Raw genomic sequence first — 72,089 nt, forward strand, 5'->3', positions numbered from 1 at the left:
ATTTTGGTTTAAAATTAATGTGGATTTTAGTGCAATGGGTGTGGATACATTGGTTCGCACTACATAAATAAAAAAACTGCCATAGACGATACCTAACGTTGTCTTTGATTTAGATGAAGGCAAACTGTATTTACAGCTCTTTAAATTGTTATCTTGGCCTGTTTTCATTGCCCCAGAATTTTTATTTTAACAAACAACGACATTATTGTTCTTGTAGAATTGCCTCCATCTACCACAGCATCCACTACGTCATCATCGACAGTAAGTTCGACCACAATGGAAGTCTTAAGTAAGACATTTCATAAATAATAAATTACAAATACGTAATAATACTCTTGAATGCTCCAGTCAGTAGGCTAAGCGATTAAGCATTAGTCTGTTATTTTTTTGTTTTTTTACTTTCTTATAGAGAATGTCCATTTTGTTGCAACATTACTTACAACATACTTCAGTGTCAGTTTTCCTCTTTCTAAACCCTGACTTAACTTACGTCATGGCAAGTATTATTTTTGCTTTAAACTCAAAAATGAAACTGGAACTGAACATGATTGAAATGCGTTGCATCTGCATCTAAACAAAATAGTTTTTTTTAAATGCATCATGTTTTTCTTTTCATGTCAAAATATCTGGCAGCTACTAATATGTCTTTTGTATAACAAAGTAATTACTCTTTTTCTCAGATGTTGTGCTGAATAACAACTTTATTGCTTTATTCTTAAGCCAGTTAGAACGTTAACTTTTTCTTCTACCTTTTTGTGACACTTGCTTTGTAGCGTTTGTGTATATTTTGGAAAATACAGAATGAAACTTTTCATCAAGTTTTTTTTATTATAAATTAATTTTTTGCGTTCTTTCGGTGACTGCAGTTTAGACTATTACAAGATGTTCAAATAATAACTAGCTTTTATTTCCGACTTTTGGTCAGTCAGCACGACTGACTTTACCAAGCCTGAAACAGCAGGTAAAACTACCTGTTTAACAGTAAAAAAAATAATTCATATATTATGGAAGTCAGAAATTGAATCAAGCGAAGTGAAATTCCATCGTTTATAAAGTGAGTTTCACTGTAGAAGTGAAGCCATGTTATAAACGAAAGTACAATCTTTGCAGCGTCTTGTCCAAATGGCTGGACAGAATGGATCAACAATGACCGTGACGTAGATGATGGTGATGACGAAACAATTCAATCAATCCAAGCGAATAACCCGGGACTACTTTGTGATCAACCAACAGACTTCCAAGCGAGGGATTCCAGGACTCTGGAATCTTACGATCCAAATCTCTTCAATGTATTTACCGGTGTGGATCTAGGACTGGAATGTTTAAGCTTCTCTACTCTCCAGTGCAAAGACTACGAAATTCGTTTCTGCTGCCCCCCAGGTAATTTACAATGTGAGCAGGGCCGGATTTAGCTGATGGGGGACCCGGGGCACTTTTAGATCGGGGGGACTGTGCAAAAAACTTTTTCTTGCCGACGGCGCGAAAAACCACCTCTACGTCTACAGTAGCATTAATATAGTACTGCACAGCATTTTGCAGAAACTTGAAAAGCTGAAAGAAAAAAAAAGAATAACACAAAATCACATTTTTTCCACGTCGGGGGGCCTTCAAAAGGGGGCCCCGGGGCACCTGCTCCCTCTGCCCTCCTAAATCCTGTCTGAATGTGAGCACCGTTTATTTTTCTATATTAACTTAGTTCAATAAAAATGAAATACTTATTGCTGAACGTTTTCGGTATTCAAGAAGCGTATGAAGAACGTGTTCAATACAACTACTGTTATATTGAATGCAACTATTGCAGTTTACTGTCATATTTACGCCATTTCTATGGTTAACTGCGGCTATTAGATATGTAGTACTTGCTTTGACGCAGGGTTTTGATTTTAATAAAAAAATTCTGACTAAGGGTGAAATCATTGAGGGAGAAAGAGGGAGTCACTTTTGCTAACTGTTAAAAACTAGGAAAACCAAAATAAACAAGTCGCAAATTACAAGTATGAAGTACTGGAGTGAAAACAAGTCAGTGGATTTCCGTAATAATTCAAGAGACAAAGAATCGTTCCGAATGTTCTTCGTGTTAGCTTCGCCTTAGAAAAAAAGAAGTTTGGTAAAATTCTGGATATTATTTGTAGCTTAACTCACCAAAAAATATTTTTGTTTTTCCAAGTGGTTTCTAGCACGACCTCAGCGGCCACAACGACCACGCACCAAACCTTCGCTTCAATTCTAGAAACAACAGGTGGGCTGCTAAATGCAATCAATTTAGGAATATTTAGAAACAATTTTTGCAATTAAAATTATTTTATCGCTATTATTGTATGGCGTTTATTGAATAATTGCTGATATTTAAATTTTGTAGACTAAAATTGCCTAATTTTCATGTAAAGTTAAATACTCATACTTGTGCTTCTGGTGTCGTCGGCTCCAGCTCGTGTCCGAGCATTGGTTTTGTCTTCAAATTGAATTTGAAACGTAGATGATTCTGGTGTGCCCCTCAATCAAATGAGTCAGGCTACGTCATTGGTTTGCACTGACGATGTGGCGCTATGCACATGCTATTACTATTATTATTAAAATATAACAGCATCATCTTTTGCTGCTGGAAATATCGGATTTAACTTTCGCCTAAACTTACCAAACACTTTTCATTACTGATATCATAACTTAAAAAAAAAATGAGCAAGGGTTAAGGTTATCTTATGGATGAATGAGCCAATGGGACTAGTCGGGTCAATATATGGCTTGACCTCAAAAAAATTCCTACAAAAGGTTTTCCAACGGTTTTTTGTAGTATTTATCATCAAGAATAATATATTAAAAATCTAGGAGAATCAGAGCACCCGAAAGTTGTCATTTTCAAGATGGCCGCCGAAATATATAATGACAATAATTCACTTAATATTAGGATTATTAGCAGTGGGCTATAAATGGGCAATTTTTTGTTTTGCTTTAGGAACAGCTTTTTGTATTCCATTTAGCCTATCTCAACATAAAATGACAAAATTTTTGGTCTGAGTTCCAAGAAAAAAGTGTGCAGGGCAAAAATTTAAAATGGCCGCCATTTCCCCCGAAAAATCACGTTTTTAGCCATAACTTGGTTATTTTGGGGGATTTTTGCCTGGTTGTGGTGTCTTACCCTATGTTTGTGGGATCAGGCAATCTGTTTAAGCAATAATAAGTAGGCTTTAGCTTTTACATGTATAGTTATAATATAGTTTGACAAAATTACCACTTTTTTAAACTTATTTCGTGGTTTTTATTTCGATAAAAACCACGAAATAAGTAATTAACTCTCTAATTCTGGCGTCTATCTTTAGGTTTTAGGTGGTAAGAAATTCATTAAAACAATTCACAATGAAATTTACTCATTAGTTTAATGGAAAGACTTATATGAAACAAAACCAATAGTGAAAGACTGACAGTATAAGAGTCACACACCACATATTAAGTTATTTACATTCAGTTGCTTAATAAGTGCTGATGATCATCTTCATCCAATAATGACTGATTGTAGGTATTGTCACAGGCATCAAGTTGGCACTGTCCACATGCTGAGGTAGGCTACAGGGTAGATTATTCCGCCTACAGCTACACCTGGCAGTGCTACAGGCAGTTGTGCAGTTGCAGTGGATAATCTTAAAGAGGGCATCTGGGGCCGTATTCATGTCCGACTCTGTTGATACAAACTGACTGCCTTCCAGTTTCCAACCCCACCTGCAAGTTTCCATATCACTCTCCTGTCCTGGCCACACCATTATTTGGTAGTAAACCCTTAGACAGTGAAATTTTGTTGATGACTCAGTAGGTGGTAGGCGTTCTGGTGTCACAAATGATTGGGAAGAGACTACTTTTTTTCTTAGTACTCTGTTGCGCAATGACGAGAAGGAATCCTATGACGTAGTGTTGAGTTTTTGGTGGAGTGTCTCCTATGGATTCACGAATTTCCCGAACTGCCTTGGTTGCATAGTCTGTGATAGCATTCGCAAGTTGAGGCTTATCAGGCTTCCGAAGCACTTTCCTTGTTTCAAACAGTGCTGGAGGGAACGGGCTCAGTTCATACTTCAAGATATCTTCGAGAGATAAGACCCCTAGTTGTGAAACAACTAGGAAACGTTAAAAAGCAAACCTTGGTCAATCGTTCTTTCAGGTGTCACCTTCACTAATGAGATGTTTCCAAATGTCTTGGCTTTATCCTTCCGCTTAAAAGATATTGAGAAAACAAACTGTCCAATCATTTTGTCCATAATGTTCCTTCCGACTGATTCGAATTCATGTACATTAACGTCATCCTCGGCCACAACACCATTCACAATATTCCTTAGGGTTTGATCCTGAGAAAAAGGTACATAACCATCCAGTGATGTCTTCAGCTTTTCAAGATCAGAACTGTCTCTCTGAACCCTAGCCTGTGTTGCTTCCTTGTGTTGTTCGCTTGTTGTGTAGAAGAGTTTATTGAATTCCTGCATGGCATAGTTGTACTCAGACGTGATTGGAGTCGACATTGTCCACAAGGATCGTTGTTTTTCTGCCATGCCGGTTCCACGCGTTAAACCTCCCGACGTCTTCAGTGACCTCATCAGGCTCCGTTCAATAACTAGGTCTGATCTGAGACCAGCCCAAAACTGATTCGAGCGACAGATAACATGGTACCCTTGTTGAAACCTTTGAGATAACTCTGGGTGTCGGTTCGGGAGTTGGTCCATTTCTTGGATGTAATAGAGAGCAGATTTCAGGTAATTGAAGTGCCCTGCAGCCGCGAATATTGGTAGACAGTCAGAAACTGCACGAAGGTGCATCTGCCAATTGCCTGTCCGCTTCGATTAGTGCTCGCGCTACCCCAACCATACACTGATAGCACAACCACAGTTGACTGCTCTTAGATCTTCCACGCAACTTAGTTTTCTCTTTTGTGACTCTTCATCATCCTCCTGCCTTGTTTTTAGGTAATGAAATCGGATGATTTCGGATGTTTTCTCTCTCATGGTGACAATGCCAAGAAGACCCTGACCTTCAGCTATTTGAATAGATTCACCGTATTGTTTCTGCAATTGGGTTTTCAGATATTGTGATCCATAAGAAAGGCAATCATCATTTGCTAAAACTCCTTTATTTTAGATTTAAGGTCTCATATCGTTAACTGTTCTTCATCATTCTGTTCAAGATGGGAACACATCTTTATAAATGCCTGGTCCTGTTCCTCGTCCTTCGGTCTCCCAGATTTTCGACGTTTTGCCTCAGGTACTCTGCCGTATTGCAAGGGTACGTTAAATCCATATATAAAATTAACATTACAAGAATGATGGCATCAACAGTCTGCAGCATGCTAATCGCCGCCGTAATATTCAACACGACCTTTTACGGCGAATGACCAATCGTCGGAACGTCTCTCACAACACTCTAATGTAATTTGTGCCAACAGAGTCGGACATGAATCGGCCCCAAATGCCCTCTTGAATATTATCCACTGCAACTGCACAACTGCCTGTAGCACTGCCAGGTGTAGCTGTAGGCGGAATAATCTACCCTGTACCTCAACATGTGGTTAGTGCCAACTTGATGCCTGTAACAATACCTACAATCAGTCATTACTGGATGAAGATGATGACCAGCACTTATTAAGCAACTGAATGTAAATAACTTAATATGTGGTGTGTGACTCTTATACTGTCAGTCTTTCACTATTGGTTTTGTTTCATACAAGTCTTTCCATTAAACTAATGAGTTAATTTCATTTTGAATTGTTTTAATGAATTCCTTACCACCTAAAACCTAAAGATAGACGCCAGAATTAGAGAATTAATTACTTATTTCGTGGTTTTTATCGAAATAAAAACCACGAAATAAGTTTAAAAAAGTGGTAATTTTGTCAAACTATATTATAAATCTACACGTGAAAGCTAAAGCCTACTTATTATTGCTTAACCAGATTGCCTGATCCCACAAACATAGTGTAAGACACCACAACCAGGCAAAAATCCCCCAAAATGACCAAGTTATGGCTAAAAACGTGATTTTTCGGGAAAAATGGCGGCCATTTTGAATTTTTGCCCTGCACACTTTTTTCTTGGAACTCAGACCAAAAATTTTGTCATTTTATGTTGAGATAGGCTAAATGGAATACAAAAAGCTGTTCCTAAAGCAAGACAAAAAATTGCCCAAGTCCACTGCTAATAATCCTAATATTATGTGAATTTTTTTGATTATACTGTTTTGGCGGCCATCTTGAAAATGACAACTTTCCGGTGCTCTGATTCTCCTAGATTTTTAATATATTATTCTTGATGATAAATACTACAAAAAACTGTTGAAAAACCTTTTGTAGGAATTTTTTTGAAGTTTAAACCATATATTTCATATATTGACCCGACTAGACAGCAAATCGTAATTTTACACAAGAAAATTTTTTAAAATAAAAAATGTTTGGTTTCTAAAGTTATACATTTTTTGTATGATATGTAAAGATTTTCAAAAATTAATAAATACTTTGGTAAGAAAATATCGTTTTTGGTTTTTCTTTTGGCCAGGATGCAATTTATCTTTACCCGGTAAGCCTGAGATTAACTGTGTTGTGTAACTATCTCCATGCGGACCACTGCAGCCTCAGGGCTAAAGAAGAGCCAGGTTTTAAAGTCCTGACCTGCTTTTGACTCTAACAATATTTACTACAAAACACAACAACAGTTGGGAGAAAAGTAGACGCTACAACACGCGAAGATCATTGACACGATCAGGAAATCTATTGAAAATCAAAATCACTTTTCCTCCACAAATACGAATAATTTCAACATTTGATCGATTCATTGATTTTATTGTTTACAGTAGCAGTTCTGTGCGGCCGTTTCATATGTTTAGTTTATAACTTTTAAGATTAATTCACAGTTTTATTGCTCACAGCCAGTGATGCACGCAGAGAGTGCACGCAGAGAGGGCATTGGTCTTTGCCTGCCGTTTTAAAAAAAGGTTTCAGTAATTTAACGAAGTAGAGTATACGGCATTTAATATGTTTTGAAAAGCATTGTCAAAGCAAATAAAAATATTGTTAAAACCAAGCAAATACTAAATCCCCATATCAATGCCCCCGTGCGTACATCACTGCCTACAACAGCCTATAAAGCTGCTTTATTAAGAGTGTTGATGGTTAGTGCGCGGAACACAAGCTAACTACATTACGATTATCACAAGCTAAGAACATTGAAAAGACTATAAAAATGATCGTAAATCAGGGATCTCTGAAGTATTATCAGGTCCCTGAAGGTATTCTGAGGTCCCTGCCGTAAATAAATACAGCAATGTTCTTGCTTGTGGAGCAATTCTAATAACACAATAGTAATAATAATGCTTATATTTATGCAACGCTGTATCCATCACGTGTATGCGTTGCTTTTAGCGCTTTACAAAGCAGACAGTGTCAGTGCAGCTTATTACAACATAATGAATGGGTTTATTACAACATAATATATTCCTCAGCGGCGGTGGACATTGATTCTTTTCCAACTCCAGCAGCAACCACAGCATCTTCCTCTGAACAACAGCAATCCACTACACCCTCAGGTGCTTACAATAGGCAGGTCGCTTGCAGGTTATTCAGAAACAAGATGATTCCGTTGTTTGTTTGTCGTATCCAGGCTTACACCCGGTGATTGAAGATTTAGAGTGGACGAGAAGGCAAGGAAGCCAATCTTCGTTGCCACCTTCAGGCATGCCTTTAAGTGTCTTACCAAAGACACAGCCACATGCTCTTGAGCGGTGTCAAAGCGGTGCCCTTTCGAACGTCGTTCCAGGGCTCTCACCACTCGGCTATGCAGCCGGCAAAGGTTCCGTTGTCGCCTGACTATGAAGAACGAAATCGTGTAAACAAGCAGCGCTGGTTCGACTCTCGGAGTGTGTCCTTGAGCAATACAATCAAGGACAGCTTTCCATTGAATGCCACACATTGGATGAAATAATTCCCCGGCAACAACACTTCAACAACAAACAAAAACATCACTCTGTCAAACACGGTGACAGAATCTGCGTCAGTGGTTCAAATCCTCTATTTGCATCTATGTGAAACTACAAGAGTCGCGCTTGCAAATAAACTCCGAAAATAAACATTTTTACAATCAACTGATGACAAAATCTTCCTGTTTTAAGTTGTAGGCTTGAATTTAGTAAATTAAATTTATGTTTACAACCGGCACTTAAGCTTAATATCTCGACCAAAAATAAACATCAGATAGGCAACACTTCGTAGTTTTCCCAGGAAAGACCATTGAGAGGTGACATAGGGTGTTTGCCTGGTGATGTCTATTTCTATTTTTGCATCATTAAAGTACCGGTAGCACCCACTGCTAAAGCGAGTATGCCTGAAATTAATCGTTGAATAGAAAGTTTTAGTCAGCAAATTAAACTTTACTTGATTTTTTGTTTCAGTTTTTAAGAAAGAAAAACAAACTTTTATTTCTTGCAATAATTCCTTTTAGCAAACTTCTGCCCCCCGAACAGCTGGACGCCATGGTATAATAATGACGTCAACATGGAAGATGGCGACGACGAAACACTGCAATCGCTGCAGGCTCGATATCCTGAGCTTATCTGCGACAATCCGACAACATTCGAAGCCAGAAGCGTCAGAACGCGAAGGCCTTTTGACGAAAGCGCGTTTAACGTCTTTGCAGGGGTAGACGTAGGTCTCGAGTGCTTGGCCTTCCCCTCCCTCCCATGTGAAGACCACGAGATCAGGTTTTGTTGCCCACGAGGTAAGATTGGAAAACAATAAAAAAATAATTGTGATTAAACTGACCATAAGAATCCCTAGAGCAGTGTTTCCCTAACTGTGGTTACACGAAAGTCTTCCAGGTGGTACTCGAGCTACTCGCTAAAGTTGACAAGAGTTAAGATCAAACAATAAATTTTACTAAAACTTTCAGATTACACAACATGCATTGTTGTGTCACATTTACTTTGTTTCGGTCGAGAGGAGGTTTAAACAATTATGATGTAACCGAGGCTCCCGGGTTTGATGACTATTACAATACCCTATTACGTTCTGATCTTGGTATTGGATCAAAATATGATGAGTTGTCGATCAGTTCTGATGAGTTGTCGATCAGTTCTGATGAGTTGTTGATCAGTTCTGATGAGTTGTCGATCAGTTCTGATGAGTTGTCGATCAGTTCTGATGAGTTGTCAATTAGTTCTGAATCAAGTAAACAATCTAAACTTTTAAAAATGATACAAACGTATAAATAATAACAAATATTTATTTATTTCATCAGTGCTTCCAAGTTCTACAACAATGTCACCATCAACAAGGATGCTGATTGGTGAAAATACCACAGGTTTGAAAACAAGTGATAATTTTTTTTTTCTTGTGATAAAAAATATGTTTGGAACAAGTTCAACTAACTCTATGGTAGAGCTTCATTAGAGAGTTTGTATTGTACCAAGGCATGCGACACCGAGTAACGTGATCAAATTTAAAATATTTACGATTATTTTAAATTTATAGGAAACTTAAACTACATTCAAACAAACTTCACACTGAACGTTTTCTTGAAAAAACTCGGAAACTCGACTAGAGCTGGGAATACCTGTATTTGAATTCTATACATAAACGTGCAGTTAAAATCACATTTTTTCATGTGCAACGTGTAAAAACAATGTTTCTATTAAGCAATTTGAGATCAGGCCCAGGGACAGGTCTGAGTATCAAACCAAAGACCTTGAACCCTTGAAAGCCCTGCACATAAAACGCAATAATCCCCTTTGAACGGACAATTGTATGCTTGTGGCTCGTCTTTCTTGCTCTGTGTATTTTACATAGTCGTACGGGTCAGGGGGCAAGTGGCAGCCACCCCTGTTGTCAAAAAACGCAGCATATTCGGGCAAAATGTACAAATATGAGAAAACTATGTTACATAAAAAGCATTCAACTGCCTCCTTGACCCGTTTATGAAACTGTCCAAATCAATATGTTAATTTGGGAAGGGAAATTACCTGAATCTGATTAATCCATCTACGAAACTGTTAAAGTTATTAATTTAAACACCAACAAAATTTAAAATTACTTGAATCTGATTAATCTTCCTATGAAACCGTCCAACACAGTATATTTAAGTTTTTGGCAGCCGATTGTAGCATCGAATAGACAGCGATAGACACGTGTTTCGCCCATGAGGCTGGGCTCATCAGTATCGCACCGTATTCTTGCCTGTATCACAAGTGGCAAGAATACGGTGCGATACTGATGAGCCCAGGCTCATGGGCGAAACACGTGTCTATCGCTGTCTATTCGATGCTACAATCGGCTGCCAAAAACTTAAACGTTTATTGGAGGTCTCAATGGCTAGCGTGGAAGCTACACCGTTCTGGTTAGCGAAGCGTTACTGCTGCTCGCTGTGCTAGTGAGTAATCAGCCTTGTGCTGATAGCCGGGAAGAACACCTTTCTTCACACAGTATATTTATTTAGGTACTGATTTTTTCAAGCTCATAATTGTACGGATAACTATTTAGATTTGTATATTGGGCAATTTCAGTAAAATTACGCAGATTTGGGAAAATTTTTGATCTGCCCCCACAAAATTTTTTAGTCTCGTACATGGTGTTTTAAAATTAGGTTTTCGCACCCTGTCTATCTGTATACAGTTCATACCACATCATGTAATTTGTTCAACGTCTTTTATTTTTTGGATTCTCGTGTACATTGTTAAGTGTTGAGCTAACCAGAAACATCGTGCAGTTTTTATCTTTTCCTGTTGATTAATTTAATATTTAAATATTGTATTTTGTTTAGTTGTAGATAAAATTATTGCATTTTATTCCTGAAGAGGGCGTCATGTGATGTCAAAAACGTTCGAAATTTGTTTGAATGTAGTTTTTGTTTTCTGTAAATGTTAAAATAAACGTAGATGTGTTAAAACTAAGTAAGTTGCTCGGTTTCGTAAACCCATAGTCAACTCTTTGATATTTGAAAGTTTTTGTTGCAATCCTATCGGAGTCCAGCAAAACATTTACATAATTTAAAACTATTATTGAAAGCTTATAGCACGGCCTACTAAAACACGGCCAAATATGTTGCTATTTGAGGAAATTTCTAAGAGTCTGAATTGTTACAATTATAGCTATGACAAACCTGTCATCTTCCCATTTCCAGAAGTAAGTGAAATAAGCAATATTTGTACCTAGACATATGTTTGGCTTGTTTAACCGGAGATTAGGTATGTATGTTAAGCACAACTTATGCAATAACAATGTAAAATATGTAAGATTTTCTAACTGCAACCTGGAGGTAGTATCGTTTGGTATGTCGCTTTTGGTGAAATTGCATGTTCCATTTAAAATATCAAGGATTTTTTGTGAATTCTATGTTGTAAGAGGTTCATTTGATGCGCTAATTTAAATTTTAGTTCGTTTTGTTTTCCACCAAGTTTAATTTTGCAAGTAAAATGTGGCTATTGGCAAAAAATCCTCCCATACAAAAAACCTAACGACTGTATGATGAGACTACCTCCAGGATGTAGTTGGAAATTCTTACATATTTTACATTATTATTGCATAAATTGTGCTTAACATACATATCTAATCTCTGGAAAAACAAGCCAAAAATATGTCTAGATGCAAATATTGCTCATTTTACTTAGGCCTACTTTTGGAAATGGAAAGATGATAGGTTTGATTGTAGGTTTGATAGCTATGATTGTAACAATTCAGACTCTTAGAAACTTCCTCAAATAGCAACATATTTGGCCGTGTTCTAGTAGGCCGTGCTTATAGTTTACTAAGCATGGTAGCCTACTAGTTTGATAAACAAGTTCTCGCCTATGCCATGACCATTTCTCGAAACCACTTGATGCAAGTTTCGTGTATTTTATTTTCAGTTGCATTTACTACAACATCGTCTGTGACTATGACGACACAAACGGAAGACCAAACAAGCCCAGAAGTAACAAGTATGAACTATTTACAGCATGTATAAATATTTGGGTGAAACCGCACGTTTATTTAACACAGGGATTCATAGAATACTATGAATACTATGAATCCCTGATTTAACATATGCTTTCTAGTAGTTGCAGGTACAAAAAAGTAGTTTTTTTGTTATTTATGTTATTCTTATGGCATTATTAGAGGTTATCTCCTTGCAGAAATAATAAGTTAAGACGCATAAATTTTTGAAGAAAACTGCTATTCAAATTTATTGTCACACCGACTACGAGTTCAGTGAGAAGTTTGCAGCTGGTTTCTTTTCCCGACGACTTTTTCCAAATTTATTTTAATGGAAGTGCTCGCAATTCGAAGTCCATTTTCCAGGTGTTCACCTGTCAGAACCGATCGATAGGGAGATTTCATAACCCAAATTTTAGAAAAAAATTGTTCGTACAAATACGTTGAGCCAAAAAGAGCTATTTTTGAAGTCATAAATTTTTTCAAATGTGGAAAGTCATCTTGGTTGAGATGTTTTCGGAAAAATCAAAAAATTCACGACTTCTTTCCGCAGTTCGTAAAATCGTTGCAACATGCAGCCCTTGCTTAACCAACGCACCTCGGAAAAATGAAGATCTTCATGTGTCGTGTTGAGATCATCCAGAAACTTTTGAAACTGACGATGGTTGAGCTCTCGTGCTCGAATGAAATTACTGCCTTAATAACCGCGGGCTCAAGACGTGTTTGAACTTCAAGGATTTTGCTCAAAGGTTTTGCTGGTGAATGATACAATGAAAATTTGCTATGTCATCATCGATTTTTCTCTCCCTCAGGGCAGACTTTAAGATCCTTATGATTATGAATCCAATGCCAGTTCCGGACATGGATCGAGCACTATCAGTTGCGATTCCGCATAAGCTGGACAAGTCCTGTTCGAACTTGTCAAAAGCATCAATTACTTCAGTAAAAATGTCAGCACCAGTTGTCGTGCCCTTCATTGACTGTAGAGACAGAAGCTCTTCCGTTTCGTTCAAACCTTTATCCACTCCTTTTACAAATATGGCCAACTGTGTCCTTCTGGTCCGTACTTTCATCGATCGCAAAACTCGATCCATGAAACAAAGTTCTTCACCTTATCCCTGAGAGTGTCACTAATATCACAAGCAAGATCATCGATAGTCTACTGCTCGCTACCGTCCACCGTGACAGACTTATTTTCTCGAACTCACTCTTCATTTTAGGGCACATTTCTTCTGCGACATAGATAAGACGCTGCTTCACAAAATTACCGTCAGAATACGGTTTCATAGTTCAGCTATTCTCTATGCAATTCTGTGCCTCTGATCTACTGACTTTCTAAATAAGTAGCCTAAATACAATCGGATGAGCGGTGGCCGGTGGGAGATTTCTAAAATGGTTAACAGAAGGTGAGAAATGCACAATAATTCACTCTGTAATGAATTGTTCGCACGTACCACACTAAACTAAATTATAAACACGTTTCGCGGGCCGCACACGCCACACAATTCAAAATTGGCACATCTTCGCGGGCCGCACAATTTTTTTTCGCGGGCAGCACGTTGCACACCCCTGATTTACAGTATCACTCAATTTTATGTTTGAATCGACAATAAAATCGTGTTTGTTTGTTTATTTTGGACAAGTATTGTGAGCTGGAGCAATCAGAGCATCGACAACACAAAACAAAAGCGCACCGCTACAATTCCAATATATCACGTGATCAAGCTATTGGTGGACCTAGAGGGCAATTGGTCACGTGATGCGATATATGAGAATTAAAGCAATTGTAATTTGTAGTTAATGGGTTAGTGCCACACAAGTTTGTTGTTTTCTAGATCGACTAATGTACCGAGTCAATTGCTTAACTTAAGCCATCATTTCCATGCAAAGTTACAAATCATAGGTAGCCTATTATCGTAGGTTATACAAGTTTGCCTTGACCAGCCTGTCAGGGAATGTTCTCAGCTAACTCAGCCATGCAGTCCGTCGCTACCATTTTATAGATGTCTAATAGTTTATTAGTAATATACAGTATTTGTACCATATCAACTTTCAGTGTGTATAACCACACAATTTGAACCGGGCTGTGGAGTCAAAGTCGTGGAGTAGGAGGGATTTTTGTGTCCGGAGTCGGGGTCGTTAACAGAAAGATCGACTCCGGCTTGATACAAAACTATAAACAATAAAGTTTTTATTTGCAATCTTTTTTCAAAGTATTGTTTCTTGTTCTCTGCATTGTGCTTTAATTTTTTTTCCCGGGAATAGAAGTGTTTGTTCTTGTCAGTTTTTGTAAAAACTGCCGTTTAAATTTCAATCACGATTCAAGAGAAATTAAATTTTAAAAAATTGAAAAAGGACAAAAATAAAAAAAATCTGGCAACACTGAAGTCAGAGTTGGCCAGTTATGAGCCGAGGAGTTGTATATTTTTCGGCGGACTCCACACAGACCTAACGTTAACGCTATCGCTTGTATTCAAGCCATGTGAATGATTGTGCTCAAATTAAAATTCACAAATTTAAGTTTTCTACATTTGTTTTAAACTCGTCCGAATCCACCATCACATCATTCATAACTACATAAAGTCGTAGCAGAAATAACAACATTTAAAAAAATCAAGAGCGATAGGTTTTCATGTAATCATTGTGTCCAACAGCTTCAGCAGAAGCTTCAACGTTAAGATCAACTGCTACGCCAACTGTTACGCCAACTGCTACGTCAACCGTTACGTCAACTGCTACGTCAACTGCTACGTCTCCTGCAACTGAACCACCAACAAGTGCGCAGACAACAAGTAGGCCAACCTTAAAACAAGTGTGGTCATAATTCAATATTTTCATTAAATTTTTCAAAAATTTTACATTGAAGTCAATGGAAAAGTTAAGGCTGGTCAACACAAAGCCCAAAAAGCGATAATTAAAGTTGACTTTGTTCTAGAAGCCACAACACTAGCAACATCTGCCAAGACTACAACATCTCCAACCGAAGCAACAACCGTAACCACTGGTGAGTTGATGCCATGACAAACTAAAAATACGGCCTTGTTTGTTTACATTTTGCAAACTACAGTAGAATTCGCTTATAGTTACTTTGGCTATAGTGACACTTCGCCTATAGTGACACCCGTTGCAAAGTCCCGTTTGCATACACAACAGTTGAGTAGAATTCGTCTACAGTGACACTTCGGTTATGGTGACACTTTTTCCGCGGTCCCTTCAGGTGTCACTATAGGCAAATTCTACTGTATTTATAACAGTCCGACTAAAATTTTTTGAAATATTGCATCTTATCTGCCTGGTGATGTTCAATGTCACTTGGGAACCGGTAATAAGAACAAAATTAATTTTTTATAAAATGTTATCTAAAACTGCTGGTGATAGTCTGCAAATACAAAGTGTTTTGGTGCAGTGTCTGCCATGCATACTTCTGTGCATAGTGTGCAAGCATAACCCACATACTATTAATAAATTCCAGAAATTTCAACAACTACAGCAACTTCCACTGTCACTCAGCCAGTTACAACCTCAACTGCAGGTACAGCAACAATTCATTCACATGAGACTGCACCATAGGCTACAATAGATAACTTAATCTGAGCTGGCCGATATGTTCAAAGAACACAATATTAACCTAAAAATTGATTCTGATTGCCGCATGATAACTTCTTTATGGAGAACTAAAACTAACCAATAAGAACACTTGCCCACAAAACAAAATAGGCAGCAAAACTTCCAAATAACAAATTGAGTCACTCAATCTTACATCTCATTTTTATCATGTTTTCATGTTTTGTCATAGTTTATCTGGCCCATTGGTTTGCATGTTTAATTGACTGATGGTTTGTAGAGACCAAGGTTTTTTTAATATCATTATTAAGCTAACAACTACTAACAATTCTACTTGAATTTTTTCGCAGGGCTTCCCTTCTTCTTTTACGAAGATTTAAACTTTTTGCCGTCATGCACGGTTTCACATGCAATTACGTCAATTTTCAGATGTGAGGAAATCTTTACGACTCCCACTGTCTACAACGGACCTCTAACATGCAGGTGAAGAAGTTTACTGGTACACAAAGCCCACAGTGTTTATTTTCACTTTCAAGAGTTTAAACTTGTTTAAATTTCAATCTTTTGAATAGTTTAATCTCCATCAGAAGCCAAATTCACTTTTGTATTTATTTTGTACTGAAAACCAAAGTAGCCTATGAGGTAAATTTTCGCTTTTAAAGTAAAATATTTGCTTTGACAAGACTTAGGCATTTCTCCAGGCTTCCGAATGTGTTCATAAAAACACGTGCAAGAAAGTTGTAAGCCGGCGCCTTCAGTGAAATGCAATTTTTAAATAGCAACATACTTGGCTAATGTGTCTTTCTTAAGTCTCTAAGGTTATTCTCTTTATATTGAAATATCGTTAGTAAAACTATTTTAATTAGCCTTTAAAATTTCTTTCGAAAAATTGTCCATCACCGTTTTGGAAATAAATAACAAACGTTAAAATAAAATCGTTTTATGCAAAGGAGCAATATTGAAAAGGTTATAGGATGTATAAGAAGCCAAGTAGACCAGTGTCTAAGTGGGGGAGGCCGAAATATTTTGGACACATTTGGATTTTCGTTATTCAACTCAAAGGTAAGTTGCACCAATGTATAAAGGTCCACCATGATTTTAAAAATGAAAGAACTTCAAGATCAGCGGCGCTGGTTCGATTCTCGGGGTGTGCGCTTGAGTAACGCATTTCAGGACAGCTCTCCATATAGCGGCACGTAGTGGATGGAATAGTTTACAGACAACAACAATCGGAATCTTCATTCTGTTAAACTCAGTGACCGAACCTGTGTCGGTGGTTCAAGGGATCTACTGTAAAATTCTGCAGAATTACCAGGATTGAGCTCTGAAAGAAGGTTTCTCAGTCCGAAGATAAAAATTCAGAAAATCAAAAATGAAGACTTCTTCATAAAGGAATTTTTTTTATCAGATTTTAATCTGCTTCATTGCATGTGCTTGACATATCGTTAGTAATTTTGGTATTAGCCTTAGTCATCTTCGTTTTTTAACTTACCCATTTTTTATACGACTCTGTCCAAAATGTTGCCGACGTTTTTGTGTAGCCTATAAAGATCTTAGGCTAATTTAGCAGGTCAAAATAGAAAAGGTCACGGTTTGGATTTGTTGGCAATTTCCCTCAGGTTGTTATTATTTTTAGGCCACCATCGCGTTGTTTCATGTAACAGTGGAAGGTTCGGCGTGAGATGCTTTGTTTTTGCATGATAGACATAAGTACTCAAATACTATTTTGTAGAAACTAGATATTTGGTGGCAGCCTTTTGTTAATAAAAATAATTTTGTTAATAATACTGTAACAATAATGTTTTTATATAGCGTTGTAGCCTATCCATGGTAAAATGCGTTGCTTCTCAGCGTTTTACAAAGCAGTCAGTGTAAATGCAGCCGTATGGAGGCGCAACTGAGTACATTAGTACTTGTCTTGCAGTAGCTTACTTGTTCATGGTGCTTGATGTTTTTACAGCAAATCTTAGCTCTCTTGGATAATCTGACTGCTCGTACTGATGACATCCATGAGACGAATATTCAGACGTTTTGTTACCACGCCGCTTTGAACTTTCCTTTTCCTCATCGTGTTGAAGCTCGCTTGGACGGGTGTGAAAATAATGCATTGGACTTGCTACTAAGCAAAACCATGGAAGTTTACAGCAAATACACTTGGGCCAGGAATAGAAACGACATCTGCAGGTGACAAAATTACAACTTTTGGTTCAATTGAAGATATTGTTATCAAGTGGCCTATCATTGCATGTGTCGCTCAAGTTGTGATAATCAAAACTGTGCATGTCGACACGATATAAGTGATTTTGAAAGGAACACTTTTCCACCTAAAGGATGTTTGCTACACAGACCTAAGTGAAAGCTATAAGTAAATTACCGTAGGCTACCTGCTTTTTCTCGTTTTTGAATGCAATTAGCTAAATTTGTGTGAAGGTTAAATAGGCCAAACAGTCAACAGGAAAATATAAGGCTTTTCAAAACGGCAGCTCACTCCACCTTGATCTGCAAATCGATCAGAGGTGTACAAGAACCGGATCTTAACTTACTGTTTTTCACCGGATCAGGATCTTGATTTTTCAAAAGAAACAGGATCCGGATCCTAAATTTTCATGACCTTTTTTAATTTTGTGCACAAAGATACGACGTGGTATCCTAAAGATGTAGTTGTATCCATCTTGAACTCTGAGCGTTGCAAGATAGAAAAAAAAATTAGAGTTGATTGGTGGCAAAGACTGTGAAACTGACATGAAGGCGATTCATAGCTCAAAGTGGTTCGGTTTGTTTTTATTTCTGACAATCGAGAAGTTAGCCTATAACGTGCATGCCGAAACAGGAGAGTCTGTTTAAAATGTGGCATGGTTGCAACATCTTATAGTAGGCTAAGTTTAAAATTTGGCAAAACTAAGAGAAACAAAAGAGCAAGTAGGCTACAATATTCAAAATTTATATAAAAAAACAGACAAAATTGAAAAGTAGACAAAAACTAGCCTACTTTTTATCTGACTGGGTTTACATTGACAAGTCACTGTCATATTTTCGTTTAGCCTACTTACACTTGTCTTTTTTATTTTAGAGCTTTCCAAAAATTTAAACAATGGTTTGTGGAAACAGCATCAGAAAAGTGTGACTTTTCTGGTTTGACGTCATATGGGTACGATGCCAACGCGGCGAGGTATCTCTCTGCTCTCACACGTGTAGTTATGAACACACTTGATAATCTGGATTTGTCAGCGTGTTGAAAACGAAGAAAGACTCAGACGAACACTTCAAGTTCAAATGACGAAGACATGGCTTATGTCTGCAGCTGAATCTTTCTAAAGCTTAAACTAATTGTTGGAACATGAAGAGACTGCACGGCTATCTATAATAAGGCTTGGCCTATGTCAGATCTTATTCTATGGCATTTGCACCAAATCACCACGAATAGGAATATTAGCATTATGCATGGTGCGAAATTTTGTAAGTAGGCCTAGGCTAGTCTACACTCTACAGGAGTAAAGTTGTTGCATTTTTTTATCCCACTCTCTGAGTCATTGTTGGAGATCTGTCATGTGTTTGACGTCGCTTGTTCGGCTTCGTTTCCCAAAAGTTCTGTGCGTCCAGTTAAAGAACGCGCGCAAGTTCAAAAACTTTTTTGTGCACCTTTCAAAAATTGTAACATGCAAAAGAACAAGAATTTATATGACTGAAAACTTAGTCGTTTTATCATCGTTTTCAATGTCCCTCTAAAATATGCCGAACTTTCTTTTGGCAATTAGAATAATATGGACCTGCATTTGTTAATCTTTGTATCATTGATCTTCTGTGGTATTTTCTTTTGTGAACCAGCACAAGTTTTGCATTTATTTATAACTTACGTAAATACAAGCAAACGTGAATTTTGACACGCGTTTAAATCAAAAGCATTGATTCTCAAATCATGGCCTGATAGATTCAATTTCGGCAGAGGAACCTTTGATTGTAACTTTAAGGGAACAGTGAACAAAGTTAGATTACTTATTGGCCACGAGAAACATTTTAGAAAATTAAGAAAGTTTTGGTCCACGGCAAAAAAGCGCTGTAGAAACAGTGATTAAAATATAGCCTACGTGACTAAAGTAGAATAGAGAGCCCTATATTGCTTCAACTAATGTAAAAAAAGGACTGGGTTAACGTTTAAGAATGTAATTTTTTTAAAGCTTTTAAAAATCATTGTGTGAAAGGCCAAACTTACAAAACGGCTGCAAAATTGTGCTTGCAAAAGTAATGCCGCATCGGGCGTCTCAAACAATAGGCCTTTTGTGTTCGATCTAATTTTGAGATTTTCAGTATCAATTCTTCTTTTGTTAGTTATTATGGCCTTTAATTCTCACGATATTTTAGTAAGTAATTTCAAACTTGTAACTGTGTTTCTTTTGTTAAAAGTTTTGACCAAAAGTGGCACAAACAGTAAATCTATTTTTAAAATCGGTAAACAGGGAAAATTCACTTGATATATTACGTAAGGGACCTTTCAAATATTACGTAACGCTATCGAGGGGGAGGGGGGTTTATGAAAAGCGTTATGTTAGCGTCACATCGGGGGGAGGGGGTTCAAGCAAAACGTTACGTAACGCTTACGAGTACGGTAGTTTATTTGTGCTGGCTGGTATCGTCGTTTGGATACTAAATTAAGCTGAAATCATATCCAACAAAATCTCTATCAAGTATCAACTACGAATACGATACTGTAATTCCCATAATTCCATATTTAATAGGTTCTAAGTCAGGGACGGGCAACATACGGCCCGCGACGGGATTTTGAGCAGCCCGCAGACAGTCTTTACATAAATGTGGCCCGCGGCCACACTCTGCCGCAATCCACCACTACTTGCTTACTACGTCAAATAATAGTGACTGTTGGTTATTTTTTAGTTTTTTGATTAATTGTTTTCGGTTTTTAGTCAAGTGACAAACAATGTTATGTTCTGTCATAAACCGGCCTTCCATTCTTTTTCTTTGTCTCTTGTAAGAATCTCCTTCAGACTCAAGCCGGAAAAATAGATCAAAGTGAAATTTGACTGATTAGTGTAATAATTAAACCGGCAACGTATACAAATAATAGTGATTGTTGGTTAAACTTTAGTTCTTCGTATTTTTAGTTTCTTTGTTTTCAGTTAGAATTAGATTTAGAATTTACACAAATATTTTCCTATGGATTTTGCCAAGAAACGTAAAGTTGAAAAGGAGTGTCGCAAATTTAACAAATATGCTCAAGCGCTTTTTCACACAAGTCGGCAAGAAAGCAGTAGGCTACCGTATGTTTGCTTTGCAATGAAAGTGACAACTTTGATCGACCACAGATGTCTCATTGACTTCAGCAGCTATTGAAGTACATTATGTTAATTGTTAATAAAAAGACTGTTTTTGGTCTTTATGCTTTAAACTTAAAGGTGCACTGCATCGAAAATACATGGCTTTTGTATTTGTAGATCTTTCTGAAATAAAACGTTTTTCAACAATTTTTTTATTTTTTGTGTTACCATTAATTAAAAAACCTTTTTTGATTTGAATGATTCTGATTAGTCAAAATTTTTGATGACGTGATTGGCTGGCAACGCCGCATCCAAGGTCTATTGTTTTGCGTGCTAAGGAACAAATAGCGTAGGCTACAGAAACAGCGAACAATTTTGTGCTAAGGGAGTTTTTAACTTTTTACGCCCTTAAAATGGTGGCTTCTTGTATGGCTCCCGGTTGTACTAACCGGGGAATCGTCAAAGGGGTATCCTTTCATCGTTTAACGACAAGCTGAAGAAATGAATCTCGGCTATGAAACTCAAAAACCCACCTGTAAACAAGCACTGCCGTGCAGTGTTGCCAGAATTTTTTTTAAAAAAGAGCCCAAAAATGCGCCAAAGCAATCTAAAAGTAGCCCAATTTGACGTCGCGACGTCGACAGCCGAAGGCGTGAGTTTTCTAGGGGCGTCTGCGGGCATGCCCCCCAAGGGGCATGGCAAAAGGAACATCTTTGTTCACTGTAGCGGACGTCGAATCATCTGAACTTCTTCTGAAGTATCTAGCTGTAACTGTTAAAGCAACATGCCGAGTACAAGCATAGTAGGCTAGTGGGGATGATCTGAATATGATAGGGGAAGGTCTTGACCTACGAGCCACTTTTTAGATTTTTTGCGTTAACTTTTTTTTTGCTGAAGGTAAAACGCTCAAATTTTTAAAGCATTTAGCATAACTATTGGGGCAGATCATGGGCAAGTTTCAGATCAATATCTTTAATAGCGTAACTGTTATAAACATTTTCCTGAAAGTTTTCAAAGTGGCTCAAGGGTGCTGCTGGTAATGACCCATGAACCACCGAAATTAACCCATAAGCCACTGCAATTAAACCAACCAATTTTGTTTGATTTCTGTTATAAAATGTACTTTAAACGCAAAAAAACACAAGCATACAAAAAGTAGGCTACAAAGGTACTATTAATGGACCAACTAAACAATCCCCCCAGTGAAATCCGTAGTTTTTTTCGCCCCTCCTAGCATTACTCAAAATAAGGGTGGGGGAGGGAAATAGTTCGGCTGGGCACAAGTGGGGGGAAAATTTCAGCAGACCATTTTCCCTCTCCCACCCCATTTGAGACTTTGCTAGGAAGGAAGGAAAATCTACAAATTTTGATGGGAGGGAGAGCGTTTTCAGTTGATCCTGATTAATAAAATACATTAGATGCTGCTAAAGAAATTGTCCTCAGTTTATGCATTTAACACAAAACCTATTCAATGTTGTAGCAGGTTCAAACTACAGAGAAATGTTTGATCCCTTGTGTCCGTTTAGTGGAGCCACAAGGATTTGGTGGAGGAAGCAACAATACGACATCACATATTTGCACAGTGTAAATGTCTTCAACAACAGGTTCAACAAAATCATTTCCCTTCGAATTCCTTCTCAAAAATGACACCTTTACATAAACCTCATCATTTTTTTCTTTTGTGATCTTTCCAATATAATGCACGTCTCGCTTCTCACAAAACTTAAAAACCACAAAGTCCCCAATGCTAACCGTAGTTTCATCTTTCGAATCATTGATCGTGTCGTCCCCCTCACTTTCATCCGAAGTGTTGTCATTAAGATGCAGAACAGTTGCATTTTCAGCTTCACTTTCCACATCTTCTGACAGCACTTTAAAAAAATGTTCTCTTTTTTTCTTTGTCCCAACTGAGCAGATTTTCTTGCAGCAACCTGGAGGCTTACATCTTCAGCAGCATTGGGTGTGGTAGCATTTTATGCTGCTTTAGCCGGTGAGTCAGTGATGACTGCTGATTTTACTCGCTTAGACTTACGGTTTGTCACTTTTTTCTCAGTTGAGCATGTGGAAATGGCCTCACCTGTCCTGGTGTTAGGCCTACCTTGTTTGTGCTTCTTTCAAATACCTTGATACCTTCGGTCAACTTTGTTATCTCTTGCTGCTGCACGTATTGCTTTCTTATTCTGGAGAATATCTTGGCTGTGCCATTGACATTTCAAGGCCAGTGAAGTCTCCCCATTTTTTGCTTAACTTTGGTCTAGAACTAGGTGACATGTTTTGATTTTTATACTAATAACATATAAGTAAGCTATAAATATAAATTAAAAAGTGATTAAAAAATTGTTAGTCATTGTGCAACATTTTGAAAATAGGCCTACAGCTTTGGTCTGTTGGCTTAACTACAGGAACAGACTAGTACTATTGTAGTAGTAGGTGAGTAGGCTAGCCTACCAAGCTAAATTACACTTAAGACTTACAACATATTACACCTATACAGTCTTACATACTATAAAATAAATGGCATCACCCATGAACCATGGCTCAAGAGTCATGCACCTAGGTGGCTCATGGGTCAAGACCAGCCTGATTGGCATGCTTTACATCAGAACTAAAAAATTAAAGCAAGTTATTAGCCACAATCTGATTAAGATTCAGCACTAATGCCTACCATTGCATATCCGAAATACAGCTTCCTGCACTGAGCTAAACCTTAAGTACACCAGAACTAAAAATCAATGGCACCAAAAATTTACTCTCGAAGGCTCAAAACAGAACTTTCTTTACAACTGGAAAACGCCTTTCAGCTCTAACCCAGAATTTTCCATGGAACCTTCTGAGACATTAACACGTTCAGAAATAGTACACGTTGGCGCTAGAGTGCAACAGATTTTTTTTGAAGGGGGTGGCTCATGGGTAAACCCGGTTCATAGGTCAAGACCTTCCCCTACCTTAGTTTTCTGCTAGTATGAGTTTATTGCAAAGTAAAAACAAACTTCCTGATCAAAAACTTTGCAGCCAAATAATGCTTTGATAACAAACAGAATACAATGAACTGAATCGAAATCACTAAACTACAACCATAACTGAACTGACACTGTGACTTTCAAGAAAAGACTGAAATTAAGACACCACCCTATGACTGAGCAAAACCCAGACTGATTTTAGTTTAATGCTGTCACCAAACTTTTTCCTCTGAGGGCCGGATTGCTGCGAGATTAAGAGCTGCGGGCCGGATGTAATGTGCGAAAAGATATACGACTATTTAAAATCTCCATTGACTTGAATTGAGCACAATAAATAACAAAGTCAGCGGTGGAATAGCAAAGTTGTGATGAAAATTGAAAGGTTGCTGGAAAAGTTATCCCCTGCTGTGATACACTAGAGAGCATCGTTCTCTTGAAAAAACATTACATTTTTCCAAATTTGGCCTAGGCTGTTCCCATTTGTGGTGGCCTAACGATAAAAACAGAACACGTCACTCTTTTACAAAAAGATTGGTAACTTTTTTCCTTAACATTTGTAGTGCAGCTGTAATTTCCGCAGCATGTGGGGGGCCAGATGAAATGGGTTCGCGGACGGTTCTGGCCCGCGGGCCATAGCTTGGTGACCCCTGTGCTAGACGGTTGATTTAAACAAAGGAAACTCAGTGTGATTAGAATGCTTCAAACAATGCAGCATGCGGCAGATGTAGGCTACAGCGCTGAAAAAATGTAAAACTACGTAGATGTGGATCAAACTACCGATTGCAAGAGAACGCACAATTACTGTTATAGTGTTTCAAATTACTAACAAACGCAGATTTCACAACGGCAATATGACGCAAGGACACTCAAGAAAAGCAGCAGGCGTTAGGTTACTTTTGGTCAGCACGTTACAGCAATGATAGCGTAACAATGCATCAATTGTTACGATTTGATATAATTTATCGTTCCACATTTCACACCGATACCGACGAATAAATGCAAATAGAAAGCCAAAAAGCGCGGTCTCGCGCCAAATTAAAGTTTGAAAGTAGCCCAAAAAAGCGCAAGTCGCAAACCAACATTTTTTAGCGCCAAGCCCAACTAAAAGTAGCCCAATTGCAGATAAATCGCCCAATCTGACAACACTGCTGCCGTGTGCGCAGCAATCATTTTCTGGCCAACGATTACCAACGTGATCTACAGGCAGAGCTACAAGGCACCAAGTCCAGACACCTGCTCATCCCTGAAGCTGTTCCTTCTGTCTTTGATTTTTCAAGATATGTGAAAGCCACTGTCAATGCAGTAGCCTACCCACAAAACTCGATCGACCTAGGTACAGGTCTGTGAGTACGATCGGGCGTTTGGATCGAATAGCAAAGCGAGAAAACAACAAGACTTTGAAACAGTTTTGGTTTTGGCTAACACAGAGTCATTCTCCTGGCAACATTCGCTTTCGATTATTGTCGGCATGATGGCACAATTACCACACATAGGCCTACACCAATGCAAATTTTCCATCCGCTTGCTGTAGGCTACTAAACGTTTTCAGTAGGTACATAAAACGTTTTAATTCCAAAAAAAGAATATAGCTAAAATTTCATGTCTCAAACGTAAGCTTCAGGTGCATACAAACCAGATATTTTATCAGCACGTGTTTCTACGTCATAATTTTGATATAAACTGGCAAAACGGGCTTTCTAATGGAAAAGCGTCACGTGGGGGAGGGGGTTGACAAAAACGTTACGTTGGCGTCACATGGGGGAGGGGGGGGGTCAAAAATTCGGAAAAACAGCGTTACGTAATATTTGAACGCTCCCTAACCCACAAACCGCGATAGCAACGACACGCAAACAGCATCAGAACTCTCACTCTCTCATGCTGGGTTCAAGAACAACAAACAAAAAGAAAGAAATTCGTGAGTGTTTAATTTGAAATTTCTTACCAAACCCACAAAAAAAAACTCTTAAGTGCAACTTTCTAGGTGGGATCGTTTGTTTGCCACGTGACGTCATTCATAACAAGCAGGCCTTTCAATTTTATCGATTCATTTTACACAAAAAGAAAAGAAATTTTGCAAGTTTTGAAAAGATAGCCCACGCCAAAACAAAATCGTAAACCAGGTTTTATTGCAATTCAAACATAATTTCAAAGCAAGTAAAATAGTTATTAAACAATTATCGAGTATGATGAAAGACGTCGGAACAATCCCCATCTCGCGTCAATTGTGATGAATAGTGAGCACGTGGGTTGAGACGAAGTTGTTGACATAAGAAACGACGCTAGTGAACTTGAAAACCTTTCAGCAAATCCATCAAACGGAAGCGGTTTAAAAGTTTCATTGGCCCTGCTACATCGCGCTGGCAGAAAGTAACTGGATGGCAAACTTGAACTGTTTTACATTGATTAAACGCCTGCAGACGTATTGGTGGGCCCAAGGGCCCATATTGGTGAATTCAAGATTCTCAAACAAATTAAATTTGTCGGTAAGGCTATCGGTCGAACGCTACGAAGTTCGGTAGTTCTTCTTCCGCAATTGTGATATAATAATGATTTATTGAGGACGGCAACTTGGAGAACAAAATATTAGTTAAAAGGTTGGAAAGAATCGGAGCTGCGGAGCCTGAACCAAGCATTTTGGAGCTGAAGCTTTTTCTGCTTGCTTCGAAATCGGAACTGGACTCACAAAAATGTGACAGCTTCGGCTGAGAAACTCATGAAACATGGTTGTGTCAAAAATATTCAATCTATTCCATTAACTGTTTATGGGTTCAAGAAATCTGCTGAATCCGGTTCTGTTTTACAGAATTATTATTTTTACAAACCAACAAGATAAAACTTGTTGCAATAATTTTCAGAGCAACATAATCATTTTATCAGATGCAACCAGTCGTGTTGTCAGGGGGTGGTACTGTTGGACCAGGGATGATTTTAGAGGCCTGTAACTTTTCTAAAAGGTCCGGGAACGGTTTCTTACTAAAGAAAGAAACTAATCGACATTATTTAGATATTGTGCGTTTTTCTTAAAAATATCTTGATGTGGGGCCCGAGAACTTCATTGGTACCGGGCCCAAATTATTCTCTCAACGGCCCTAGAGTCTAGACACAGATCTCTTTTATGGCGGCTCGCAGCCATGGGAGGAATCCGTTTACTGGCGGTAAACTTAAGGTTCAAATCAGTCCTACTGGCAACACGTCAGAGTTATTGCGAAGTGAAAAAATAACAATTGTATTTACTTTTGTGTTGTTCGGCTGGGTTCCGAAATGTATTCGCCAGAATAATTTCAAAACAACCGTCGTATGTTTTGATGAAAACTCCCAACCCGTTTGTTAAATCATAATGACTAGGGCAAGTTTTTGTTGCACTAAAAACATGAGAAAGTTGCACTTAATTTTAACAAAAGTTGCAGTAAAAAGTTGCATTTATTTATTTACCTTTTTACCATTCATTTACTTCGAAAGACTAGACACAACCTGTTTCCGTTTATGCGGGCTTGGCCAAAAGCCAAGTCATACTTCCACTTCTAATTTAGTTCGGGCGCTGTCGTGCTTGGCTGAGGTTGTTGAACTTCTAGCTTGCAAGCAAACTGTTGCGTCATAGATAACATTGAGATGCAGCTAATCCATCACATAGCTTTTGTTGTGCAAATCAAAGAGAATAGAACCATACTGTACTAGAAACAGTTTTATAGCATGTTTTTTAAATCACTCTTTTACATTTTGCTCAATACTTGATAAAAGTTGCAGTAAAAAGTTGCATGAAAAATAGAAAAAAGTTGCAATATAAAATTCCTACAAACAGCTTAAAACATCATACTACATAAATTCTGAGTATTTAGGAAGCTGCCGGAAGCTGTAAAAAAAAGTTGCAAAAGTTGCAAAAACTTGCCCTAATAATGACACACGACGGATTGAAGGAAGCGGACCAGGCATGCGAGGCGCTATTTTAGAAGTTTGGAAATCAAATATGGGTTAACAGAAAATTAATATGTTGCACACTTTTATGTGTCAGGTGTGTTGCTTATCGATGTAAATTTAATGAAAAAAATCGGAAAATTTTACAGTTCATAAAAACCCAGCATTCAGAGCGGGTGAATGCAATAAGAGAAAGTCTAAAAAGCATGAAATCTCATGAAATTATTTCACTGAAATTGTAAACATGAAGCTGCGCCTTTCTGATACGATGGTTATTATGCCTATGTTTTATGTCTTTGTGGATGACCAGACAACACACAGCTACAGACGTTGAATTAATGTAAATATGACGATTTCGCTGGCTGGGTCTGTGCTGTTTTGTATTTTGTCAGTGTTGTTACTGAAATTGGTTGGGTCTGTGCATCACCATGGAGTCATACTGGAACAGTGTTTTGCTTTCTTGAAGCGATTTTAAAAATGTCTAGATTGCGATGACCCGTGAATACGTAAAGTTTGAGCCAGCAAAACAAACAAGCGATGTGAAAACAGACGTGATTTTAGATGTTATCTCAATGCATTAGGGGGAGTAGATTGCAATCGATTTATCACTTGAGGAAAGATCCCACAAAAACGGAATATGAACTCATAATTGAGAACTACTCAGGCTTCTCCGGTTACACGAAGCAATTCCTAGACATAATGAGTAAACAATAGACAGCAGATGATCAATTAAGAGGAAACGACAGTCTCATTATGGCTGGAAGGTTGTAGACAAAAACATTCCTGAAAAGACACACCTGCAACATATATGCTCTAACTACAACATAAAATTAAATTTAAAAGATTGAAATATCTTGCTTCCTTTTTTACAAAACCTTCTCAATTTGTAAAAACTGACATTGTACTGTGCTGTCTGTGCATAATCTCGATGCAGGCGCGAATCTAAGAGTTTTTTTCGGGAGGGGGGGGGCCAGAAACTTTGAAAATCAATTAAAAAGAAAGAAAAAGCTAAACAGATATGAACAATGATACTACGACATATACGATATGCTAGAAAATAGACATTAAAACAACCATTTTCATCAATTGTGATGCCGAGGGACTAATATCAGCTGTTTAGAAGCATATCAAACCATTTGATGCGGAAACATACAAATTTTCACAAAATTTCGGGGGGGGCCCGGGCCCCCTGCCCCCCCCCATAAATCCGCGCCTGTCTCGATGAGTCCACATGGGCTACACTTGACAGAATAATGCCTCACATTGGTCGCAAGCACCTGATATCATACTTTCGACTGCCTCAGACACGCAGACAGCCAAAGCAACGCAGCTTCCGGCAAATCATGAAAATTAATAAAAGTAATCAAAGTAATCAAACACTTCATTCAAAGAAATAACGTAATTTAATCGAAAAGTTAGATATATTTTGTGATATAAGAAATGTAATAGAAAAAACACGTAAAATACGTCGTTTGCAACAAACACTAATCAGATACTTTGTTTCAAATACATTATAATCAAAGCGTACATTGCGCAGTTGCATACGAAAGTGGTTAGCGCATCACAACAAAGTTATTATAATCAGTGATGTCTCCAGAATGAAAATTTTAGAAAGTAAACATTTTAAGATTTGAAATGAAATAAAGAGTTTGTTAAAAAATACAGCTACAAAATGAAGTCAGTCGTTTATGAAACGTCATTTGACATCAGGGGCGGATCCAGGGGGGGGCGATCGGGGCGATCGCCCCCCCTAAAACCTAAGAAATTAGCTTTAATCCTCATTTATATGTATACGATTTGGAAAACAACATATCGAAAGCAATGCTGAATAAGTCTTTCGCCATGTTCAAAAATTTGGTTAGGCTATGGTAGGCTATAACAATCCATATATTCAGGTGCCTCTGCTTCAACCATGCGCTTAATTTGTCTGTGTCTAAGACGTTATCAGTTTCCAGTGTCCGTAATACATTTAGAACAATTAAAGAAGTCTTAAATGTGGTGAAAGCTTAATTGCGGAGCATGTGCGAAACCAGGTTGGTTGAAAGAACAGAATCATTGGCGCAATTTCTCGACCAGTTGCGGAAGATAATCGAAGCCCTTGAATACATTTCGAACTAGAATGAAACGAAAAGTGCTTCCTCAAGCTAAAAGTATGATTTCATCCATACGAGATGTGGAGTTCATCATCACACTCTTTTGTCAACTATCTGTACTGTGTTTATGTTGTGTCTAGTACTTAGCAGGTTGCTTCAGAAGAAGAGTCTGGATTTATCTTCAGCTACAACACTTGTCAGAGATTTAAAAAGCATTCTAAAAGCCCGGGGTGAAAATTGTGATGATGAATTCTGTAGTTTATTCCAAAAAGCATCCCAATTTTTGTCAAATTTGGACATTAGGCTACCGTTACCTCACCTCGAATTAATCAGCGACAAATTCACAAGACAAATGTTTCATCTTTATCACCAGAGCAATACTAAAAAAGTTCGATCTATATTCCAATGTTGGATTCCTTCATACTTGACTTGGAAACAAGATTTTCAGCTGAGACTTTCGCATCTTGTCAGCTAACATCATTGCACTACGAAATTGCTCAAGTATCGACCCGATAGCATTGACAAAAGTCATTTGCCATGCCTACAACGGCTTGGTACGTCATATATATAGTGTGGAATCAGTGGAATCTGCTCTATGTTCAGAGATTCAACTATGAAAGGAGTGGGCAAATATAACTGTTCCGGCGACTGCTGCAGTCTTACCGATGACTGCGGAAGAAGCTTTACAACAGTGTGATGAAGATGTGTACACAATCGTACACTCTCTTCAAAAAATACTATTAACCTTGCCAGTCAGCGTAGTATCAGCCGAAAGAAGGTTTTCATCTCTTTGGTCGTTGAAAGCCTGGCTGAGGAACAACATCGGTGACGAAAGACTGAATGAATTGGCCTTACTATACCAGCATCGGGACATTTTAATTGGCACAGACTCTTTGATAAATCGATTTGCCAACAGTAGAAACCGCAAACTTGACTTTGTGTTGTAGTCAAAGGTACGACACTTGTTAGTAGGCTATTACCCGTACCGACAAAGTAGCCTTTTTATTTTCGTTTTATTTGTGAAGTCCACAGAAATAGTTGTTTCTGTTATTGTTAGTCTCTTTCTTTGTCTGGTGCAGCGACCGTGCATGACACGTTTTAAGGAAGAATATATCCTTTGGTCGTCATTTCACTATGTTTAACTGCCATTCTATAGTTTAATGTACAAATTGTAGTGTTTCGCTGGTCCAAAATAAAAATTTACAATCGATACCTAGCCTATAGTGGCGATTCTACGTGGGGTAGAGCATGACCCAGTGTTTTGACTTCAGTCTGAACTATAAATGCGGCTAGGTTGTTCAGGCTTCAAACTGACATGACAAGGTTCACATAAGCTCTTCATCCCTCCCTTAGTTGAACAACAGCATTGTTAAGGATTTTTTAAGTTATAGAATTTCTCATAATTTGTGTTCGAAATGCTCTCAGAACGCACCAAATTCAACCGAAATTTTCTGGGGGAGACTCCCGTCGTTGCTTGTGCCGGGCTGATCACTTGCCTGAATGTCAATGACATCGCCCCCCCTAACGTTAATACCTGGATCCGCCCCTGTTTGACATGATCATCAAAAAGGTTGTAATGGCATTAAAAACAATTTTTTGGGGGGGGCAATTGTTGCCCCAACCCCCCTCCCCTCGTAGCCACATCCAAGACTATATTCATGATATAACTTGATCACTACGGAAGCAAGGTTTAAGCGAAAGCTGAAAAATATAAGTTCTACTCATGGCGACCTGTCTAAAGGTTGCCATGCCTCTGCCGTACGTGGTGAAAATGATCTTTGAAGAGTGCCAAAATTTCAAAAACAAAAATGTAAACATTTTTGGAGTTACAAACGCAAAATTGTGAAATTTAACAAACTGGTGAATTTTTATCTACAAAATAAATGCGAGAGGAATTTTAAAGCCAAAATAATTTCACCTTTTAAAAAACATTTGCTTTTAAGTGACCACTTTCTCGGCATGGCAAGAATGCTGCATTTCTATCTTTATTTTTCAGTATTCGCCTGGTGATTGCTCTTGCAAGTAACTCTGGGTAATACAGGAATTTTTGTATCAGATTTAAGCAATATTCATGCGGTACAATATAGACATGAACACGTTCACAATGATGAAGTCCATTGCTTGTCATGCAACAGACGATAATACTTGCACGAACACGAATATGGCTTAGTCTCCTTGCAATGAAACATGGAAAGAGGAATAAAATGGGATGAAATATTGCACGTCTGGGGTTGGTAATTTGTAAAAATCCAAACAGAAAATATCCTTCAAATGCAGTAGGCGATCTATCAGGGGTGGATATTTCCGAATGGATTTTTGCCTACATTTGTCTGGGGTTTGTGAGGTCGGAGATGTAAATTATCGATTTTTATAAAAATTCTAGTGTGCAAAATGGCCAGCAGCAAATGCAAGGCCACATCAGAGTTGTTTCCATCGTTTTCAACTTTATGTTCAATAAACATTCAAGCTTTCCGATCATAGTGGTAGCAAAAACAAAGTTAAATATATTTTTGCACATTATTTCGAGTACAACAAAAACATTCTCTCAGTTCAAGTTGGCAACCCAACTAGAACAAGTTGGTAGATTCACACAAAATAATACTGAAGTGCAACGGTTAATAGATTGTAGCTCTAACAAAGTGCAATACTTTCAGTGAAATTTCTTGAGATATTTCGTATTATAGCCATTCCATATAACTTCACAAAAATATACAATAAACCTCTGCCAAGTGCGACTGATCTACGTGGGATTATAAAGCTTTTAACAGTGAGATCATAAGTACAAAACCTTGTAAGCTCCATGACTATAAACATACGTCATAAATTTCTTTGTGAGCGTGAAACAGATCACGCAGAGTTAGTCCCAGTGGAAATTCCCACAAGTGAGTGGCAAGCACAAACAGAAGTTAAGCCCTAAATTCATATTTCGAAAATCAGACAAACAAACATGACTTATAATGATGGGACTATGCAAAGATGGTTGGGGTTGCAACTGGTTTACTGCGACGAACTGTGACGTCAATCAAACCTAACAATGCTCGTTTTTTCGGGAGGTCAACTGTGTCAAAAGCATGAAATAAAGACCTGCAGCATCACAAGACATTTCGGTACAAAACAGCCCAGTTAATCCAAGGATGAGATTACCTGCAATTTTCGTGATTATTCTGTTGAAAACACAACGGCCCGTGGGATAGCGATCTTTACATACAGTACTTCCAACAACACGATTAGAGAAGCTATAGTCCATAACATTACTGATCAACAGACCAGCAATTACACTCTAAAAACTGAACAGAAATAAAGCAAAAGTGCACTAGATTGAGTTTCGCTTTCAGCAGCGAAATAACTAAATTCGTAGGCAATCACAATCGTAGCGATCAACTATTGGCATTATTTTCATACCAAGATTCTACGGTTGCCCACGCTTTAAATGTATCTAAAATTAGCCTGTGAAAATACAGTGCCTAAAATAGGAACAAAAAAGCCAAAAATTAAGAGGTGAGATGGGCTGAAAAGATACTGAATAACATGATTTAAAGGCGTCGAAGTAATCGGCAATTGCGACGCTTTCAGATAATTATCACTTTAAAAGAAATAAAAGTGCAAAAACTTGATGGGAGCATTTAATCAACGCGATAGAGAAAGCGCGATTGCGCGTTGCCGTATAAACGATCGACTTGCTTTGCAAAGTCTCTTCGTCAACACGTCTACTCCCAGGCGACTGCGTCATACTGGTGATGCCCAAAAAGGTTGAAACAAGCTGTACAAGACTTGTTGTTTGAGTTTTTAGTGCAGGTGGTTGGTTGGTCAATGTGGTTTATCTGAGACCCACATTTTGCTGTGGTAGACCATCAAGTCGTGAACATAGCATTTTTAGCTGTGCTTACATTACTTTAAGTACGGTACCGGTATCCAACACTAATGGGTCCCAGCCCCTTTAAAAGACAATCACTCAAACTGGCTTCACAAAACTTTGGCAAACATCTTCAAGGTTCTTTCCAGTGTTCGACATGATGCTTCTTCAGGCAAATCCCAGCCAGGAAGGTGGAAGCTTGGCTTCTGGAATACAAAGCATACACTTGGCAAACTTACTGCACAAACAAAATGACCATGGCAGTTTGCCACAACGAGATCAGGTTTATTGCTGGGTGGAAGTCATTTATTTGATTTGGGTTTCAACAGTACAATATATCTCTACGATTTAATGTCTCCTGCATAACCCAGTAGTGAGAGGCCTGGTAAGGCACTCAAAAGAGAGCTGGTTTGACACCGCTCAAGAGCATGCGGCTGTGTTTTTGGTAGGACTTTTAAAGGCATGCCTGAATAGTGAATGTAGACACGAAGATAGATTGGCTTCCTTGCCTTTCCGTCCACTTAATCTAAATCTTCAACCAAGGGTGTAAGCCTGGAAAGGACAAAAAATGCTTCGTATTGTGGGTTGAACGCATGAATTCGGTAGCTCACCGTGCCAAAAAGCCCCTTGCTTGATTGGCTCTTGTTAATAGTTTGCCAGTGACATGATAGACAAGCGTAATAATGGTAGAAATGTAGTAGAAAAAAAAGCTTCCTGAAACATACCATATATTACATAATGTTGCAAATCTTTTCATAACCTTGTATAAGTCATGCAGTTTTAAGTCTACTCAGGCCAAACACTTATCTGAATAAAGTATTGTAAAATCCAGTCGCCTAAATTTCAAATGCTTGTGTTACAGTTACAATAAAGTGAATTCTCTATGAAAACCTTAGTTTAAAGCATGCTCTGTAAGACAACAGCACATAGTATACAAGTGAGCTTGTGAGATTAGATGTTTCAACTCGATCATGCAAACGCAAGCAAGTTGAGAAGAATAAACATAATCATGGAAAACAGAGAATTGAAATCGATCGCATATTAATAAATGCGTACATAAAAATCATTACAATTCGTTTAGTATCATGTGATTTTTATATCCTACTAATACAATCGTCATAGTTGATTTTATAAGTCTCTGCACAGATCATTTGGTTTGTAGCAATGCAACCCAAAGTCAGTTAAATAGTTTTATAAAATAATTTCTAGCGTTGTTCTGGTGACTGCCGGCTAAGCTACCACAAGATGTTGAGATGACAGCCGGCTTTACTTCTGACGTTTCGTCTGACTGAAGAAATGTCAGAAATAAAGCCGGTTACCATTTTCAACATCTTGTGGTACTTCAGCTTCAAGTCACCAGAAGAACACAAAATATTATTTTATAATTAAATGCCTGAATGCTTCAACATGGATTGTAGGTAGGCAGTAGCCAGTAACTAAAACTTCTTCAAGTAGATACAGTCCACAACCTGATTTTAAGTTTTTGCAACAAAAACTTTTTAAAAATTTAGTAATTCTTAAAGCAGTGCTTTTCCCGTCAATTTTCACAAGTCAAAACTGCTCAATTGCCAACATGTTTTGTGACAACACATTTGTTAGCAATAAAAAAGTTTGGATACTGTAATCCCTCTTCAACTTTTGGTTGTAGGCTTAAACTAAGGCAACAGCAGCTGCAACAATTAATAGCAAATAAGCCATATTCTACGGTAACCAAAAAGTTATCTTAAGTGAAGCCAAAAACATCTGGCATGTAGCATAAATATGCAGCGATTAGTTTCTATAACGTTGTCAAAACACACTGTGAAAGGCATTGGTAATTCTAATAGAGAATATAAATTCACTGAGCAAAAAAGAAGATATTTGCATGCATTGTTACTTGTTAGAAAAGACTTACAAACTGCAATATTATGCAAAAATCTAATTGCATTTATGTGAACTATGTACAATGTACATGCTTCAGAAAAGTTACAGAAAACAATTAATGCTTTACAGAAAATTTAAAATAGCCATACTACTTCCACTAAAATTTCCACCTCTGCAAACGACGAGTTTTTCAGCGAACTTGTTTAGACTTGGATTGCTGAAGCCCAGTGTAAGTGAACATGTTGTGGTTTTCTTTTTTCAATACTGTCCTGCCATTCATGTAAGGCTTCAAACAACTTGGCAACTTTACTTTCAGTGTGTCAGTTTGCCCATTTTCTAATAATGCAATGATAAGTCTGGGCACTGCACAAGCCGTACCATTTATTGTGTGAGCAAATTTATACTCATTGTTTTTCTTATAACGAATGTAAAGTCGGCGTGCTTGAAAATCTGTGCAATTAGAAGCACTAGATATTTCATCATATTTATCTCTACCTGGGAACCAAGCTTCAATGTCAACTTTTCGATATGCAGCGAGACCAAGGTCACTCTGAGGCATGTCAATGACGTTAAAGTGCAAACCCAATTCAGAAAAAATTTCTTTTTGAATGTCTACAAACTGTTGATGCAACTCTTCACTTTCGGTTCCGGTCTCGTTTGCAGTCACTCCAAACATCTCAACCTTGAGGAATTGGTGAACTCGGAACAAACCACTCCTATCTAGCCTTGTTCCGGTTTCTCTCCTATAACAAGTGCTCACAGAGCATAACTTTAAAGGAAGTTCCTTGAAATCAATAGCTTGATCAGACAAGAATCCGCAAATTCCAACTTCAGACGTCCCTGATAGACTAAAATCTGGTTCTGAAGCATTTTCTATGTTGTAAAGCATGTGACTCTGGTTTCTGCTGAAAAGACCTGCACCTTCAAAAACAGCGTCTTTTAGAACGTTAGGGACTGTAAGAAACGTGAAGCTATGTTTTTTTAACTTATCCAAAGCAAAACAACTCAAAGCATGCTCCAACTCCGAGCCTGCACCAAACAGAAAATAAGTTCGATGGCCAGCTATACGAGACATGTGTGATTGCCTTAAAATTCTTAGCTTTTTTGCTATTTGAATATGGTCATAAATTTTATGATTGAATGATGGTTTAGTACCAATCGTTTCCAGCACATTGCTACTGTGATGGTCATCCGGTGGTTTTGCAAATGTTTTGTTTGGGATACGCAGGGCATGAACTAAATAATACTTTTCCATTTCTTTTCGTAAGCGAAACAAAAACTGCAAGATGTACTTTTTAAAATTGGCATCTTTTTTACTGCTGGTTTGTGTAGTAGAAACTTCATCGTTGCCTTTAGATTCATCTAAACTTACAAGCTCTTTGTATTTTGCAATTTCTTCTTCAATTTTCAAAAGTTTTTTATATGCAGAAATAATATCTTTCACACTGACATGTTTCATTTTTCTACATCGCATATTTTCCTCAACTTCATCTGCATTGTCTTCTATATACTTTATGTCAATGGCTGGCTTAGCCACATAACCATTTGCAGAATGGTCATATAGTGCACTTGATGTTCGATCTAAAAGGTCCGGATTTTCTGAATCAAGTTTTTCAATTATTTTTTGAATATTAACAAAAGGGCATGCTAGTTCTTCAGAAAATTTCTTCAAGTGAACTTGTGTAGAAGGTTCCTTAAGAAAATTTATACAAGAAAGATACTTCCGCGAAGGTTTAACTTTTTTAAGTGGATTATTCGAGGAATTACACGACCATCTTCGCAGTGCAAGTCGTTGGGCATGGTGACAAAATATCCTCACATGGTTTGTTCGCGATAACATCAGATCTTCCACGTTACTTCACAATGTGCCACTCATAGCCACAGAGCAAATAACTTTGAATTCAGAGATGGCTGAAACAAAAATAGAATCAACATATAACATGTGAAGCCAAATCTGAACAGAAATATAACCAATAAGAATAAGTCATTACATTGATAATGCGAGGATTTACATCATTTTTATTGAGTTAAGAATGGTAAGGTCCCTACACCTAATCCAATATCAAGCAATAAAGCCTATTACCAAACAAATGCAAGATTGTGGTCACAGATGTCATTGGAAAAGTGAGAGGTGAACACCACTATAGTCTAGATCAGGGGTGTCCAACCATTTTGGCCAAAGGGCCACATGCGGTTTATGAATGATTGCGCGGGCCATTGAGTGTTTACTGCTAATTTATAATCTTAGAAACAAACTGTCTCATAATTTCTAATAATAGGGTGGAGTGAAAAAAAAATTGAATTTCAAAGAGTGGTCTTGATATATGGCCTTAAATATCAAATAAATACCACTAGGTGTGAGTTGCAATTATTATCAAACCTTTGAAAACATGATTCAAATTCACTTTGAAGTATTTGTTTTTTTGTGCTTTTTATATTCCCAAATTCTTGAATATTTTGTTTGTCGTATCCAGGCTTACACCCGGTGGTTGAAGATTTAGATTAGGTGGACGGGAAGGCAAGGAAGCCAATCTTCGTGCTGTTCACCTTCAGGCATGCCTTTAAGTGTCCTGCCAAAGACACAGTCGCATGCTCTTGAGCGGCGTCGAACCAGCGCCCTTTCGATTGCCGTTCCAGGGTTCCTCATCACTCGGCTATGCAGCCAACGAATATTTTGTTTAAAATGCAGAATGAAACAAAATGGCTTGGATTTCGAAACAAAATTCTTCACTCATCAATTATTTTAAAACGAAATTATGACAAGGATTTTCGCTTTGAAGCGAAATATTTTTGTTTTGAACAGCCTTAGTGGCTATATCTGTGGCACAGGACGCACCGCAACCGTTTCATGCAAAAAACTGTAGCTTCCCTAAGGCGCTCTTATTAAACGCGTGCGTAACCGTGCGCACAATATGATCAATATCTGGCAATTAACTGGTAGTGGTAATTTTAGTAGAAGATACCTAGAAGTTGACCGAATGGTCGTTCCGTTTTAGCGTTTTAAGGATTGTAATCAGCAACAACAACTGAAGGATTACGGACAAAAATTACGGATTAGGATTACGGACAAAGGTTTTATAAATGCAACACAACAATAAATATACTTCATTACAACAAAGTAGCAAATATTTTTCAAATTACATCAAGTCACACCAAATCTGTGATGGTGTAGAAAATTGAAATCACACCATTTTTTCCAAATTGGTGTCGTAGAACACCATCTGGCAACACTGATTCTAGCTGTTCTTTGTAGCTGTTCAATAATCTTTCCTGTTTTTTCTCCGCTAATGTTTTTTCACCAGAGTAAGGGCAGAAGACAAATAGACGAAAGAATAAAAATGAATTGAGAGTGTTGCAACTTCAAAGATAGATTCTGTGTTTTGAAAAAAATAAGTTTCTTAATTCTGACAAAAGCTTATTAAAAAAAACTAATTTTTAAAAGAAGTGCTGAGGTTATTCAGATGCTTTGCTTGCTTGACTGCTTGGTCTGCACTCTGCAGAAGCCACATCACAAAAAGGAATTCAAGCAATCAATGTGATATCTGTAGAGATTGTGTTTAATCAGATATGGTAGCTCTATGTTCAATTGCCGTGTTTATTGGGATTATTCAGACCTAAAAATGCAGAACTCAGTTTGGGGATAGCCTACTGGGCCAGCTAGTTCAAACCGTGACTCATGAAAGCGGATAACCCATGTTGATGCGCAATCTACTTCAAGCGGAGATGGCGACTGAATTAAAATGCTTTTGCCTTGATATAATAAGTGATGTTGAACTTTCAATGGTTTATGGTGTAGGCCAGGGGTGACCAACACGTCGATAACAATCTATAAGAAGTTAATTGGCCACTCCTGGAATAGGCCAATTAACTTAAGTGTCCGGCAACTATTGGCTTTCTATCGTTGTGATTTTCAACAAATTTGCATCTGCTTCTCAACATAGTTTTGGGAAACCATTATTGCATAATTGAAATTGCTTGATGTTTAGATGCTGCCCTTAGTTAGTTGAACCTGTAGCCCAGCCTAGGCTAAACGTCACGATTCGTTTGACCTCATTCACATGCGTCCTCACTGGTATGACGTAGGCTGCAGTCTATCGTTCAATCAACTGCCACCTATAGCCTAGTTATTTAATTTCTAAATTCTTTCAATTTAATAACAGAATTTTTCAATGAGTAGGGGAAGGGAAGGTAATTTGATACGGAAGGTAATTTGATACACCCCCCCTACAGAAGTGTACAAATACCATTAGTCAAAAATATTGTTATTAGGTGGAAGATCTGTGAAAATAATGCCTAAAAAAATTGCACCATGCAGCAAACTCGTGTTTTCATGGCATAAAATTGCAAAAATGTGTTTTTTGAGTATTTTCGTAAAATTTTTAACTCATGATTATTTTCGTCTGGAAAATTAAAGAAAAGTTTCTGAAAGATGAAACCAAACTCATTTGACAGTTCATTGATAAAGCTTCAAGGGCATGTCACGTTTTTTCTGCAATGTGCATGCGAGCATACAAAAATCAGAATTTGATAACTTTTTTTGAAAAAGGTAATTTGATACATGTGGAGAAGGTAAATTGATACAGTATATTAAATTGTTTTTTGTGACTATAGTAAATGTTGTCATTGATCTAGTTGATTTTAATAAGTTATTCTTTATTAACAAGACCTGCTACTTTGAGAAACAACTATTATATAGGCTTTCGTAGGCCTACACGCTGTCTGCTGTCAAAAAATGAGAAAAGCGCAATGCTCTCCCCTTGAATAAGAACTCTAGCCAATGATCCTTCCCATGTCCATTTCGCTGCAGAAGCTTCGCCGCACACATGGGCCTCAACAGTCGTCCTTGCACCCAAGTACGCCAACCACATATTAAATTTTCATTTATTGCTTTGCTGTCAAAGGGGATTCCTGTATTAGCTTTACTGTATCAAATTACCTTCCGGGTGTATCAATTTACCTTCCGTGGAAGGTAAATTGATACATTTGAGTGACGTTTTTAAAATTTTAATTAAAAAAAAAGTAACAAAAATAGAAAAGTGAAAATGTTTTTAAAAAGTGTGTAAGGGATCAGACTTTCATTTCAGCTTAAAATCAATAGTTTGTGTCACGTAATTTTCAGTTAACAGGCAAAAATGTTAAAAGTGTATCAAATTACCTTCCCTTCCCCTAAACCCTGTTCAATTATTTGGTGTCAATACACAAATTTACGGCCAACAAAAATAAACATCGGTTATAACACTTCTTCTGCTCGTCGAAACAAAAGTAGGCTATAGTTACGCTTAGCAGTGGCTCTGCTGTAGTAGCCTAAGATGTTTGGACAAATTGCAACCAACAAAAAAATCCCGAAACCCTGTTTATCCCGTTAACTGATAAATGTGTAGGCTAATTATTTTTTTTGCATCTGGAGTTATTGTGCGTATTTGATTTAGCGACTCCCAGCATTTTTTGTCGCATTATTACTTTGTAGAGTAGGCTATTGGGGAGTCCACAGCTCACAGCGTAACAAGCTTTTGTTTCAATTTTCTTTTGTACTTTTTGCTTCATTTTGTCGTTTTGACCATTCTGGGAAGTCAATAGTGGACTATTGTTTTCTGATGTAGTCCTAATCGCATTATCGCTGCCTTATTTCTGTCAGACTGTCTTACGCACAGCAAGAGCGACGCATTTCACGGATTGTGTAGCCTACCTTCATCTCGTATTTTTCCTTGAACTATAAATCAATGCCCTAAAATACGCCGAAATTGCTTTTTTTTCATTCAGCATAAGGTAAATATTTATTTTTCCTTCAAGTAAAATCGAAAGCTACCGTAGCTTATATAAACATTCTATTGTCCTGGCCAAATGTTCTTTATCCGTAGTTTATGCTTCGTTGAAAACAAAATAGCAGGTTTAGAGCAGAATACAAACTATTAGCCTAGACTAGGCTTCCTTATTCTTGAGTTATGTAATTTTTTTTTGAGGTCTCAGGTTAATTTTGACTAAACTTACACCGATATCCAGACATCTTGATTGGATGATTGAATCTTTATCCTCGGACTGGGAAAGCGTCTTGCAGAGCTTAATCCTGGCAGTTTCGCATAGCCTACTTGTAGGGGCTTTGAATCACTGACGCAGGCCCGGTCACCGAGATTGAGAGAGTGAAGTTTCCGATTGTTAAAGTGTTGTTGCTGGGGAACTATTCAATCCATTAGATGCCGCTGAATGGAAAGCAGTCCTTAATATAGCCTACGTTGCTCAAGCGCACACCCCGAGAGTCGAACCAACGCCGCTTAATCGAGAAGCTTGTTCGTTGCAGAAGTGACGCGGCTATCGGAGCTAATCTTAGGCTATCTACTGTAGACGAAAAAAGCAACCCATCTTGGAGGCATGCTATTTCTAACTATGCTGGTCAGTTTTGAATAATTTTTGTCATGATAGGCCTAAATTTTTTTTATTGACAATGCAGCTCATGTCTCTAACTTTTTATTATCTTGATTGGTTTCGTTGTCAGTAATGTTAAACCAATTAGCATTATTTTTGTTACGGTTGACTTCGTTGCTTCCAACACCTGAGCTGGATCAATTTTGTCATAGTGTGTTTTAAATTTTCAAGGAAAATTGGCGTCAAAACAAGCCAATATTTAGAAAAAGGATAAATACTAAGCAATTGTTAAAAAAATACAAAAGAATGCATTGGCTTTATAAGCATTGAGTTAATAAGTTACTAAGTTACCCTAAACATTTATCAGTAGCTGCGAAACTGCCCGGATTAGATTCTCAAAGAAGGCTTCTCCGAGAATGCGGATTCCAAATGGCATTTCAGAATATCCTAACCCCGGCGTACTTACAGTGGTAGACCTATAGGCCTACAAAGAGCCGCGGAGAAGATGTGGGGTCGGTAGTTATTCTTCGGGCCCCCTTCGAAATCTTCGGGCCCAAAATTAAGATACTTTTAGGAAAAACGCACTAAGCTACATTTAAATACTACGCGTGGTTTCTTTAAGTTCCCAGGCCTCTTGCAAATGGTACAAGCTTCTGAAATCATCCTGGCCTTAATCCTAAAGCACCCCGTAGTCTACCTGTCAAAGCTACTGCTGGGCCTACATCTCGGATTCAAAAGTAGTTAATGTATCGGTTGTTGTAGCCTATCCCATACTAACTTCACTTACCTGGATCTAACTTGATCCAAGACCTTCAAGTTCTTATCCGGGTAGAAATGCAATCAGCCACCAATCCTTGACAAACGATTTTTCAGTCACTTGTGATGTTAGATTTATCATAAAATTTAATATTGAGTTTAGCATTACCATTCTACATTAACGTTTGAATGGTAATGCTAGGGATGAATTGCAACCTTCAAAAAAAAAGTTACTCCTTAAATGTTTACATAAAATACTTTCTACTTCCAGAGGCGTAGCCTAGGTAGCAACTTAGGCTACTGAATCGGAGTATTTAGGGGTCGGAGTCTTTGATACCGGTACAGTATTTGAACAACTCTTTGACTAAGTTAACTTCGCCTTTTGTAAATTTAGCCAACTAAAAGAAATGAAAAAACGTGCAACAAAACAAATTCTTAAAATCCGTTAGGGGATTGAAGGTGGGCCTATGCTATAAAATTTTATCTTTGCACGGCTAGGAATAAATGAGTGTAGGCTAATATTTTAGAAAACCGCTGCTGGAAGTAGTTAGGTAACTTAATTACATACAAACTGAACGTTAAAGACATTACTCTTCTGTTTAAACTTTTCATTAATGCACTTCACTGAAATCAAAACTGACTGCATAGTTTATCATAAATCACACTAGTATTTCGTACTTCATATGTTTTCTTATTTCAAAAAATAAGTTAAGGCCTAGGCTACTGATTTTTTGAGCAAATTCTACGAACATTCACTGATTCTATGCGCTGTGAGACAAGACCTCCATGTGTGACCGAAAGTCAAGGGTGAATGAGAGCAAATCAACCGTTGCATTCCATTCATTTTCAAAGCAAGTCATTAAAACTGCGGACAACGAGAGTTTCTATCTCAAACTTACAGGTTTCGCACCCAAGTGCAAGTCCACTTCCTACCGTACTCATATCAAGTAATTACATCAGTTAAGTAAAGAAACTTAAATTAATTGATGAGCTTTGGTCATTGCTAGCACCGCTTCTTCCTATTTGTCAGTCGGTGACGCGCCCGGCTCAAGATTACGCGGCACTAATTCGACTATCGGGGTGTCAACGCATTTCAGGACTGCTCTTTATTCAGCGGCACCTAGTGAATGGAATAATTCCCAGGCAAGAACACTTCAACAATCGGAAAAACTTCAATCTGCCATTCTCTGTAACCGGCCCTGCGTCGAGAGCCTCTGCTCTACAAGTATGCAAAACTACCAGGAATGACCTATCAAGGCTTTGTCAGTTCGAGGATAAAGATTCAAACCAACCAACCAATATTACTGCCTATGCTTGATCTTCACCATTACTTTCCTTTATATCTTAAATTTTTCTGAAGCTGGTGCGACCGTGCCAAACTTCTTTCTTAATTACTTACTTCGGTCTCAAGCACGTTTTAACGTTGCGTTTTGTCGCTTCTACCTTTTTCTCGAACTTTGCCATGTTGATGTGTATTGTTTTTGCTGTGATGGTCAGAAATAAAAACAACTGAACTGATCAGGATCGCTGATAGGATATGCAGTCCCAAACACTTTAAAATTGTTTCAGGGTTTTCAAAAGCGATTTTCTTTGTCAAATAAGCTATGACACCACACGAGTGTGGCAGACTTGATGACCAGTTCGGTCCTTCTGCCACTCCCATCTTCATCAGCAAACAACCTAACTCACATAGTAATCTTGTATTGTTTTTTTCACATGTGCTGATGATGCAAAATAAAAGAACTTCTTCTTTTTTACGACTGCAGCCTACCTGAGTCGACATGAACATCACGGCACCTTATTTGCATCAACAGTTCGAACAGTGATTCTATTTATTATGGTGAATCCCTTGGAACGAAGTTCTAATTACGTTGCTGATTGTGAAAAAACAAACTGATTTGTTATCAAGTGCAGTGTGAAAGGTGACACATTGTGAAAAAGGGCACAATGAAATTGCCGTTCCAGCCTTTAATTTGAGGTTTCATCTTATTCTAAAAAAAGATCGACAAAATCACCGATTTTTGTCGAAGTATCATTTTGTTTGTTTTGTTGCAGTGTCATTGCATCAGTATCATTAGTATCAGTATCATTGCGAAGTATCATTGCATTGCTGCACCAATCATCCACGTTACGTTGAAATTCGATAAATGACGAAAAGCAGCTAAAAAAGGGACTTTTACAAAAGAATCTCAAATAATGTGACGGAACAGATATCAAAAGGTGAACTATAAAGTTATAATAAATGCTTGACCGTGGAGTCGGTTGATTTAATTGGCGGACCAAATCTATCTCATGGTCACTAAGTTATTGATCATCCGGGTTTTAAACTTCAATGAAGTCTAACTGGTTAGCTTAAGTTTTTCTTAACTTTAGGCTTACGTGTAAAAAACATTTGAAAATTGCACAAAAAATTTCGAAGTTGTAAAATTTCCTTGTTTGGTAAAAAAATTTACGAGAATGGCATATCTGCAAGTAGGGAGTGTCCCAATTACAGAACTGTGTTACATAACAAATGCGTTAGCAGGGGTGCCGGAAGCGGGGGGGGGGGGGGGGCGATCGCCCCCCCTGCCCTCAAAATTTCTCTGGATGGGGGGCAAGGGGGCCCTTTTAGGGTCATGTGAGCTACTGCACATTTTTCAATATAACAATTTCTGCTATTCGCTTTTAGCTTAATTACAATCTTTCATTTTTGCCTCAAAATCATATTCACACACAAAATTCTGTATCACAGTAGGTTACATGATGCCCTTTCGTGCTATTGTTCTTTATATACCGGTATGTAGTTCTTGTATCATTACTCGATAATGAGCTATTGTGTAGGTCACAAACATAATTTATTGAAATTCTACCACTCCTATGCTTCTTCAAAGACAGTTTTGTCACAACTATGTTTGATGTTACCACCAGCTGCTGTGAAAATCAAACGCCAATGATTCGAGGCACCACGAACGACCGTTTTGCATTGCATAGGACCAAAGGTAGGGCTTATGGTCGGGATATGGTTGATGGTAGACTTATGAGAAAAGAAAATGTTCGTCGTGGTCTTGGTTTTAGTTAGAAAAAAAATCTGAGTGATACAAAATTGTAGGAAAGTTAAGGAATGGCAGCCTATAAAAGTCTTTGCATAGCAATTAAGAGTGTGAAAACTTGGAAGTTAAAATTGTTTAGAAGGAAAGAGTAAGCAAGCCGTTATGATATAGCGTCAAATTAGAAAAGGTGAATGCTGAACGCAGTTTTAACGCCACGAGGCGAGTAAAAATGTGGCTTCGTACCACAATGACAAACAAAAGTTTAAACAACCGAATGTTTGCGACTATTCACAAACAGGTGATGTACACCATTGACTTAGAAGCTGTTGCAAATGAGTTCATTCGAGCAACCGACGCGCGTAAAATGCAGGCCTACTTTGGATTGGTTTGATATTTTTTCCATATACAGTACAGTATACAAATTATCCCGCGAACACTTTTTATACTTTGCAGCAGATTGTGACGCTATGAACGTGAGATTTATTTTTCGTTTCTTGTTGTTCAAGCTATTTCAATCATTTATCTTCATCTATGGTTCAACAAAGCAAGCTCTCTACCAAAGCTTTATTATCTTCATCTGTCTCACATTTCGATTTATATGGCTAATAGGGGGAAAACGATTAACGAACTGCCCATATCGATTAACGAACTGCCTATATCTTTTCTTAAAACTTCAAAAAAAGTGCCCTTTTTTCATAATCCTGCCCCCCCAGTCAAAAATCGTTCCGGCGCCCCTGTGCGTTAGTTTTCAGCGAAACGGCAAAGCAAACATTACATGGGCTATTTGATATGCCCAACTTACTTCGAAATCTCGTATTCTTGAAAGCATTTAGCTTATGGCAACACACAGGACATCGACGTTTCGTTGAAGGAGCTCTGCATCTGTTAACCAACAATTTACCTTTGAAGAAAAAACCCATAAAATTCCTCATATTTTCCTTTAATAAAAAAAATCTTGACATACCCAAAATAAAATTTGCCATGTCACATAAGAACCACCTGCTAAGCTTATGAACATGGTTGGACACAGGGGCGCCGGAACGATTTTTGATTGGGGGGGGGCAGGAATATGAAAAAGGGCACTTTTGTTGCTGAAAGGCATTTTTTTAAGTTTTAAGATAAGATATAGCGATAATGCTCATCCATCAGCTCATCATCGAGTAATGATACAAGTGTCCGGTATACAAAAGCAGAATGGCACGGAAGAGCATCATGCTATGTTATATTGTTATAATGATCAAATGATGCAAGCTAACCTACTGTGATACAGAATTTTGTGTTGTAAATATTATTTTAAGGCAGAAATGAAAGATTATAATTAGGCTAAAATCGAATAGCTGAAATAGTTATATTGCAAAATGTACAGTAGCTTACATGACCTCAAAAGGGCACCATTGCCTCCCTGCCCCCCCCATCCACAGAAAAATTGAGGGTAGGGGGGGCGCCCCCCCGCTTCCGGCGCACTTGGTTCAGGGTTGTTGGTATTTTACCCGACCCAAAAAAACCCGGGTGGTTTTTTTTAATAAAACCCACTTAAAAAAACCCATAAAAAAACCCAGAGCATCATATTTGTCCAGTTTTTATTGGAAAATTAAAAAAATTTACAAAAACACAACAAGGCACTTACAACAAACTTTAAATTAGGACTTAAGGATGTGATTGTGAAGTAATTTCCAAGAATAAACTGCAAACGTAGTGAATATTGCACAGTACACAAAAATCAAGTAATGTCACTTTGTGTATACTACACTAAAACTCATTTATGCAAGAAAGCCTTATAGTTAAATTGGTGAAAGTACTACTCTACTGTAGTCTGTATATATGATGTGAAATGCAATTTAGAAGGCTATTTACCAATTACAGATTCTGGATTCTAACGCATGGCTGTTTCAGAGCATTTGCCTAATTGGCCACGCAATCGCTCAATTGCTCATCTATTACTATATATAATATATATATAAATGATAAAAAATATTTAAACATGATGGCATAAATGCTCCTTGCCTTCAAATCTAAACAAATGATGCAATAATGTGATTTCTACCACGGTAGCATCAACTTGGTATAGAAATCAGTGGATGATGCAACATCCAACTTGATCTTGAAACTAATGGATGACGCAACATTCAAGCAACAACAGCCCTAGTGCATTATTTTATTGAGTTATGCAAGCATGTACTGTGAGTGAAAGGCACTTCACTCGTAAAAAGTAGTTTTGAGGTGAAATAAGCATGAATCTACTTTTTTTTGCATCTTTTTTAAAAAAACCCAATAAAACCCAAAAAAAAACCCGGGCGGTGTCACGATTTCTTTCTATCTCTTACCAGGAAAAAGACTTGGAAAGGTTCAATGACGTAGTTTAATGGGTCAAACCGAAAAGCAGTCAATTAAATGTCGAATAATTCTAATAATGAAATGATAATCTGACTTCTTGAAGAACTTTAACGAACGGCTTCTCAAATAACTCTAATTTCTGCATCAACTACCAATCCACAACTCATAGCACAAATCTCATAATCAACTCATAATAATCACCATATTAATAATAATCATTACACAAACTACACCACTATTTATATAGTTGGTTGTTCAGTCCAGTAACTTCGAGAAGGTTACGTAGTGTTGCATCACACGAACTCATCGTCGGTCACGTAGCATCGAGCGGCATAAACAAGCAAGTTTAAAGAAATCCAAAGAATGTCACGTAGGGCCGAAGGTTGTAGAAAACACGTTACATAATACAGATTTTGTCATCAGAGGTTACTTTAGGTCAATACCCGATAGTAACACATCGCTCAAAATTCCATAATGAAAACAGCACATTCTGTCAAGACGTAAAGCAGCCCGACGCGAGGCCTTGCACATTGATTGTGACAGGCGAGTTGGGCTTTTTTAAAAAAACCCGGGTTTTTCTCAACCCTGACTTGGTTGGACATGACGTCCTTTATCGGCGGTGGTGTTCAACTGACACAGGACCAAATACATTTCTATAGTTCGGTGGTTGTCAAACCATGGGCCGGAAAGCGGGCCGCGAAGCTTTGGATTGCATGAGAATTAATGGGGAAGGGCGAGAGCAAGACCTATGGCGCAGAAACTTGGAACCTTACAAAAAAGTTAACTCTTAAACTAAATTAATGCAAAGAGCACATGAACAGATTATGATGGGTTTAACATGGCGAGACAAAAAATTGCTCAATGGATTCGAAATCAAACAAAATTACGGGATATTGCAATAACTATAAAAAACTAAAATGGTCATGGGCAGGTCATATAGCAAGATATCAGGACAAATGGACCAACAAATTGGATACCTTGGAAAAACAAACGCAAAAAGGAAACTCAAAAACAAGATGGGGGAACATGATTGACAAAGAAAGTACAACAACCACCGGGTATAAAAAAAAAACAGGATCGAATGGATTGACAAGAAAAGGGGAAAAGCCTTCGCTCAGCCTTAGGCCTTTGCGTTGCCAAATGATGATGGGAGGGCGACGAGATTGCGAGTGGAACGCGACAGCTATTTCAGCAAAAATAAATACTACCGTGGCAAAAAAGGAAGAGAAACACTGCTACAGTTAAGTTATACACTATATCGAATTCTTAGAAAATTCATCTGCAGATCAAATTAAAAAAATGTTCCTCCAAGTGTATACAATGTGCTCCACCTGACGGTAACTATTTTTACAAAACCTTTGCACTAGATACAACGTTTTCTAACAAACAATTTTCATCAAGCTTTGCAAATATATATGCCACACAAATAAAAGTGAACCTTGAGTAAAGTGCAACAAATTTATTTCAACGTTTAATTGACAATAATTAAAATTAACTCAAATCATTTCAACGATATCTCCATCATTTGAATGCTGTGGTGGCCAGGCATGCCAGAGCCAGCAATGTCGTACGTGTCCGCTTTGAACGATTCTAAAGGAATATCAACGCAGTCCAAATTCCAAGAATCCAGCAAGTCACTCAAGTCCCATTCAGTGCTTCTGGTTTGATAAGTGCAAAGAAATTTAGCTTCTTTTCGACTTGTTTTTTCAAAATGACAACGCAGCATATAGTATACAGTGCAAATAACTTGTTCGAACAGTTCTGGATCGTAAAAGCAGTCAGAACTTATAATGATTTCAGGCACTTGACTGCATGTATGCTCTAAGTTAACAAGGTCCGGAGATATTTCCCCCCACGATAAACGTAACAAATAAATCGCACAAATTTCAGAAGATCTGTTTAATGTGGTGTCATGTTTCTGAGGGCCAGTTTTGGATGCACATTGCCCAGTAACGCTGTTGGGAGAAAACAAATCCGTGTAGTTGTCTATCTCATTAAGATGAAGTGTGTCCCTGGAAAATAGAGATATCATTATACCACTGCGAAAGAAGTGAAAATATTGAACCAACACGTTTATTTCTTACAGCAGTCCAAAGGATACGGGTTTGACACCGGTCCAGAGCATGTGGCTGTATTTTGGCAAAACAAATTTAATGGGAGCAGCTAAACCTAAAACTGCATAATACTTTGTTGCTTCGGCTGTTGTCACTATGGGCAACGAAACGGTTGCTATTGTTCTTATGATACAAAACACACAGGTGGTTGAAAAGGCAATAGAGCAGGGGTGGGCACGGGGACGGACCCAACAAGTAGGCTAACCCTGGGGGTGAAACGAAACTTGACGTATAAATTCCAAAAATAGGAAGGCGATCTCAACAAAATCAATTTGCAAATACACCATGAATAAAGTTACTTTTCTGTGTTATAGGGCAGGGGGGGGGGGGGACATCAAAGATCTCCCCCTCTGGATCTGCCACTAGGTGGACAACCTGCAGCCCACAGGCCCCTTCTCTTCTTCCAACTATCACCTGCAGGATAGTTTGCGTTTATGCACATCTAGAATGAAACAAAACATTGAAAAAATAGTTTAAAATATTCAACATCAACCTTCTCATTAACTTCTGTTTAACCGTTTACGTGCAATCGCGCACATATTTACCTGCAATGGATGCTGTCATACATGCATGAACATGTTGTGATTTTCAAGTCAAAGCAGAAAATATGAATCAGTGCTTATTTGCAGTGCAGTCCCCCAGTGACCATTATATTTTCCTAACTAACCTTTGAGTTAAACAGATTGCTCACCCCTGCAACGGGGTAATGGGTTTTCATTGTTGGATCCCAACATTGGTCCTGGAAGTTAACTCGTGCTTTTTATATGATTCCATAAAAGCATTTTAAATATTATACATGAATATCTTAGTTGGAGTGAAAACCAGGATATTAGATATTTTCAGTTATGTTAGATATTTTCAGATATTTCCAATTACGTATTTTCAGTCTGTACACCAAAAAAACGTAATTGGATGCTTAATCCTGCCAGTTTAGCACACTTGGTATTTGGTAAGGCTTTGATACACCGATGTCAGTCACCAAAGTTTTGAGAGTGTAAACTGTGAAGTTTCTGCTTGTACTTGAATTGCTGCTGCCTGCAAATCGAGTAATCTGCTAGATAGTACTTAATATTGGACTGCATTAGCAGCTTTGCAAAGAGTTAAAACAATATTTCTCCATTTGCATGTTCAGTGAACTGCCACAGTAGCAGAATGTCAGCTGCATAGCTAAATGATAGAAGCTCTGGTATGACGTTTGAAATGGAGCCAGTTCAACCCCTCTTAAGAGCATGCTGTTGTGGCAAAACACTTAAAATCCCTGTTAAAAGTGCGAAGCAGGACATTAAGGCGCGAACAAAAAGGCGCGAGACAAAATGGCGCAGAGGCAAAACGGCGCAGACAAAACGGCGCCAAAGTCAATGTATAGAACGATAATACTCTGCAACCATAACGAAAGTTTATGTGTGAATAAGGATTTTTGGAGCTGGTATACAAGTCCCCCCCCACCACCCTTGGCAACTCATGACAAAGAGGAATTGACCAAAACATGTGAACAAAATAAGGAAAAGGTTCTGAGCTTGTTACGTTGACTTTGGCGCCGTTTTGTCTGCGCCGTTTTGCCTCTGCGCCATTTTGTCTCTGCGCCGTTTTTTCTGTGCCGTTTTGTCTCGCGCCGTTTTGTTCGCGCCTTAATGTCGTGGACCGTTAAAAGTGTACATGAAGACTAGCTTCTTTGCCTTCCTGTTCACTTTCTAAACCTTGCACAAAATGACAAAAAATAGCACAGTTAAACAGTAACTTTTATCAGGCAAAAATTACCTTGCAGAACAGGACTTATCAGAAATAATAACACACTTTGGTCGAGCGCACTTTATAGCAATAACAGATGGGAGAGCTGTGCCAGCACCAATTTCCAAAACACATTTTTGATGCATGATATTTTTTCGATGAAACCAGATATATTGAGCAAGTACTATGGATGAAGGCCATAGATAAGATCCATAACCTGGCAGCATAGCTTCTGAAATTCTTATGGACAGAGTTTCCATGGTCGCATCACTTTGTGATTCAATATCTATATCATCAGTAAACAAGACTTGTCTCTCAGACACTAACATTTCAGTCATTTTCTCATAAAAGTGCACTCTTGCGGCACAACTGAAACAGAAATATAAATATTTTTTATACTGGTTCAGTAAAACTATAATTTTGCCTATTATTTCCATTCTGCAGTCTTGATTGATTCATTGGTGTTTATCGTGTGTTCACATTGATTCATGTGCACGTCAAGTGTGCTCGCTGCTCAACGTCTTCAGGTATACAACCCCGGCACCAACATCACAAACACACTCATATTGTTACAAGAACGTAACTGAAAATTTGTTAAATGTTTAGCAGTTAAAAAAATAAAACAGTTTCACAGTCAAATTTAAGTAAATGCAGTGCCTATAGTTAAATAGTTACCATATGTGCTAACTACAGCTTTCAAGGTCATGGTCTCCTTGTCACTCAAGCATGCAGCTTTTATTTTTTTCTTGGCTAATTATTTAATGCTCAAAAAGCTGGCTAAATAGGCTCGAATTTCAATCTTAACCACTTCATAAAGTTACATAGACCCTATATAATGTTATTATATAATCCAGGAGTGTATTTGCAACCATCTTTTTTTTAAGAACCTCTGCAAATCGTATTTGTTAACTTAAACAATTAGTTAAACTTAAACTTTTTTATTAAGGAGATGTTTTCAAACTTTTAAGCGTTTAATAATTTGGTAGTATACCGGTAGTTGTGTGTATTAAAATTCCAACAGCACATTTTGTGATTACTGTTTAAATTCCAAAATGCGTACAAAAACAAATGTCATTCTGGAGAAATAATTCTGAGCAATCTGCCTAATAAAACAATTTGTAAAAAAACGTGCCGTAAATAATGCGATGCCAGATTCAACACACGAACTACTAAAAGCACTTTTCGTTGATATATATTATATATTTGTTTTGTATATATATATACTGCTTGAAAGTCAGGATGCCAATTTTTATTTTATAAAAAACGAAGTTTTTTTAAAAACGTAATTTGAAAACCAAAAAAACAAGTCACATAGTTACTGTAACGTAAAAAGATAAAACTTACGCAAGTTGTGGTGATAACATTATTGATAAATAAACTCATTAAACTGTTAAACTTTTTCTGTCAAATTATTTTAAATTGGAAAATATTTACAAACTTGTGAAGTGGACGCAATTATGTGAATGTTCGCAAATACATGGTCCCTATACTATTATTTTGTTAGCTGATCCTTCTTCTTTTATAGGCCTAGCAGCCTACCTTGTAGACTACGTTCTAACTCATGCATGTTTATCTCTCTAACATTCAGGCCCGGATTTAGGGGGGGGCAGAGGGCGCAGGTGCTCCGGCCCCCCTATGTGGAAAAAAATGTGATTTTGTGTTGTTTTTTTTCTTTCAGCCTTTAAAGTTTCTGCAAAATGCTGTGCAGTGCTGGATTAATGCTACTGTAGACGTAGAGGTGGTTTTAGGCGCCGTAGGCGCAAAAAAAATTTTGCACCTGGGTCCCACAATCCAAAAGTGCCCCGGGCCTCCCATCAGCTAAATCCGGCCCTGCTAACATTAAATATTTTCCACACATACTGCACTCTGTAGAAAATACGCAACAAACAAAAATAATGATTAGAATTTAGAAAAAACTATGGATCCTAAACCATTAATTTCGACCTGACACAACATCATTTACATCGATGTTGCCAGTTACTTGCCACAAACACTAAACACATTTGTTCAAAACTTTATTAAGGTTGCCAGACTCTAAAAAGGTCTTAACCGTACCTGTTACTGGCGTAGACCCTATGGTCTCGCCCTCTGATAACTCGCCCTCTAAAATTTCTTGACTTTTACTTTTTTTTTCTTGCCCCAACTTTTAATCCCGATTATGTTGGTATCGGTCGGATAATTGTGAAGTTCACAATAAACCTTTTGACACAGCCAGTTATGAAATGCAAGAAATTTAGTCATATTCAATAGCTTGATTGACAGTTTACAATTGATATATATATAGCCTACTACATAATTTTTCATTCAGGCACGTTTTAAACCTTTCAAGGTTTTGCCACCTTTTCCCTTTCGTTAACGTGCTGGCAGGTTTGTATCGATTTTTGTAGTTAGTATCTTTTTCGTCCCGAACGCGTTAATGACGAAAAATATAATGATTGATTGATATTAAGCGTGCGGTTTCATTTTGTGTTTGTAGGCGGCGCTAAAATTCCATTCTGTACCCAAACAGCAAAATCCATCATTTTTACATTGATTCAATGTCGATTTTGCTGTCTGGGTAGGGAGTCGCGATCTGATGCAATATGAGTCATTCTTTGCTGGCAGACAATAATTAGGAAGGTAATTTGTTATTTGCGCAAATTGCTTTTTAGTGCAAAAAGTGCATGGAACACTGTTTGCACAGAAACGGAAAAAAAATTTATGAAATTCTGTGTTCAACGCAAGAAGACTTTCAAAATAAAATATGAACTGGGAAATTTGACCAAGGAATGGCGAAAATATGTCAAAAACCGAGTCTTTATCACCTTTTCTACCTAAAATACACAATCACGAATATATTTTGCGAAATAAATTGATTGAAGTGATAGATAAGGCTTGGACCATTGGCATACTTTTTCCCGGTGTTCTTTGATATAAGCCGACGGAGTAATTAGCAATAAGAGAGACATAGACCTGATGGTCTCGGCCAGTAACTCTTGCCGCCAAAAGGAAGCAGTAACAGATACGGTTAAAGCCAAAATAATACAAAAAAAGGCCAAAACAAGGAAAATATTAGGTAAAAAAGGCCAAATAGATATTCACCTACACATCTGGTACCACTGGTTGGCTTAGAGTGTGAGCTCAGACTGATTCGGCGCTGGCGTCACATTAAATTACGAGTACTAAATGAACAATGGTGAATATGGTTTCATCTGTTAAGATTACGATATATTGATTATTATGCATTTTGAAGAGTAAATTTAAACAAAGCCAAATGTATAATTTCTAAGGCCAACAGATTTTAAAAAGGCCAATCTGGTAACCCTGAACTTAATCCAGCTTGGATTGGAATGTTGCCAGAAGCTTATTTAAAATTTCTAGTTTTGTCTTTGTGTTCAAAATTAAGCAAGTCATAGAAATTAAGGATCTTGTTCCAACAACAAAACAAGATCCAGATCCAATCCGGATCCGTTAAAAAACAATCCATTGATCAAGTTCATTTTTGCATAGCTCCACTCCACATTCACTTCAATTTACAATAGCATAAAATATAATAGCCTATATTATTTTTATTCATGTAGAATATAGATAGATAGATGTTTATTGGCTGCTGAGAAAAAGATATGCGATAAATCAAAACACAAAGTACAGTAAAACTGTTGAAAAGACAACAACTTAAAAAATGATAATGATAATAGCATCACAGCAGCGGGAGGCTGCAAAGTGACCATTCAAGGTCTTCAAGTCAAGCAGCCATCCCTAAACTCATCCATGATAATCATAATTGGCTAATTGAGACAAAGAAATAAAAATAAATAGGGGAAGACAGGGAAAAGTGGGACACTTTTTGTAAAAACGTAATTTCAGCAACAGTGATGGTTGGATTTAGTTAATTACTTTTTTAATCGAAAGCCTTAGTTGGTCAGCATATTTGGTTCGAAGATCAAGCGAAATCTTTCTACTGCTATAGTACAAATCAAAAAATTTTTTTTTTTTATTGTCCTGCTTTGCCCCAGCCGTGGGGCAAAGCGGGACACTTCATTTTTGCATGATTTGGTACTGTTTAGCCGCTTCTCTCAAAGACAACTTCTTGCTTTTCACATCTTCTATTGCATTCTTAATATTGATAGCCTATCCGTCCATTTACCTATTTCAGTTTTTCTCTAATAGCGACGAACCATTGTCAGAATTAAATTGTGTAGGCCTACCGGTACAATATAAATGAATGCTGATAAATATTTTACAATCTTGAAGGCTAAAAGAGATAAACAAAAATTCAATCAACAGAAGAACCACAGATACAATCTAGACTTTTAGAATCTCATATTGCCTTAATTCACTGTCCCACTTTGCCCTAATACAGCTGTCCCAATTTGCCCCAAAGTATAGCCTTTAGAAAATAATATCTCTGCTGAAACCTGTAAAGTTTTAGGTAAAAGTTGCTTTTGTTACCAATAAATACTGTGAATACTGAAAAGTTTGGGTGTTCATCAGGACAATTATCGTTTCTAGCACTAGTTGCTACGTTCATCTGATGAAATTGAAAGTAAAATTAACAACAAACAAGATGGTTTATTGCTTCACTGACGTTTCGCGCACCATGACAATGCGCATCCTCAGAGCGAATAACATACAAAATAAAATTTCACCAGGTTATATACTGCAGTGCGATTGAAGGCAAGAAAAAATAAAATAAAACACGCAATATAGTACAAATCAAAATTTTTTTTTTTTTTATTGTCCTGCTTTGCCCCAGCCGTGGGGCAAAGCGGGACCCTTCATTTTTAATCACTATTGTCTCGACATGCAGGCTTCAAGCCTACTTAAACACAGTTAGAAAAGTCATTGCAATCTAATTTTGTCTCGAATTTCTAGTGGTCTTCAGTGCTTCGAATTTATGTTTATTGTTGGAAGTTTTTACGTAATTTAACGTCGAAAGTAACCGCACATCATTAGCCAATCTTTAAAAACATTGTGTTCTATTTCTCTTGCCTTCAATCGCACTTTTTCTGTTGGTCGTCACCGCTTCGAATTTTTATGTCTATTGTTGGAAGTTTTTACGTAATTTAACGAGGAAAGTAACCGCTCACACATTATTGGCCAATTTTTTAAAATATTGCGTGTTTTATTTTATTTTTTCTTGCCTTCAATCGCACTGCAGTATATAACCTGGTGAAATTTTATTTTGTATGTTATTCGCTCTGAGGATGCGCATTGTCATGGTGCGCGAAACGTCAGTGAAGCAATAAACCATCTTGTTTGTTGTTAATTTTACTTTCAATTTCATCAGATGAACGTAGCAACTAGTGCTAGAAACAATAAATACTGTCTCAATGTCTAAGATAAAAACAAAGCTACCAACAAATTCGCTTATGCTAACGAATGTGGTAGCTACTTTTCCATCTCTTTCTTATAACAATTAAGCCATGCCAAAACACATTTTGCTTCCTCACGACACGCGTTGTGCTCTGCCAGTCGCCATTTTTTCACAGCAAGTACAGTTTATAGTTGCCCAACTAGTGCTGCCGGTTAGAGGGAGCCAAAGAATACAAAACGTGAGAAATCGCAATGTCCCGCTTTGCCCGCTTTGCCCGCGTCCCGCTTTGCCCCGTTTTCCCCTAAATAACAGTGAAACTGTCCAAAATGATAAGAAATTAGAAGCTACACCATGGAGGCACTGAAAAAAATGCGCTTATTTAAGTTAAGGTTATAGGCAGAGATGTACGTATGCGCCGCAAATTCTACGCCGCAGACTTGCGGAGTAGACTTTTTGTTTACGCTAACGCTTGCGGCCATATTTTTTTGGATAATTTGCGCTTGAGGCTACGCCGTAAAATTTCTGCGGTTTTTTAGCGCATAGCGTCAACGCATACTTTTTAATGTATTTTTTTCACTACAACACGCCAATACCTTCCAGCGCTGCAATTGAAAAAATGTTTTCAATGGGCAAAGACATATTGGAACCAAAACACAGCAAACTGTCAGATGAACACTTTCAGATGCTTGTGTTTCTTCGTGGAAATTCAAAATAAAACTTGTTTGTTTCGATTGGTTTATACCGTGTGAATGTTTGGCACCTAGCAAACAAAATTAGTTTAAGCTAGTGTATGCGCTGACGCCGCTAACTTTTTTTACAAGTTGCGTTGACGCATACGGCGTATGGTTTTTTCGAACGTTTGCGTTAACGCTGACGGCGTCAATATTTTTGGTATGCGCGTAGGCTACATCACTGGTTATAGGCTACTTCCACAAGCACCCTTACTTTTTTGTGGAGGCACCTTAATCACTTTCCATCGGCATTCGCGCGCCGTGATCGTGACGCGGTAAACGGCATTTTTTCTTTTTTCTCGCGTTTCTGCATTTTGACTGTCTTGTACAAAAAATATTGTCTTGTATAAAAGCAAACCTTGTTAGTGATTGACATTTAATTTTGCATCAAAATAAAAAAAAAAAACCTTTGTAAAATGAATACAGCAGTGGTGTCTTGTATAACAGCAAACATTTTCAGTGATGGACATTTGATTTTACATCGAAATAAACGAACACTTTCAAAAATAAAAACAGCAGTGTTGTCTTGTATAAAGGCGAACATTGTCAGTGATTGACATTTGATTTTACATCGAAATAAACGAACACTTGGAAAAATAAAAGCCAAAAATGTTCATCTTCAGCTCTGAGACGGTCAAGGGTGGGAAAAGGTCTTTTTCGGCCAGGGTTTAGGTACTCTGGAATTTCTGCTGATTCCAACATCTCAAGGGCTAGCATGACTTTGAAGTTTGGCAAAGTCAATCGTCCGTGATCTTGATGGAGCATTTTGAATAGCAGAAATGAATTCACCAATGCTATGTCCACTATTAAAAAAAAAATTTTTGTACCACCTTGTGTGCTTTCTTACAGAGCGGCAGGTTGCTGAAAGCTGATCTGAACGATCAACTCCCCCATACCTTGATTGTACGAAATTACACAAGTGGGTTTTATGATGGGATTTCCATTGAGGTTGGTTTTACCTGTTGGACATAGTTCTGATGAATGCCATGTAGAGCATCTTTACGTCCTTCCACATCTAGGGCCGGATTTAATTGATGGGAGGCCGGGGGCACTTTTAGATCGGGGGCCCGTACAAAAAATTTTTTGCACCAACGGCGCAAAAAACCACTTCTACATCTGCAGTAGCATTAATCTAGCACTTGCTTAACATTTTGCAGAAACTTCAAAGGCTGAAAGGAAAACAAAAATAACACAAAATCACATTTTTTCCACGTCAAAGGGCCCTTCAAAAAGGGGGCCCGGGGCATCTGCACCCTCTGCCCCCCTTAAATCCGCACCTGTTCACACCATTGCCATCACACCATTTGCTGTCTTGAACACGTGCTCTCCTCTATTTAATTTTTTTCTTGAAAGATTGCTTGGCATGTGCTTCCGGTTCAGCCTAACTGTACCAACTGTGTGGGTTTTGTTTTGCAGCAATGTGCAAAATAACTGTGGACTGCTGTACCAGTTATCGAGTGGACTGCTGTACCAGTTCTGGTATGAATCCCACAGTCGGCAGCAGTGGCCGAGTGGTTAGCGCGTTGGGCTCGCAGTCGAGAGCCTGCATGTTCGACTCCAGCCACCCGCACTTTCTGTTGTTTCTCTGGGCAAGAAACTTTACGATAATTGCCTCTACCCAGTGATCGATTTCGAGTAACGGGTAGTACCAAATTTAAGTCATAAGTAGAGTAGACAACCGGAAACAGACATTGCAGTCGGCTGCAGTGTGAGTCAGGTGTACGTCAGAAGGCGTACACCGATGCATAGCGCTCAAGTCCGCTTTCCCGCAATGCAGGATAAAGATAATAAAACAAACAAAAACAAAACCTTTTCCAAGTAAATCATGGCATAAATTTATGACCACTTTTGTACTTGCTGGTACAGCACTGTCTCAATCCTGGTCACTGTATAGTTTGAACTTCCAGGTGTATCCACACATACTCCCACTTGATTCATAGAGTCGGTACAGCTTTAATCCAAGCCGTGCCCTCTTGGAAAGATTGTATTGCTTGAACTTTAGCCTGCCGTGAAATTTCAGCATAGATTCATCCACAGAGATGTGCTTCTGTGGACAATAGACTTCCTGAAAATTGTGGAGAAATTCATCAAGCAAAGGTCTTATCTTGAATAAACGATCAGTTCCACCATTCAGGTGCAGGTGCCCCGGGCTCCCCTTTTGAAAGGTCCCCAGACGTGAAAAAATGTGATTTTGTGGTATATTTTTTTCTTTCAGCCTTTGAAGTTTCTGAAAAATTCTGTGTAGTGTAGTGCAGTGCTGGATTAATGCTACTGTAGACGTAGAGATAGTTTTTAATATTTTTTGCAAGGGGGGCCCCCGATCTAAAAGTGCCCTGGGCTCTCCATCAGACTAAACCCACCCCTGTGGAAAAATACTTCGGTTTACAATAAAAGATTCGCGTTGCCACCTTTACAGCTAAGCAAACCACTGGAATACCTTCAAGTCGCTCATGCGAACAGCAAATCTGCTGAAACAGTAGGCTACAGCAGGGGTCCGCAAATACTTTTTGGAGCGACCCAAAAAGCAATCGTTCGAAATCTTTGCGACCCAAACGTTTCGGAATGCGCAAAACACTTTGCAAATTAATATCAATTCCAATACGGTCGTCCCCGCTTATTAAGGCCACATCGGGACCGGACGAAATTGGCTTATAAAGCGGGGGATAATTTTCTACCACTCCTATACCTTTAGTAATTCCGGAATGGACCAAATTGGGCTTAATAAGCGGGTGGACCTATTAACCGTGTGCTTCGTCGTCGTCGTCGTGCAAGCCTCTTGGGCCGAGGGTCTACCTTTTACCTTTTACCTTTACCTTAATCCTTTTACCGCCCCAGATTCAAGATGTTCCCGGCCTACACTGGAAGGCTATTAGAGAGCAGCCAGTCTTTAGTTTCATCATCCATGACACGCAGACCTTCCACTACGTTAGATGGTTTGAAAATGGTACAATCATTGATGATGTGGTCTGCGGTCTCTTCCTCATCGGCACCACAATCACAGAGAAAGAGGCCGATTCCCCATTGGTGCATATGGTTGAGCGGAAAAGCCCGACGCCCGCACGAAGACAGTTGAGGCGCACTCATGCTTGTCTTTGTAGTGTCAGGCCGATGGGGCATGTGTCGGCGTCGGGGATGAACGAATGGAGTCTGGTGGTACTTGCAGTGTTGTACGCGTCATTGAAATATATTGACGGCGTCGGCGTCAGCGCAAATTGCCTAAAAACTTGACGGCGTAAAGTACTGCGTAAGCTCTTAAAGAAATTGACGGCGTCAGCGTCAGCGCTAATTTCTAGCGCTATTTTTTGCCAGCGTCTTATAAAACGGAAATATCTCAACCAAGTTTATGCTAACAATAGCTATAAATAAAGAGCAGGTGGCCTATTATGTTTTGAAACTGTATTGTAATTAGCTACTTAACTTATTAGTATAGGGCCATTTTAATTTGACCCAGCCTAAAAAAAAAATTTCTGACTTTATTTTTATCAAATTTTGACTTTATTTTGAACTAACAAAATTGCTTATTTATAGAGGGTACAGTTCTTTCTTGAATTGATACCACTTACCAAAACATAATGATGTGTCGATTTCAGACCCAAACGTAATACTTTGTCGAAAAGTCAAGGTGTTTTATGGAGTATAAAAAGTTCGTTGTGTTTTATAGCGATAGGAAAATCTCCACAAATCTAACTTTTGCTGAAGACAGAAGACGATTTAGCTTGCTTAGGCATTTTTGTACTACAGAATGTCATTAGGCTAGGCTATTCCTAAAATCAAAACTGTTGATCTTCGAAAAGACCATATTTGTGAAGAGGGAGTGTTTCATAAAAATTATATAACAACGTAACAATGAATAAACAAAGGACAATTTGCGATAAAAGTTACTGCTGATCCGTGGTCATTGTGACATATATTTCCTGCTTTTATGGGTTAATATGGTTTAATTGTGTCGCAGTTCCTGATTTGCAATGCTTCCACGAGGATTTTGACAAAAATTACTCTCTAGAAACACAGAATTAAGTTTGTTAAAAGCCATAATTTGACAAATTTCGACTTTATTATCAATTTTGACCTATAAACTTCTTAGAAACATCAGTCCCTTAGGTGCTGAAAACAACTTTATTCTTTGATTTGTGGATAAACGAAGTCCTTACAAAATTTTGACTTTATTGACTTTTGCGGGCCCTGCTTATTAGTTATTTCCTTGCAGAAAAACAAGCATTTCAAAACGTTTGTCTGACAATCTGCTGCGTTTGGGACGCGTATTGTCCTTTCCAAGTGAAAACATGCGTTCCATAGCAGCGCTGGTTGGTATTGGTGTGTTGTATTTCAAAAACAAGTTGAAAAAGTTTAGGCTACTCGAAAAGGTATCACTGTTCCAAGCGTGCTGTGATAGTTTAGCATGTATAAATATTTTAGCGAGGTCCACTGCACCAATATCGCTCTTTTCAGGGGCATAAAGCTCTTGAAATAAAGTATCTTCAACGTCCGCGATGCCATTCATGGATTTTTCGCTTTCTGTCTCTGATCCCTCGTTCTCAATACATGTGTGATCACCATTTGGCGAACTTCTTCCGCGTGTATTCCAGGGAGCCATTCCAACCAACGCAAAAGCCGGTAATTCGGATGAGTCGCGTTGGCCAGAATACATTGTAAAACTCTTATTGTGTAACGAGATTTTCCATGAAAAAAATGACGCATAGCGCTTGACGCTTAAAATCGGCAAAATAGTTGACGGCGCTATCACTTCCGTCAACTGAAAAATAAATTGACGGCGCTAGCCTCAGCGTCAACAAAAAGTTGACGCCGTCAAATGACGCCGTCAAATTGACGGCGTCAACGTACAACACTGGGTACTTGACTTCCCTTCAGAATTCCATTTATAGTCCGCCCAACTAGCCGCAGAGATGAAGTTCATCAGCTTCGTTGATCAGAAGTTGAGCGACTGGCACGAATGGGTGTCTTGATTTCAGTCGACGGAGGTGCTGGTTTGTTGGAGCAGAGATCTTGTGATGGAGAAGATGGTTAGGCTCTAATGCCCGTCGGTCAAGAAACAGAGTGGCTTCTTTGCGACGAAGCTCAGCAGGTTGGATGCCAGCGAGAATGGCAAAATTGTCCAATGGTGTGGGACGCAGCCATCCGGTCACTGTGCGCAGGGCGCTGTTTATGGCAGTGTCGATGTTATGGCAGTGAGCACTGCGGCACCAAACAAGTGACAGTACTCTGCTGAAGAGTAGACAAGAGCTAAGGCTGCTATAGGCTACGCAAAGTGTCAGCACTCGCCCCCCAGCTGGAGCCTGCCAGGCGTTTGAGTAGTGCAGCGCGGGATGTTATTTTCTTGCGCAGTGACACCAAATGGTGGCGGTAGGCCTATGTGTACGATCTGTCATAGTGCCACCCCAAGATATTTTGGTTCGGGGCAGAAGGACAGAAGTTTTCCATTGTAGCTCACGATCAGCTTCCCGATTGTGTAGATGGAAAGCTGCCGCCAATGTTTTGGTTTTGCTGAGTTTCAGTCGCCAGTTTTGGAGGTAAGCTGAGAGAGTTTTCATGCCCTGCCTCAAGGTGGCTATATAACCGTGGGCTTAACTACTGTACTCAGGGCCGGATTTAGCTGATGGGGGGCCCGGGGCACTTTTAGATCGGGGGGCCCCCGTGCAAAAAATTTTTTCGCGCCTACGGCGCGTAAAAGCCATCTCTACGTCTACAGTAGCATCAGTCCAGTACTGCATTTTGCAGAAACTTTAAAGGTCAAAAGGAATAAAATAACACAAAATCACATTTTTTTCCACATAGGGGGGCCCTTCAAAAGTCGAGGGGCCCGGGGCAACTGCCCCCTCTGCCCCCCCCTAAATCCGGGCCTGACTGTACTGCAATCGAAAGTATAAATTTTCTTGTAGCCTACCAAATCGTACGAAACTCAGCACATCAAAGACTATATGATTGTATTTATTTTTGCCATACAAGTTATATTTATGGTAAGTTTAAACCGTTTTGCGACCCACTGTGGATGGTCTCGCGACCCAAATTTGGGTCGCGACCCACTATTTGCGGACCCCTGGGCTACAGCAGCTCAGAAAGCTTACGTCACAGGAAAATTTCTCACAAACAAAATTCCGCTATAACATTGATTTATTACATCTGAATCATTGCCTCAAGATAACAGAACCATTAGGTGATTCCCCTCTCAACTGCTAGCAAAAGACGGCAAAAACAGACCACCGCTGTCAAACCAGAGCCACTACAGTGGCTCTGGTCAGTCAAACCAAGAAAAAGCTGTCCGCAGTTGCCGACGTCTGACGAATTGGCACGGAAAAAACTGTCGGCTGTAGCCGGCCGCCGAGCGGAAGTGGTTAACTTACTTTTACCTTTGCCTTTAACCGCACAGCAGGATAAACTGCTCTAATTTCTTTTCTGTACGTTATTGTCATGGTGAGCGAAACTCAGCGAAGCAATAGAACAACTTGCATGTTTCTACTTTTAATTTCTCATTCACCAGATGAACGCAGCGATGTACGTATACGCCGCATACATGCGGCGTAGACTTTTTGTTTACGCTAACGCTTGCGGCCACATTTTTTTGGATAGTTTGCGCTTGAGGCTACGCCGTAAAGTTTTCGCGGTTTATTAGCGCATAGCGTCAACGCATACTTTTTAATGTATTTTTTTCGCTACAACTCGCCAATACCTTCCAGCGCTGCAGTTGAAAGAATGTTTTCAATGGGCAAAGACATATTGGAACCAAAACACAGCAAACTGTCAGATGAACACTTTCAGATGCTTGTGTTTCTTCGTGGAAATTCAAAATAAAACTTGTTTGTTTCGATTGGTTTATACCGTGTGAATGTTTGGCACCTAGCAAACAAAATTAGTTTAAGCTAGTGTATGCGCTGACGCCGCTAACTTTTTTTACAAGTTGCGTTGACGCATACGGCGTATGGTTTTTCGAACGTTTGCGTTTATGCTGACGGCGTTAATATTTTTGTATGCGCGTACATCACTGGATGAACGTTACCAGAAAAAATAATTGTGATGAATAATTGAACATTCATTTCTAATATTCATGTCTTTTCGACCATCAAAGCAAATAAAGCAATATCACTTGCCATAACAGAGCAAGAGTCTGAAAAAAGGTAAAAGTGACAATAGCCTACGCAAACGTTGAACTTTTCAGTGGTCTATAACAGTGGTTCTCAACCTTTTAACAGTGGGAGACCGGTAAAATGTTTAAAGAATGTTCGCGGACCGGCAACTAAAAATCGTTGTGAATAGATTATTTATTATTATTTATTTTGCAATCAGACTTTTTTTTTCTTTCATTAATATTACTGAACATCAGCCTATCTTGTTTCAACGTAATTTGCCGATGCTTGACATTTGTCACATTAAGAACTGGGAAGCAGCTGACTCGATGACTGATATAGTCTTTCGCTGCTTCCTGTCTGTTGTGGTATTTAGATAGCTATGGTACTATTTTATTCGTATTGTTTATAATTGTACCGTATTATTGTCGCAACAGACGAAATAAAAAGTTTCTCTCTCTCTCTCAAAGTCCATAGAATTCAAATTTTTAACAGTCATCACACAAAATATCAGACTAACACAACATCAAGCAGGCTACATCAAACAACGTACAGAATACTGTTGTAGTGAATATAAAATGTAGAAATAAAGTAGTAATCAGAAGACATAACATTGCGCAACAGTGGATTAATTGATCTTTTGCAACGTTCTACAAATGCATAGCAATTTTTTCTTAATAGAGCATCAAATGTTAACACGTCGTTCTGTACCTGATACACTCTAGCACTGTCGCATCTCGACAAACTGTGGATAATTCAGTACGAGTCGTTGTAAGCAACTCGTATGCGATTTAAAGTAGAAGTTTTATAGTTACACCATAGTTGCGAACCTACATTGGCATATAGTATGATTGGTACATTACATTTTTAACTTCGGTAGAGCAATTTCCAAACTTGGACCTAAGCTGATTGGCAGCGACATAAAGAGATCGCACTTGCCTTTTAATATCTGCGTCATCCCTGATGGTATCATCAATCAGTAGGCTATACCTAAATATTTCACTTGTCCAACAAATTTAATTTGTGTATTGTACAGCCGCATGCATGGAGAAGACAAAACTTTAAATTTGCGACATTGATGGACCAATCCAGTAGCGGCGCCACGGGGGGGACTGGGGTGGACATGTCCACCCCACTTCTATTTATGGTCAATTTTGTAGTTCGTCGAGATCCGATGAGATAACTTGGGGGGTGTATGCAGGGGGTTAGGGGGGCCTAGTGACTGCGTCATAAATTAATTTCAACTTCTTACTTATGAATTACTGTTGCAGCATTGACATACGAAGAAATAAAGAATCTTCATGGTTATCGCTCTATTGTATTGATTGATTGTAGTCTAATTTTACCATTTTGAGGTGATGGCTTTTATCACAGCTGAGACACAAGCTTTGTAAGACCTAATAGCCTAGGCAAAGGTTTTGATGGGGCCACCAACATGTCAGGCAAGGATGAAAGTGCACAGCAACACCTAATTGCAGCGGGTGCCAAACCGTCGGTATATTTTCATTGTTTTGCACACCGACTAAATCTTGCGCTTGGGCACAGTGTTGAAAACGTAGCGACAGTCAAAACAATTGGTAACATCTACAACTTTATGGACTGTTCTCCCAAGATACATTTTTTTGTATAAAGAGCATTTTAAAAAGGATGGAATCACGTCTGGAAAAATTGCATTGCACTCGTTATCTGATAGGCTACTAGATGGTCTCATTGGTCTGCACGTTCAGATGATCTGGATGTTGTTAATAATGTAGCCTATATCCAGCACTGCTGTCAATGTTCCAACAAATGTCAAACGAAGGTAATGGTGTATCTACTGGATGTTTGTTCCGCATCAAGCAAACTGAATTTGTTACTGCTAGTCTAATTCTTCATAAATGCTTTTCGTTAAGTAAACAGGCTTCAGATTATTTAAAAAGTGAAGAAATGGATCTCACCACTGGGGTTGCTGCTATCAACGACTTGACAAGAGCATTTGACTCACTGCGTTCAGAGGAAGATTTTGCCAAATTGGTTTTCAACACATCGCTGTTTGCGGATAGAAATCAAATTACCAGTGAAACCACTACGCCGGCTAAGCGATGCCGCTACCCACCAAGCCATTTCCGAGATGGTCAGATATTATTGATAGGTTGCAACAGCCTTCCGTGGAGTGAATCTGAATCCATTACAGAATAGTTAAGACGAGATTTTTCTTCATCCTTTGACAGAATGCTGAATGAACTTAAAAAGCGTTAGGCTACTCGGATCAAACATGTGAATTAATGTCAAATGCAGCTGCATTTTATTACACGCACATGTCTCCATCAAATTTGCCTAAAGTTGAATATTTAGTCAAATTCTATAATTTCCATGAAAATCAGGTTGGGCAGCAATAGGATCTTCTTTTTTGGGGTCAGCTAATTGTCACAAGTGGAAACTAGAAATTGAAAAGCACCAAAGTTTACAGTGGGGTTGTGTCTGCCTTCACTTTTGAAATTGTGTGGACAGAACGATCTTGAATCATTTGTACAGCGATTTGTTTCAAATTATTGCTACTGTTGCTACTTTGCCCATGACTGTGGCATCTTGTGAACGTATCCACAGCAAAATAAGACAATAAACTATTATCTGCGACCTGCCATCATTACAAAGTTTGTTTGTTTGTTGTTTGTTTGTTTATATCTTTACCCTTCATTGCGGGAAAGCGGACTTGAGCGCTATGCATCGGTGTACGCCTTCCGACGTACACCTGACCCACGCTGCAGCCGACGGCAATGTCTGCTTCCGGTTGTCTACTCTACTTATGACGTAAATTTGGTACTACCCATTACTCGAAATCGATCACTGGGTGGCTCCTTCACCGGGATGCGAGTGTGGCGCCACAGACCAGACAGTAGATCATGTCGTCCATGACTGCCCAATCCATCAACCACCACATGGAGCGCTTGGACTGAAGGCCCTGGATGACGAGACTGTCGAGTGGCTGATGACATCATGCCCAAACATATAGTCCAGAAGAACAGCTCATACGACGAAGAAGATCACTGGGTAGAGGCAATTATCGTAAAGTTTCTTGCCCAGAGAAACAACAGCAAGTGCGGGTGGCTGGAGTCGAACATGCAGGCTCTCGACTGCGAGCCCAACGCGCTAACCACTCGGCTATTGCAAAGACTTGAACATCTGGTGCAGATCAGCAGTAAGCGAGACATTGCCGACAACACTGGTCCTCAAAAATGGTGAAAGCTTTTCAACTGACCTGCGAGCGCAAAATAAAACTTTAGTGCAGTGATTCTTAACCAGTAATGTACGCGCATACAAAAAATATTGACGCCGTCAGCGTTAACGCAAACGTTTGAAAAACCATGCGCCGTATGCGTCAACGTAACTTGGAAAAAAATTTGACGGCGTTAGCGCATACATTAGCGTAAACTAATTTTGTTTGCTAGGTGCCAAATATTCACACGGTATAAACCACTCGAAACAAACAAGTTTTATTTTGAATTTCCACGAAGAAACACAAGCATCTGAAAGTGTTCATCAGACAGTTTGCTGTGTTTTGATTCCAATATGTCTTTGCCCATTGAAAACGTTCTTTCAACGGCAGCGCTGGAAGGTATTGGCGTGTTGTAGCGAAAAAAAGACATTAAAAAGTATGCGTTGACGCTATGCGCTAAAAAAACGCAAAAACTTTACGGCGTAGCCTCAAGCGCAAACTATCCAAAAAAATGTGGCCGCAAGCGTTAGCGTAAACAAAAAGTCTACGCCGCATACTTGCGGCGTATACGTAGGCTACATCTCTGTTCTTAACCTATGGCAATGGGTATTATTAGGTACCGGTAATAGCCAGGTTTTTTAAAATTCTGTTTAAGGGGCCACCCAATAAATATTTATGAGGCCGCCTATCATTGCAGCAGCTCCATGACATAAAATAACGACAAGCTTGCTAACATAAAGATCGTAGTTGGCAATTCTATGGACCGCAGAGGAAATGTATGGGAGCGTTTGGCCCCATTCTATTCTTTTGTTCATATTACCTCAAAATATTTTTGTCCACCCCACTCATTTTTGGCTGGCGCCGCCCCTGGACCAATCCAACAGTTTTGTTACAGTTGAAAATTATGTCATGTCTAGAAGCATAGGATTCACACACAGCAATGAGTTTTTGGGTACCTTTAGCACTTGGACTAAATACACACAAGTCATCTGCAAACATTAGGTGATTCAAGTGAGATGAACCAGGATTACATCCGACATCTAGGGAATTCAATTCAGTCGATAAGTCATCTATATACAAAGAAAACAGGTAAGGACTTAAAACCCCTCCCTGCCTTACTCCGTTGGTGACATGGAAGGGGTTAGAAATTTGATTCCCACACTTTATTTGTTCTTTATACCAATGCTTCAATAATCGTACAAAACACATAGGAACCTTCGGTGAAACTAACTTGTTAAATAAGATATTGTGATTAACTCTATCAAATGCTTTGGATGCATCCAGAAATACACTAAACACAGGACTATTGCTGTGTGTGTAATGAGATAGCCTATACTGTTTGTTTATAAAGATAAACACATAAATCTGTGCCTTGTTTTGGCTTAAATCCGAACTGATTGTCAGATGTATTTAAAAAAGGTGAAATATGCTCAAGGATATAATGTTCAAATAATTTGGACACTACAGTTGCTACTGCAATGGGTCTGTAATTTCCAGCATCCTGAATATTGCCTTTGTTGTTCTTACAAACAGGGATAATTATGGTATTTAAACAAGGTGAAGGCAGCATACCATGAGAAAGGCATACATTATTAAACAATAAGCTGAATAAGAAGCACAATAGTTCATCTGCATATACTAGATGTTCGGCTGAAATTTTATCACTTCCAGCAGATCTATTAAAGGGTAATTTGCATAGTAGCATTTGTATCGTTTCAGTAGTGCATTGATATTTCTCGATATTGGTAAAAGCTTCAGTGTCTTGCATCAACATGTCTATTGCTTCACTTGTAGGATTGTTACGCACAGAGTTTAATAAATTGCCATAATAATTTTTCCACATCTCAGTCACCGCATTGAATATTTGAAACGTTTTGTTAACCAAAGTTGTCATTGCGCACCATAATGCAAGGTTTTAGCATATGATTTGTATTCAGGACAAAAATTGGAATAAAACGGCAATCAAATCAACTCAAACAGAAAAATGTCAACCCATTTGCATACAAAATCAATACCAGTGGGAAATTTGCTACTGTTATCCTGCCAGTACCCTATGTGAGGAAAACGAGATATCAAAGCAGTTTCTAAATCACGTAGCTCTGTTTCGGCATCCAGGTAATTTCTTTGCTTTGTTATTAAGGCTAGAGATGAAAAAAAATTGTTGTTTGTAAATAGCTAGTTAAAACAATTACCATCAAATCGATTGTTTTGAAAGTTAGGCACGAATTCGTTTGCAAGAGATAACCAGAAGTGTGACAATGTTTTTCGAATCTGGACTGCAAAATAGAAGCACAACATGTTGTAATTCAATCAGACTTTCTTTTTCATAAAGATTAAGGTCACATGTGTTGACATCATCGATGCATGGATTGTATATCCAAAAGTTTCCATGTCGAGGATCTTCATTCTTCATGTTACGCAAAATGATCGTCAAAATTGTTAGCCAACTCTTTCAAGTGTTGACTCACAATGCTCAGCACCTTTTTTACTTTTTTCACCACTCCATTTCACCAGCATTTTCCACAGCAAATCGGCTTGTCTTCATTCCATTCCGAAGCGCTATTTTCCGCATAGTCTTTGGAAAATAGGATCTTTGCTTTCTCAAACTCCGATTCTGGCAAGTTTCCATTGCAGGCCTAACTTTATCCCGGAACTTCAAATTTATCTAATTCCAAATTTTCGTCATCAACGACTTTGAAATTTTTCAAAATCAAGAACAAAATTCCCCATTGAGTTATGTATTTCTGTGTTTCAATTTTTTTTGAAAACTACACGCAATTTGTCACAAAAACATCATCAACCGCACAAAATTAGGTCATTAAAAAGTTCAACTTTATTACCAAACAATTTTACGTGGAGATATGTCAGTTTTACAGCTGTGCATGTTTCACAGTGCGATCACAATTTTACAATATGCTAATGACTTCATATTAAAATAAGCTTTGCAGAAAGTAAGATCTTCTGCGGACCGGCAAAAAAATTAAACGGACCGGCGCCGGTCGGACCGGCGGTTGAGAACCACTGGTCTATAACCAGTGGTGGATTTCCAGAAGATTAGCTTCCGGAATGTTAGGTTTTTACTTTCCAAACGCGCTAGGTGCCGTAGAAGAAATTCAGAAATATGCCCTTATAAGATTTTGAAACAACACATTTGATGTAGCCTAGCCTACATAAAACGTTGCTAAAGTAAGTATCATATCATGGTCCATGATATAGCGTTGTTCAATGCAAATAGGCCTATTCGTATTTTAGTAAAACAATAACACAAAAAATACAAGTTACAGCCTACAATTTTTTAAGACATTTATCGTATTCAAAACCATAAAATCTCTGGCGACTTCGGGTCTCAATTGCCGCGTTACGTCCCAGGCGCAACCAGGATCCAACATACAGTACTTTGCTGGTTAAAACTTTCTCAATGGAGAACCGACCATTCGTATAAAGATTAAACTTGAAACAGTTACATAGTGTGTAGAGAAGCATGGTCAGATGTGAGTACGAGGTTCATTTGTGAAAATCCGCGATCACACTCGCTCGATGAAATTGGAAGGGGTTTCAGTGATGTTATCAAATTTCGAAGACTCTGGGATCTTCTTTTCGTAGTTATATACTCACGAAGTCCTCTCGCAGCTTCGCGTTTATCTAAGCACAATCTCTTTGCCACTTCAGGGATTTCGTTTTCTCCGTGTGTCATTACTGTGTCCTCTGGCCAAGTAGTTGGGTCAAGTATTTTGCAGGCGTTAATACAAGGGTTCCCAACCTGGGGGCGATGAGCCTTTTTCAAGGAGACCATGGAAAAATTTGAAAAATAACATTTTTTTAAATTTATCATCTCTAAGTCCACTCCAACACTACTATGGATATAACAAAAGAAATAAATTAAATTTTAATAAAAATAGTAGTACATTTTGCCAAAATCTTAATGAAATGGTCTTTACCGTTTACTGTATAAACAAGTTTTTTAATTAAAATGACGTTTCTTAATTTTTTCAAAAGGTTGAAAAAATAGGGGGCCATTGATTTTT

General features: G+C 38.3%; 4 protein-coding genes and 1 pseudogene across 4 annotated transcripts; 3 read left to right on the forward strand and 2 right to left on the reverse strand.

Annotated features, from left to right (window-relative positions):
• The first annotated feature begins 276 nt into the window (after positions 1 to 276).
• LOC145764443 (uncharacterized) lies at positions 277 to 9,716 on the forward strand. Its single transcript, XM_082576057.1, has 7 exons — positions 277 to 289; positions 1,111 to 1,380; positions 2,168 to 2,239; positions 7,468 to 7,551; positions 8,463 to 8,738; positions 9,258 to 9,320; positions 9,670 to 9,716. The coding sequence occupies exons 1-7, from the start codon at positions 277 to 279 to the stop codon at positions 9,714 to 9,716; spliced, it is 825 nt and encodes a 274-aa protein (XP_082432183.1).
• Positions 9,717 to 11,874: 2,158 nt separating this feature from the next.
• Positions 11,875 to 19,371, forward strand: LOC145765502 (uncharacterized). The gene is made up of 8 exons (XM_082577332.1): positions 11,875 to 11,931; positions 14,581 to 14,718; positions 14,862 to 14,930; positions 15,399 to 15,458; positions 15,841 to 15,973; positions 16,441 to 16,552; positions 17,451 to 17,674; positions 18,561 to 19,371. The coding sequence occupies exons 1-8, from the start codon at positions 11,889 to 11,891 to the stop codon at positions 18,724 to 18,726; spliced, it is 945 nt and encodes a 314-aa protein (XP_082433458.1). The 5' UTR covers positions 11,875 to 11,888; the 3' UTR covers positions 18,727 to 19,371.
• Positions 19,372 to 29,022: 9,651 nt separating this feature from the next.
• On the reverse strand, positions 29,023 to 37,383 carry LOC145764526 (serine--tRNA ligase, mitochondrial-like). Its single transcript, XM_082576143.1, has 2 exons — positions 35,612 to 37,383; positions 29,023 to 33,784 (listed from the first exon to the last, which is right to left on the reverse strand). The coding sequence occupies exon 1, from the start codon at positions 37,279 to 37,281 to the stop codon at positions 35,632 to 35,634; it is 1,650 nt and encodes a 549-aa protein (XP_082432269.1). The 5' UTR covers positions 37,282 to 37,383; the 3' UTR covers positions 29,023 to 33,784; positions 35,612 to 35,631.
• On the forward strand, positions 29,305 to 30,672 carry LOC145764445 (52 kDa repressor of the inhibitor of the protein kinase-like; annotated as a pseudogene).
• Positions 37,384 to 47,210: 9,827 nt separating the features above from the next.
• On the reverse strand, positions 47,211 to 52,123 carry LOC145765034 (histone-arginine methyltransferase METTL23-like). Its single transcript, XM_082576770.1, has 2 exons — positions 51,793 to 52,123; positions 47,211 to 49,932 (listed from the first exon to the last, which is right to left on the reverse strand). Exons 1-2 carry the CDS (start codon positions 52,098 to 52,100, stop codon positions 49,422 to 49,424), a joined length of 819 nt encoding a protein of 272 aa, XP_082432896.1. The 5' UTR covers positions 52,101 to 52,123; the 3' UTR covers positions 47,211 to 49,421.
• Between the last annotated feature and the right edge of the window lie 19,966 nt (positions 52,124 to 72,089).

Source organism: Aplidium turbinatum, chromosome 2 (genome assembly GCF_918807975.1).
Source record: "Aplidium turbinatum chromosome 2, kaAplTurb1.1, whole genome shotgun sequence".
NCBI lineage: Eukaryota > Metazoa > Chordata > Ascidiacea > Aplousobranchia > Polyclinidae > Aplidium > Aplidium turbinatum.

Coding starts and splice junctions, on each gene's coding strand:
- LOC145764443 (XM_082576057.1), top strand. Junction 8,739..9,257: donor CAGGTTTTGTTGCCCACGAG/GTAAGATTGGAA, acceptor TTATTTCATCAG/TGCTTCCAAGTTCTACAACA. Junction 9,321..9,669: donor GATTGGTGAAAATACCACAG/GTTTGAAAACAA, acceptor ATTTGAGATCAG/GCCCAGGGACAGGTCTGAGT.
- LOC145765502 (XM_082577332.1), top strand. CDS start 11,889: ATGACGACACAAACGGAAGACCAAACAAGCCCAGAAGTAACAA. Junction 14,719..14,861: donor AACAAGTGCGCAGACAACAA/GTAGGCCAACCT, acceptor ACTTTGTTCTAG/AAGCCACAACACTAGCAACA. Junction 16,553..17,450: donor TTTCGTTATTCAACTCAAAG/GTAAGTTGCACC, acceptor ATGTTTTTACAG/CAAATCTTAGCTCTCTTGGA.
- LOC145764526 (XM_082576143.1), bottom strand. CDS start 37,281: ATGTTATCGCGAACAAACCATGTGAGGATATTTTGTCACCATGCCCAA.
- LOC145765034 (XM_082576770.1), bottom strand. CDS start 52,100: ATGACTGAAATGTTAGTGTCTGAGAGACAAGTCTTGTTTACTGATGAT. Junction 49,933..51,792: donor GATAAGTCCTGTTCTGCAAG/GTAATTTTTGCC, acceptor TCTATTTTCCAG/GGACACACTTCATCTTAATG.